The following is a 72,089-nucleotide window of genomic DNA, read 5'->3' on the forward strand; positions in this document are numbered from 1 at the left end:
ATTTTGTTGATAGGAAGAAAAATGTGTAACCAAAAAACAAACATGTTGAATTTCCCGAAAAGAATGCGTGCATGAACTGTGATAATACAGGACATTTTAAGAGTGATTACAAGAACCAAGACATGAAAAGAACTACGCAAATTCATAGATACATATATGTGATAAGCAATATATTTAATTTAAAACGATTACACCTGACTAACTTTTTTCAAATTCTTCCAAAATAATATAATTAAAAAAATAAATAAAAAATCCACAAATCATCATAAGAACGGCCAAGTCGTTCAAATCGACTTGTCTACTAATAAATACAATAAATTCTATTTTAGTGATAGACATAATAATATAACTCAGATGCCTTTTTTCTTATTTGTAGAGAGGATCTACCAACAAGAAGTCTGTTATCAGCCGAGTAATCCAATGCGTTAAATTTTTTTCCACTCTACCTGATTCCAGTATCTATAATGGTAAAACAGGAGAAGACTAAAAATTACAAAAGAGAATTCATACATCTGTCAATATTAATGAAGATACAATGACAACATAGGCCAGGAAAAAGAAAATGAGAATCTGTATGAAAAACTTTGGGTTTTCCCTCATGTTTGGTGATGTCACCGCCCTGAAAAGCAGAGAATGAATTATATTAGAAAATCACTTAAAAATCCTTAAGGAGGAAAAAATCAAAGCATGCACGCAGAAGTAGCGGGAAGAGAAAGTCCATGACAGTTATTCAACTGACATTGTGATTTCACTTTGTTACTCAATGTTACCTAGCAATTCGCTGAGAGAGTCGATGAAAAGGTAAACTTTGTATGAACACAATGCCTGGTCCAGTTAGAAGAGCTGTCACCGCATTGTCACCCTACAATTTCAAGATCACAATCATATAAACCAAATTCTTTGGGAAAAAACTAAGATGCACGTAAAAAGAAAGCTATGACATGAATATTACGATTTAAAGGTGGCATGGTGGTCCCCACACGTTAAATACTGACATAACGTGTATAAAAGGTGGTTGCATCTTCCTCTTATTACAACTTAATTACAAACCACTGAAGATCTTGTTGGCCATATAAAACAACTATTTCAACCCAAAAACTTACCCTATTAGATGGAGGTCACGTTAATAGTTTTATGTTATATTTCTCTAACTCTGGGTTACGTATTAGAGTCAGCAAAATTAATGAAAATGACAAGGAACTTGTATTGATGAGACTGAATCCAAACTCAGATTCAACCTTGGTGGGGAAAAATACAAGGGAATATTAAAAGAATTGGAGGGGAAAAATACAAGTAAACCAAAGGTACAAGAGATTGAATAACCCAAACAGAAACTACTACGCAGAACAAAGAGAGGTTCTGGTTTTCTCCCAAAAGAACCCAAGAGTCCCAACTTTCCAAGATAATTCCAAAATGATCTCCCCCTTGCTATTAGTAACCAACCTAGTGTTGTGCCATGATTTCCCTCTAACCAATTGATGTTGACTCAATAATTTTAAGTGCGAGTTGTAATCCTCTATTTCTCTTCCTCTCGTATATCCTTCCAGATTTATTTCTTCACACCATCGTATCACATTCCCCCTCACACAAGAGTCCATTGGATTTGAAGTGTGGATAATATACAGACCTACCTACCTATGCTAAGAAACTCCACAATATTTAATTGTTTATTAATATAATGGAGACAATGAGGATCAAACTCGTAACCACTTGCTTACAGAGGCTCTGATACCCTATAAAACAACCATTTCAACCCCCAAAACTTAAGTTATTAGGTGAAACCGTGAAAGCCACATTAATAATTTTATATTATATTTCTCTAACAATCCATATGAATCTTCTAAAGTGAAGGGTAAAGTTTGGAGATTAAAGTGTAAAATTAATAACTGTTGACGAAAACTTTACAAGGTAAGTCTGGTGTTACAATGCTCTTGCTAAGCGCGTTGTCCAGGGAAGAGTCAGACCCCCTACGTGGGTCTATAAGATAACAAACCATGGATATGTAAAAAATCTACTCTGATTTTCCCACCAAGGCTTGCAATTTTTTTGTTAGACAAGAAAGGCCGAGGTCCAAAAGGAAAACAAAATTAACGAGCTACATTAACACGAGGCAAAGAAACCCAAGCAAAATCATCACAAACTAAGCTTTACTCTTTAAAGTACACTCCTCACTTTAGAATATCTAAATCCCTGGTTGGCTTAGTACTATAAACCCAATTTTTGCCACGATATAATCTCAAATAGTAACAAAGTTTACTACTAAAGTTGTCCGCTTGTAAAGTCTTTTGCAACATGCGAAAAGACTTGGAATCCTCGGGGAGGAAGGGAGAGAATTACCTCACCTTTGAGTAACCCACACAATTTACAATATGCAAACTTTTACTCTGCTCACTAGCTACGATGACAACATATATGTAACACATGAAATACTATCAGACATTTACCTGAGAATTTATACTATACCAACAATGCATAGTTCATAAGCCCACACAAAAAAGAATACTTCACAATAACGGTAATTACTAGGGAACATAAAAAGTCTTCAGAAATAGAAGCTACTTACTCCAAACATTGTCCTTCTTGCAGGACCATTATATTTTATTTGGATATTGACAGTACTTGTCACAGCAACAATGCAAGAAACATCAACAGCTAGAACTTCACCAATCTCAAGATTTTTCTGTACAACTAACAATAAACAGAATCCAAAAGAGCACCCCAATGAGAAATAATAATGAGTATAGCAATAAAGAAAATTGAAAATACTCCAAAGGTAGACCTTAATCAGAATGGCATTTAAAATTTGGAAGATAAATTGGGGAGGAAAGAGTTGCAATGGAAACAAAAAAAAAGGCAAAAACTCTAAAATTGTGTATATATCTGTCAAGAAAAGTATACCAGATCCACCCGCTAGTATGAATGCAAGCCCTTGGCCAGATAGCTTCTGCCTCAAGAATGCCTATGATACGAAAACGATCTTAGCGAAATAAAATGGAGATATTCATTACAAGGAAACTTCAACTTCTTTCCAATAGAAAACCTCTTATTTTGAAGTAAAGCGGTTACAATAAATTTTAATAGTGACTTTGAGGAAAATTATAATAAATTTCTCAAACATAACTAAAAGCAAAGAGTTAAAATGATAACTTGATTTATTTATTGGTTTTCTTTTCCATACATCCAGGATATAAATTCTTCATATTCAAGCAAACACACCTCAAAAAATATTGTTTATGAACAGAAAATTGTGCAACAGTCACACCAAGGTCAACCATTAAACACGCAATGTATCCTAAGAACATATTTCATGTCCATAATATCTTTTGGAGTTTTGGTACAAACAAAAATTCAATGTAGACATTGCAGCCTACACAGATTGCAAAATCTTGGAGTGCAAGAACAATGTCCATTGTCCAATTCAAGTCATGTATCAAAAGAAAATAATATTAAAAAAAGCAAACTAAGATTGCTTGCCAGGCAAGTGATATCAAGTATAAGTTAGTAACAAAGACAACAAAAATAATAGGAAACATCCGATCATTCCAATTATCTCACCTCAGCACCAGGAACGACATTTCGTCCCCTCTGATCAACTATGTTGCTGACCTTCACATCATTGACAGAGCAAAGAAATGCATCTGGCTACAGAATATTCAAAATAAGGTTATGTTGTATTCTGGTCCTCTTATTAAAAAAAAAAAATCAACAAACAATAAGCCCATAGAAAATCAAATTTTAGTATTTAAAATCAAATCGAACAACAATTGCAAACAAATTAGTTTTACCTGACACAAAATCTCTCCATTAAACATTGCCAAATCAATCTGTATTTGAATAAATAACAGACACATAGTCACATATAAAAAGGAATTCGATCTGATGAATACAAATATATGTTTGAGATGATTAATTTTGAGACTTAAAACATGAAGAGTAAAAATCCATTGTTTAAATAATTTGGAGAGGCATGTAAGCACATACTGGGAGAATTCTAGCAAAATAAGGTGCAGCAATTCCAACAAATCCATCACTTTGTCCAGGATTGCGAAGAACAATGCTAGTTATAGTTTTGCCAAATAACCACTGCCAAATGCCTACTTCATTTTCTGGAAGGTAGGAATTTTCCATTTCAGTGGATCCAGACATAAAGCACATGGAACCTACAATTACAGTAGCATAGAGATTCCATTAAAATATTGATAGGTGTGATCCATAAATTCCAACCATAAGTTATTCATGCATAGAGACTCAAATGAGTGTGTTTTTATTGGTATCAATATGTATAAAAAGATATCAAACTACTAGGAAAACAACAAAAGAAATTATCTGCTCATCTCCATTCACACTACAATTTACTTCAGGTTCAGGTTAACTGAAACATGATAATTAACAAAGTCAACATTGTGCTCATTGCAAGCTTGTGAACCAACAAGTCACAATTAAATTTAACAATTAGGGACTCATTTTTCATTATTGTTTGTCAAGGAAATCACTTAAACCTAAATTTTAAGCAAATTAAAACAATATAATTAGACCAAAAAGACTGTCAAATATATGCAAACCATATAAAATAGTTATTTCATCCCCATTTGATGCTCATGAGTCATGACCAGTATTGGCCATGTTAAATAGACAAACATCAGGATTCATAACTGACCTGAGCTTCCATTGCAATATTCATTATTGTCTATGGAAATCATGTTTGCATCAATGTCAAATTCCAGCAAATAATCAGTATTTAAAGTTCAAAATGACAGAACACAAAATTGCCACTGCCATCTAAAGTTTGCAAAGAAAGATCATCAGGAAAAAAATTCAACACCCATGAATAAAAGTGCCCATTAACTTACCAGGCTTCGCAATAACTTTTTCTTGTGGCTTCAACATTATCTGTGTTGCAAGAACCAAATGAAGAATGATGTTACACAGTTGTGGATATTGTACAGAAAGGTGAAAAATTAACATTCTAAACTCAGGATGGTCACGTGTACCTGAACCACCTGAGCTTCACCCCCTAAAATCTGAAAAGGTATGATTGCATCTTGTGGGCTCTAAACAGCATAACATGAAAATATTCATCATGAGATTATGAAAGATATTTGATAATAGAAAATGAACATGATGTCAGGATTTTGTTTTGATAGAATCCTATACCATAATAAGTTAAGGGGCATTGGGACACCCTTTATAAACAATGCTCGGATTTTTATTTTTTCTTCATAAATTTGTATGTTAGGATTACTAGAGTCAATTTCCCCATTTTCTTGCATCTGTTTTGGTTATTTGGGAGGTTAACTTCTCCTTGCCTCCTTATCCTCCTCACCCCAAGAAAGGCAGCTCTTTTACTGAGAACAGTATGCGTGAAAATAAAAGCATAACCATATATCAATTCTAACATCCTTAAAACTACACCAACCAACCAGCATGGAAAACTTCTCTTTTAGACAAATTCATTTTGCACATTCCACAGGAAATATGTAAGTTCCACGGACCAAAGGAGCAAATTGTCATGATCGTGACCTGAACTCAAACTAAATTTAGTTGATCATACAGTGAAGCCACCTCATCAAACAAAGTAAACACCAACCTCGATTTCAAAAACTTAGCAATGTATAAAAGAAACACAAATCAATCTTCTGGACTCCAATTTCAAAAAATATAATCCTACCCAAGAAGTCATTAATGCATCAAACATATTAATTTAGTATTCAATCTCATCCTAAGCTGTTCTAGAATCTAGATTAGTAGAAAGCAAATGATTGTAGCCAGGGAAAGTTCAAAATATATTTCTGTTGTCAAGGGCAATAATTGATGCAAGTACCTGATAAACATAAGGCTGAAAAGGCGTTGAGAAAAATGGGGCAGCCATGGCCGAGAGACAGTGATTACTTTGTAGTTACCGGAGATGAAGGGCCTATCTGGAACTAAATCCACGAAAAATTCAATGAAGTTTTTATTAAATAATTTATTTGAAATACAATACAAAAACCACATGACAATACGAACATAACCAGCCTGCAAGTTTGCCGATTTTGAAAGATAATACAACTCTGTAGACAAGTAAAACCCCTATATCCTAAAAATACTTTCCTAAATGTGGATTTTAATAATATGGTCCAGTCCACTGACCCATCAACTTGAGCACTTTCATCTCATTTACTTCTCTGATTACTCAAGTATGAGGTACCCATTAACATATAGAACGTGGATGCACACTTATCCTTCGAGGTGAAAAATTTAAACCCAGATGCATAACCAAAATTAAATGGTGAGAACTAAAGATGCACCTGATTCAACTACTCAAATGAGAGAAACCCCAATGTTGGGCCTTTTGTATTTGCTGCAGGACCTCTAAATGGAAAACCTACTCTTAATTAAATCCTTGAGAGATAGGGAAAAAAAAACCATAGCAGTGTAAGATAAAACCCCATTGAAAATCATTGTTAACGAAGGGATATAGACGACTATAAAAACAAGAGTAATATATAAGTAATTGAATATTACAACGATAAAAGTCAAATTGCAACTTTTAATGGGTAACAACTTACTGAATAATAATTGGTACCGAATCGAACATAGTCTCAGATCTGGTTGATCAATCTAATCCCATGCGCGAGCAAGTCTGATTCAGAAGAACATCATACACTGGGTTATTCGCGGGTTTGGGTATGTTAACCCTTTTTTTGTTTATTTATTTATTATTTTCTCCATTTGCATGCGTTTGTTGTTGCAATTTTTGGAGTACAAGTGTGTATTCATTCTGATATGTCTTACGTCTATTGGCTAGATGCTCAATCTTGACATGGCTTATTCCTATTGGCTAACGTAATCAAAAGACTCCAAGCGGTGCATTTTTTTAAATAGGATTAAAAATAGTTTTTTTCTTTTTCTCTTTTTCTTTTTTCCTTTTTGGCATAAATAGGTCATGGTTATATTATTTAACTAAGGAGATTTGAATTTGAACTTTGGTCTTTTGCGTTTGAAGAGACCCACCGACCATATATATAATGTCTGTAGTGTGTATAAAATTAACAATAATTATAACATTTTTTAGGAAAAAAAACTTAAATTTGATTAAATAGGATGTCATAAATGATAAATAGAGTTAATTACCTCTCAAGTTAGTAATTTCTACACTCAACAATGTGCATTTTTATTTAGAAAATTAAACTTATAAATATTGTATTCTGTCTCAATTAATATATTTTTTCTAAAAAATAAAAAGAAAATCACTGTAATGAAATATGACAAGTAATATGTTCTGAATCGGTGATATGGCGTTGCCTAGCTAGATATGGCTGCTTGGCAAGCCCTCAAACACTTCATATAGGGGTGACAAAATGGGCCCCGACCCGTCGCCAACCCGTTAAAAGTGGGTTGGTCCGTCCCGCTCCGCCTCTTGAATTTGAGTTGAAAACCCCAATCCGCCCCATTTTATGGTGGGTTGGCGGGTCAACATGCTAAAAAAAAAATAATTAAAAATAAAAAATAAATTATATTTTATTAATATTAATTTTATTAATATTATAATATTACTTATTTTCATATCACATTTTCCTTAGTTTTTTTCAATCTTAAGTCTAAATGTATGTTAATATTTAGTCAGATATTCTTTACAAACTTGTTTTTATCTCCATACATAAATTACTTTTGTCATAAATAAAGTTTTTCTTCTATATTTTTTTTAGAGAGTACTAAGATAACAAAAAATTGGATATCACAAAAGCTTAAAAACAAATAAAACACTACCTAATAGTAAAAAAAATAAAAAATTTGATCTGACGGGTCAACCCGCCGCAACCCATTTTGACCCACAACCCAACGGGGCGGGTTGGTGGGTTGAAATATGTAACCCAACCCGCGCCGTTTTGGCGGGTTGGCGGATTGACCCGTCGGGTTCTACCTATATTGTCACCTCTAACTTCATACATGGAGCACGTGGCTTCCTAATATAGGTGTCTTCTCATATTTTTCTCGCATGCATGACTATTTTTACGTCAAGGGTCACGTATCCTCACATTATTGTAGGGCCTATGAGGATGAAATGATTATGACATCACACTTTTATGTTGGGAGCAAGGACGGAATCAAGGGAGGGACTAGGGTTAGCGGCCTCCTCTCACTAAATTTTATTTTTTATTCATATATAAAACGATATTTTTATAGTATTAGTATATTATTAGTCCTAAGAGTTAGCACAATCCTCAAATTAAAATAAAATAAAATAAAATAAAGAAAACCATATCCCCACCCAACCATGGTTGCCCCCAACTTTAAAAAAAAAACACCAAACATGTGAATAACTGACATAGGATTGTTCTAGTTAATTAATAGTCTCGAGTTTGAGACTTACGTATATTTAAAACTTGGTTGAGAGCTTTACCATCTTCATTACTAGAAAAGTCTATTTTTTCGACAGAAAAATTTCATCGAAAATGAAGTTTTCAATGGAATTATGGATGAAATTTAGGCAATCGAATTTCTCTTTGTCGATAACAATTTTTTCGACAGAATTAGAGATTTCGTCGAAAAATTTTTACTGAAATAAATTCCTTCAAAAATTTGATTATTTCGTCAAAAAATGACAGCCATAAAATACTATTTATTTAATGAATTTCGTCGAAAATCTTGAAGAAATATATTTTCGTCAAAAAGTTTCATCTCAAATTGCAATGGAATTTTACCAGAATTTTGTCAAAATTTTGTTGAAATTTTCGATGAAAAACATATTTACCCAAAAAAATTTGACGAAAAATCAATGAAATCCCATCGAAAATTGTTGTAATGGTTTTCAAAGGAAAACGAATTCTGTCAAAACTTTTTGACGAAAAATCAATAAAATTCCATCAAAAACTGCTGTAAACATTTTCGACGAGAAACAGATTCCGTCAATTTTTTTTGAAGAAAAATAAATGAATTTTCATCGAAAACTAGTATAAAGATTTTCGACTGAAAATTGATTCTGTCAAAAAAATTCGATTGAAAGTCAATGGATTTTTGTCAAAAAATTTTGTCTCGATTTTTTACGGAATAAAAAATTGTGGAATTTTTTTTTAAAAAAAATCTCTACAAAATTAATACCAATTTCTGTATTGAACCTGATAAACAAATATAATTAAAATAAATAACATATCAAAATCAAATCTCCTTAATTAATACAATTAAATGTATAAAAGTCCATATCATATACTAATCAAATACGGTTTTTTGACCCTTTTGCCCCTCATCAATTAATTAATAACCAATTTTCCCCTCTCCTAGAACTATCCACCATCCTGCCCCCCTTTAGTCGATTAAGGTGAAGATTTAGTCGATTAAATTGTAAAACACAGGAAATATGAAGCCTGAAATTTAATCGACTACAAAAGCATATTGATCGATTAAATTTCAGGGAGATTTAATCGACTAAAATTGTTATGTAGTCGATTAAATTGCGTTGGATCAGTTTTTTAAAAAAACCCCATTTCGCGAAGGGGGTTATTTTCAAACCCTAGTCGATTACAAACCCCCAAAAAACCACCTCATCAAGAACCGACCGAAACCCCTCCCCTTGGCCGTCCGATTGCACCATCAGAACTATCCACCTTGTTAAACTGAGTGGGTAGGTAACGTTTTGGCACTTGCATTGTGTTTTATGTTTTGGTTATTTTTTTTTCTCCTTTACATGATATTGTTTCTGTTTTTTTTTTTTTTTCTGTTTTATGGTAGAACGTTGTTTGATTTTTTTTTGTCTTTAGTTATTGATATTGTTTCATGAAGATAAACATTAGGGTTAGGGTGATATTGATTTTTTTCTATTTTAAAATTTTTGATATTGTTATTGTCCGATTTTGATATTGTTTGATTTTCTCCTTTACATTCGAAATTTTTTGCCCTTTTCATGATTTTGATTTCTGAGTTATTGATATTGTTTCCACTTGATTTGTAGGTACGCTTGTTAAAATGGTTGGCCGTAGAAGACAGGCAATGCCCAAGATGAGAGACGCACGAAGCAACGAGAAGACCGGTCGTCTTCGTCAAGGACACAAGACGAAGAGCCTGCTACTGTCGACCTCCCATTTGGATACTTGTTTGAGGATGACCCCTCAGTTCACGCTGCATTTGTACGTGACCATGTGAATCGACCCTTATGTCCTCCAAAAACATTGGATACAGCATTTTTTATGGCAGAGGGATTTGACATTATGGCGTTGTTGGAGGCAGCACATCTTAGGGTTTTGGCTGAGATGTTGTGTCCGTATTCAGAGCTGATGGTGCGGGCCTTATACCATAACCTCAGCTACGTACATGGTGAGTTGAGGTCGAGGGTCTGCGGGGTGGACATCATCATGACGGCTTCGGTATGGTTGGAGATACTGGGCTATGACTTTGATGCTGAGCAGACTGTGGAGTATGACGCAGATAGCAGCGTAACACTTCCTGGATATTCCTGAGGTGATGCCGTGTAGGAGGCCAGGAGGCCTGATATCGGACGTGGGCGAAACATTCACTACACGGTGGGGTTGCTTAGTGTAGAGTCCTGTATATTACACTGTGTCATCACCCACATACTGTTTCTGCGAGCTTTCAATCATTCCAGGGTGCTAGAACATGACATTCCTATCATGTGGGCTATCCGACATAGTGTTATGGTGAACTGGAGGCACTATATCTGTTGGATGATGTTTAAGGCCAAACATAAGGGTGCACTTCCATTTTCCTGTCTAGTACAGAGGATATTGGTTCACTTTGGTGTTCCCATGGACAATGAGCAGTTGAAGAAGACCACAAGCTATAATTACAAGTTCGGAAAGCGTCTACTGGAGCAGTGCAAGATCTCAAAGAACAGGGCGGGTGTGTGGCAGTTCACAGGTACGGTTGAGGTTGAGGTTCCTGATGTTGCCCCAGATGCACACATGGTTGTGGGGCCCACACTTTTTGAAGAAAAAAAACTGCGGCACACAAAACGAATCTCTATAACATTACACAATCACTTTTCCTACAACATAACTCTTATAAAACCCATATTTTAATGTGGTTTTAGGATGAATAACTATAGACATGGAAATGAAACATCAATTTTAAGATTTTTTTACTCTCGAGTCAAACACAGGAACCAAGAAATACGACGCATGGGAAGAAGACGCTGAATAATGGTGGTGAGAAAATTAGAGTTGTGTTTACCTACTGGGTCTAAAAAAAAGGGTCCAATATTTGTAGAAAGAGGGTATATCAAATGCTTCGAGTTAAAGAAGAAAAGGGATTTGAGAAATCTTTAAAAATTCACCTTATTAAACCAGATGCAGGGGATTACTTAACAGTGTTTGATATAGAGTTAACGGATATGTTTAATTGGTGGATTCACATAGTACTGATAGGTGATGCTCTCCGGCAAGTATACCGATCGCACAAGTAATACAGTGATAAGAAAAGTATCGTCTCCACAGGGATTGAGCTCGAATATCAAATAATCGTGCGCTTTTAGAATGGAAGGATTCAAAAAGGTTGTGACAAATATTGTCGGTTTGAGTAAAAATGAGAACTTTAAAAGAAAAGACTTGTTTTTGGTTTTTTGTTTATGAGAAAAAGAATAGAGATTGACTTTTGTAAATATGAGAAAACATTGTAGCTAGAGTACACTCAACGAATGATTCTCACTTCTTACTTTGGACTGACTTACAATACTTATTTATATAATTACTCAGATAAATTATTATCTAAAAATATTTAGTAGTTAACCTTCAATTCCTTGCAAGGTTAACCCTTTAACCCCAATTGGAACCCCAATTCCTTGCAATGTTCCTCATGGCATTAAGCAATGAACTCAATAATTTAAGCATCTGCAATTAAGTTTACATCTATTCCTAGCATGCATATAAATTGTTATCCTACCCCCTTTCAAGGTCAAAACTCCAATATTCCTATCTAGAGTTCTAACCCTTAAATTATCATCAACTATTAGATTGATCAGTTCTAATAAAGAAAATATAAAATACGCAAGGGTAGAAATAAAGATAATTTATATAAACGAGTAAATGTAAACCAATCCGTCGTAACAAGAGTTCGCATAAGGTTTGTGACCCTAACTACAATAAAAAGAACTAGCCAACCATTATCATGGCTAAATATTCAATATTCATAAACCTGGTAAATTAAAAGAAGAAGAAGAAGAAGAAATAGAACCCTCTCTGAGCACCGCCGTCGTCTCTCTTCAATAGAATAGGATTCGATCCCTAATTCTGTAAAAGGCATCCAATTTATAGATTTCTTTTCCTTCTTCCAAAAATGTCCTTGGACAGCACGGCGAAAAGGCAGACTTTGTTTCTCGTAAACCGGCGCCAGTTGGCGCCGGTGTGGCCCCATCCAGCGCGGTGCCACTGCCAAAATCGCGAATCCTCCCAAGAACCGGCGCCAGTTGGCGCCATTACAAAAACACTGTGTATAGTTCAGAAACTGGCGCCGTTGTGGCGCCACTAAGCACCGCTTCTCTGCCAAAAATTCAATTCTTCAAGAAACCGGCCTTACTTGGCGCCGTTGTGGCGCCAGTTAGCGCCACTTGCAAAGCTTCGGTGCACGATTCGTAAATTGGCGCGGGTTCGTGCCGTTTTGGCGCCAACTTGCGCCAAGTCTCTATCCATTGTATTGTGCAACATTTCCAATCTGACGCTGGTCTGTGCCAATTTGCTGGAATTTGTATTGAGGATCACCCTTGTGGAGTCGCGTCAACAGGCTTTTTATAATTTTGTAATTTTCACTTCTTTTACCTGTATAAACACAACCAATAGGTGAGAAATATCATTGACATAAAAAGAATCAATATAATAAGCAAATATGTATTTAAATTGCTCTTCTATGACTCATTTCTTATCAATTTTAACTTAGAAAACTACACCTGCCAGAGGCACATCAATACGTTAATTGTTTCAATCCAAATAAAAGGGTGGTTTTTTGAATCATCACCAAAGTACAAGGTGGTAATTTGCAATTTAGCCAAAAAATTAAAAAATTAATTAATTAAAAAAGTTATTAGGAAAGCTTTTGAAAAAGAATATTATTTTAAAATTAATAAAAGTTACACATGAAAAAACTAGAGCAAAATTAAGCAAAAGAAAAATCGAAGCAATCTCTCCAGTACCCCCTTTGGGAGGGGTTTAAAGCCTTAATCTTGGACCCTCCCCGAATCGGATTAGTTGCAAAGCAATAAACCGATTGGAATATTTCCAAAAAAAAAAAATCGAAGCAAGAAAAATAGCATTGGAATCATACACAAGCAAAGCCATGTTATCATCTTGTGGAGCTTGTCTTCCTAATAATAACCAAATGGGAAAGGAGTAGGTGGCAATAATTTAAGGTAACTTTAGCACGTGAAAAAAAAGAAAGAAATGGATCCTCTCATGAGCAAAAAAACATGATATGATCATGTGAGAAGATCACAACTATACAAAGGTAAATCAACGGTTATGATTTCGTAACTACCTATTTTAACATTTTTTCTCTCTTCTTCTTTATTACCATTGATCCACCTTTGTATGGTTATGATTCCCCACATAACATGGTCATGTGAATTTTCACATGAGAGGATCCAGATCCGAAAAAAAATGGAATCAAATATTTAGTCTTTAATTTCACTAAAAGTGTAAAACTAAAATATATCACTTTTTAATATCATGTCTTGTTTTATTTTTATTTGTTTTGGAAACATACTATTTTGTTATATTTTTAAAATGGGTTCGCTTTTTCTGCAGATAAGTTATCTGCAGTAAGCCGAATACGGTGTCGTTTTAGGACGAAAATCATGGTATTTTTGCACCCTCCCCTGTATGCATCCAAGGAAAGTGTCTGCTAAAACTGATTAGAGTCGCAACTTTATCGTATTAAATTCTTATATTCGTAAAAACTTTTTAATGTCATAATTATAATCTTGTCTTGAAAACAGACTTCATAATTGGTTGGATTGGGAGTAATTTTAATTTATTTCAGGGTTATTATAGTCTTTATAATTATATTTTTTAATATTTCAATCCTAAAATAACGTTATTTTGGGAGTAAATGCAGATAATTTATCTACAGTAACTGCAGAAATACTTTTCTGTTTTAAAATTCATTGAATGTAGAATAAAATTTATATGTTATGTATGATACTGTTTAAGTAAGTTTACCAGAGTAATTTAGGGGAAATAAAACATATAAGAGTAGAAATAAGCAAAGAATTAAAGAAGGAAGGAAGAATAGAAAATAAGGCATTTAGGGGGCGTTTGGTTGAAGAGAAATTTTATGAATAATAGGGAAATGTTATATATAGGAAAATGGTTGGAAAGTGAGATAGGTAGGAAAATATAAAAAAAAAGTTGTTTGGTTAGGAAAAATTTTACCGGGAAAATTAGGTAACTTTTTTAAAATTTATGTTTGGTTGTAGGTAAAATATAGATAGGGAAATTAGGTAACTTTACGAAAATAACCCTGTTTATAAAATATTTTTACGGTGGCATGTTACTTTACCCGTACACATCAAGTCAAATCCCAACGTTCATCTCTACCAAAAATTTATTGTTGCCAACGACTATTTCTAAAAAAGAATACAAATATGGAGTCTTTGGAATTGATCTGTGTCAACGTTTCGGCTCTGCAACCTTCACAAGGGGGACCTCGAGGCTATGTTCCACAGTGAGTGAACGCATACAAAGAAGGCATACGGTTGGACTGCCGACTTGGGAGCGTTTCGAAAGAAAGGGCATGATAGATGAGAACCATAGGTGTATAAAAATTGGTCCACCATCGCAAGAGGTATGCTCATCGCTCTTTGTTCTTTTTTGTTATGGGTATCATCGTTGTTGTGGTCCAAATAATGGTGTTCAATGAATGCCTCTAAGAACCCTAAAGTGATGTTCATTTACCTTCTCTCTCTGTTCAGGTTGTACGAAGGAAGCATTGACATTTTCCCCTTCTGATTGTCGAGAAATATATTTGTCAGCCGCACGACTAGGTGTTTATAGAGGTAAATGAACAGGGACAGTCACCTGCAATTATTCTATTGCACACATTCATAAAGGAAATTAACTATCTCATAACTTATAAACACACAGAAGCACGTTAAAATATAATCCTATTAATATTGGTTAGAACATAAGAAGTTAGGAATCAGTGATAGTTGGATTAAACTATTCTTATGCTGAAAAGAACTAAACAAATAATTAATAATGAAATTTAAATTTATTAGTGTATGTTGTTATAAACCTGTAGTTGTAATGTTATTGTTGGAAAATATTTCTTTAAACAATTTTGGATTATACTATATACACATGAGTTTGTTTGTTGCCTATAAGTTTAACTGAATTCATGATCTGTCTCCTTTTTCTTATGGCAGGCTGAATACACTACCACAGGTTGGTTTGCTGAGACAAGTGTTGGAAGCCATTGTTGAAGAACTGGGCAATTGTAGTAGCTGTCTCTCATTTCAATGACTAGTTAGTGCTAACTGCTCATGTTGGTGGTGACCTTTTAGGGATTAACATTGTTATATTTTCTTATCTAAGCACTAGCTTTTATGTTGGACAGTCGTTTGTAGCTTAGACAAGGGGGCATTTGTTTCCTCAAATCACCTGTAATTTTCTTGAATGTATTTTTATGTAAAAGGTGAATGCCTCTTTAATTTTCAATCAGGAACACACAACCCTTCCCCTTATCTTTTACCAAACCAAAATTCAAAGTACAAGTAATCTCTCCAGTAACTAAAATGCAAAATTCTGAATCTGAATTATTGATTTTGTCATCATTACTGCATTCCATACGAAATTCCTTAGTTAATAGAAACATCAACTTAATTAAAAGAAAGCAAGCATAAAATACTATCACTGTGTTCTGTTGATAACCATCTTACTAAATAAAATATCAAAGAGGATTTAAGTACAGACACTAAAGGACAAGTGACTTGAACCTGGTTTACATATCACAATTATATTAACTTACAGAATATAGACTACATAAGGAAAATGACAAAATTACATTCATTAAACCACACTACCTTGATTAAGGAAAGGTCCATATAGTCCCAGAAATTCTAAAACCATCGATGAAGGGAAAAAGCCAGTCTTTGTGTGGAAAGCACCCAAAAACACCTCAAGGCACAAAATTTTTTATTCCACCGAGTTACCTCCCACAGCAACCGCACTTCGTGCTCACTGATGATGCTTTCCTTTGGGTTTCAGACCAGAAAGAAGACGATGGTGAAGCCTATTTCGCAGACCCATTCGCTTGCATGCTTCCCTGTGCCTCAGTGCAAGTCTTGGTCTTTGGAAGTGACAACTCTAACAAGTCTGCAAATACATTTGATGCGACATTGTCCTTTCGCGCGCAGACAAGGGGTACGCTCGTCTTTGGGTTTGTACGCGGTGTGAGAAAATATCGAGCTTTTCAGCAATACCACCTACGCGAAGGACAACTTTGGCAGGCTTTTTGTCTTGAAATAGCTATGCAAATACGTTTGCTAGGAATCACATTTAGGTAGCTAAACTAGGAACCACCTTGAACCAAACGTAACTTTCTTATATTCCCACTTCTCATTTATCTATCATTCTGAATATTTTCCTTCAACCAAACAGCCCCTTAGGAGATTGGTTTCTCGCTTACCAACAGTTTTTTAAACTTTTGAAATAATGCTTGTTTTTGTCGTTCTTGCTTTCTAATGCCTCTTTAGAATTTTATGTTTAGTTTATTCATTTGCCCTTTCTTGTAAAAATATAATCAAGTGAGAAAATGTTATTTTTTTTACATATTTTTTTAATACTAAACTTTATTATGAGGTGAATAAATACGTATTACAAAATAAAAATAAATTCAAGTCTTTAATTAAACTCACATAAAATTTATTAAATAAAAAATAATACATTAAAAATATTTATCAATTAATAAACTATGGATTCATCTAATCTCATGTTACATGAGAGAGGATCTCTCATATTGTAGACACATATATGGTGGGGGCCACCATTTACAAGAAAAAAAGAAAAAAAAAATAATGTCATGATTTTCGATGGGTCTATTGAAGATAAAAAAACTACTCTTAAAAACAAAACTACTCTTATGTTGCATAAAAGTAGTTTTTCCCATAAACTATTACTAATAAGTTCACCAATCCACATAGTTATACGGAACACATCCAAATTAGAATTGTAATTCACCGCTACTTCCATTAACTCAATTCATAATTAACCAAATCAATCCTAACAATTTTTTTTTTAAACAAAGGTGTCTCTACTCAACCACTTTCAATAATCTTTTTATTTTTATTTTTGTAGTATGGCCAAAAAGATAGTTTTTCATTAAAACAAAAGGTGTATTCAATTTGAGTTAAAGTGACACTATTCTTGCAGAGAATTTAGAGTGTAAAAGTTTTGCCTCTAGTCCTAATAAGTCTTTTCAAGGATCAAACCTACAACTTGATCCTAATTAGTCCAAGAAATGTTGAGTATGACCACACGCAGTTGAGCTTGTTCCAATTGACATGTGAAGTGAGTTTGTTGTAGTGGGATATGATAATTGATGTCGTGGGATAACCCTTCGGGATGATTGTACTCATGCTGGAGATTTTTATTTGGTTGGGACAAATGAGGGAGATATTTGCAAAACACTCCGACACTCAAGTCAATATTTGATTAATGAACTTAAGTAATTATGGATAAGATGATTATACTTGAGTTTTGAGCCTTCTTTATATAGCAATGACATGACCTACTTGTGCCGTCTTAGTATAGCAGCATCCGATTCCATTGGTGGGTTTATGTGGCTTCTGTAGCCTATCCCTATGTCTAACTAGAACCTCTTATTTGTCCTTCAGTCGTTGACTATTGAGTAGGCTTATGAACTCAGTGTTACTGTCACTCCAACCGTGTATCTCCAAGATGACATATATACGAGATAAATGCATTTTCTTACTTTTAAGATTTTATTATTGGGTCTCTTGGGCTATTAATGGATTGGATCCTTTAGCCCATTTATTATGGGTCCAATTTAGATCTTGAGGCAAATTCCACTACCAAGTTTGTCATCCTTTGGGTTTCAAACCTAACAATTTCAACATAAAAAGAAAATAGAAAATAAAATAATAGAATTATTTTATAATTATTAATAAAAACATATCAAGTAAAAAAAAAAGCATTACCTTTTCAAACCAGTTTATTTCATGGAATTTATAACTTGGGTTTCAAACCTAACAATTTCAACATAAAAAGAAAAAAGAAAATAAAATAATAGAATTATTTTATAATTATTAATAAAAACATATCAAGTGAAAAAAAAAGCATTACCTTTCCAAACCAGTTTATTTCATGGAATTTATAAAAACGCGATCCAGCGCTTAATTTGATTTAACTGAACAACTAGAAAGCCACTATTTATTTATTTATTTATTGTTAGAAGGGATATTATTTTTGTTGTTGTGTATTATAGTATTATTACTACTAACAACTAGAAAGGATTACAAGGACTGCTCCCTAACATACCCAACATTTTCTGTTGTTTGGTGTGACAATCGTATAGTATAAGCTTATATAGCAGGATCCCTTAATACATCAAAACAATGTATAACTTAATCTGGCCTAAGGGAGAGGGATAGAGCCTAATAAGAGGTTGGTGTATTAACATTGTTGACGAGTGTAATTCTCAAAAATTAATATATTATTTTAATATTAATATATTAAAATAAAAATTAATTTTTCAATATATTAATTTTTAAAATACTGAATATTTTTATTTTTATAAAAATTAATTTATGTTTTGGACACATTGATCGATAAATTTTTATAAAAATTAATATCATACGACATTTTTTGAAGAATTATATAAATTTTTTATTAAAGGATATTTATTTTTATCCTATATAGTATTATACAGTGCATTATCAAATACTAGATGATATTATCTTATACAATATATTATTTTATACAATACCGTGCCAAACGCTGGATAGTATTAAAATTCAATCAGGTCTTATACAATCAGGCCTTATAGTATCAGGTCTTATACTATCAGGTCTTATCCTATACTATGCACCAAACATTAGGGGTGTTCATCAACCGATCCAAACTGATTCAAACCGCGGTGACCGAACCGAAAAACCGATAACCGAATAAATCGAAAACCGAAAAACCGAGAATCGAAAAAAAACTGCAAATTTTAATTGGATTTGATCGATTTTCGGATGGGTTGATAAAAAATGATCCAATCCAAACCGATCCATTATATTAATTCTCCTCTACCTACTTGGGTCTTTTTCCAATTATATCCCAAAAATTTCTAAACCAAAGACTCATTAACCCATCAATTAAACTCAAGAAAAAATCTAGTCACATCTTTTCAACAAAATTTTATATGTGTAAAGCTCCATATCTCATTGCCAAAAAAAAAAAATTATATTATCGTTTACCGATGCTTTTCTATTTCAAAAAAAAAAAATTTACAAAGCCTATTATACAAAAGATGTTATTTGCACAATAACCATGAAACAAATTTTAGGAATTTAAAAAAACCGAAAACCGATCCAATCCAAACAGAAAAAAATTGGATTGAATCGGATCGAATTTGGAAAAAAATTCAAACCGAATGGATGATTACATGATCAAACCGAAGAGATTAGATCAGATGATTTTTGCTTCTAAAACCGATCCAATTCAGACCACGAACACCCTACAAACATGCCATGAACCTAGGCCCTAGCCCATCGTTTATGCCAGTTTTATTTAGATTAGTTTCATTTTAATTTTTTTTTAATTTTTAAAAAGTTTATTAATTTTCTCAATCAACAAACTGCTGAACATTCATTAAAAATACAATTTGTTATAGTTTAACAAAAAAAATACAAATTGTTTTTGAAAAACACATTTAATTATATAATTGATTTTATATTTTGGAATGATCATGATACCATAACAACTTCAAAAGTAGAATAAAATAATTACGAGGCAAATTCAAAATAACGATAATACTAATCCAATAATGTGACCGGCCAAGTCCCGAAATGTTAAATTTAATATTAATAAAAAGAAAAGAAAAAGTAAAAGTTGACTGTGGAGTTAAGAAGCTGTTCTTTGTGCCGTGGTTTAGCAATTAGCTTCGTCATAATAACAGACTAACAGTTTGCACGCGGAGGCTGTGCTGTACCCTGTTTTTTCTTCACGGAGCTTTTACCGTCGGTCTCGCAATTTCTGTGACCGGCGGCGGAGCTTATCAATTCGGATCTATCATCTAAACCGGGTACGTTTCTGGTTCCTATTCATTCAAACCGCGAATTACTAATTATGCATAAATATTACTTTATTATTCCATGCATTCTTCTTGAGATTCAAAGCATGGCATAAAAAGAATTTGAAGTTCTTGATGTTAAACATATTTAGAACTATTAATAATTGATCTTGGTTGTTCCTTCCTTACATTGCAGTTTCAATTTCATAGGCTTCAGTTTTGAAATGATGAGATTTATAGAATAGCTGAATAGCATGCTTGGAGTTATGGTGACTAGGCTTGTTCAGATATTATGTTGAAAAAGTGGTTGCAGCATATTGCTTTTACCCTGATGAGGGAGCTATCATGGCGTTGCTTTGGGAACAAAATTGATTGGGGAAGATTGATTCTTCTTGCGGCTATTTTGACTGTGTCTGGTTTTGTGTTTCAGATGCTTATACATAGTTATCTAATTCTACCAAACAAATTGTTACTTTCTCTTCATGAAACTGATTCTTTGTATCGATACTACAATAGCACTGTGCAGCCTAGTGAACTTCTCAAAGGGGCAAGACTTCAACAGGTTCAACTCAGTCTTCCTAACTCCCTTATTATGCCTAATTCGTCTAATACGTTAGTACAATCAGTCTCAGTTAAGCAAGAGAATTTAGAAGAATTGGGTAAAGAGGAGAAAAAACTTGCTGATACAACAAAAATTGCTACATTATCTTCATCCCCTCATGGCCATGTTCCTTCTCACAAGCAGGTAGAAGTTGATGAGATTTTGAACTTACTTCTTTCCTTTTTTAAGTATGATGAGGAGATTTGTGACCAATAAATTGCTGGACATATATATCTCAGAGACAGATGCAGTTTTTGCCACCTAATGAGGCCCTTATGTATGCAAAGAAAGAGATTGATCATGCCCCTTCTGTTAGTGAAGATCCTAATCTCTATGCTCCTTTGTTTAGGAACGTTTCTGTTTTCAGAAGGTACTTACTTTTTTTATTTTTGTTTTTTATTGTGCATAGTTATTCATCTTTTGTTACTGAATTTGGCATGAATTGTAGGTGTTGGGTTATTTATTTCTCTGAAAATTTTTGAATGATAAAAATGAAGGAAAAAGCTCCTCTAAGTGAGTAAGTAAGGATGTATCAACCCTTAATTTAATTAAATTATTTAAGAAAGGATACGCCCTTGTTTACTTTAGAGACAAGCTCATTTTAGAGGAGACTTGTCCCTTTTTTGTTTTTGCACAATAAGCTTTTTATCATTCTGAAACAGGATATTAATGTTTTTTATGTTATATTTTGTTAAGAATAGTCCACACTCGCTAGCCGGGTTTAACGGGGAGTGATTTTTTTTTTGTTGTTGTTGAGAATAGAATCCACTTTTTGTGACATTTTTTTTGTTTATGTTGAGGAGGGGAGGGCAAGCTTTTCTTATACGCTTTAAAATCTTAACTTTTACTCAATGTTGGCTGATGGCTGTTTACCGTGTAACGCCATTCCTTAAATGATTCAATCAACACAAAAAAAGAAACAAATAGTTCTGTGTATAGCCCTCTTCCATGAATACCTATTCATCTGTGTTAGAGAACCACTTGACTTTGAACTTGGAAAAGTGTAAAAGGCATAAATTCATCATAGAATCTGAAGACTCTGGCAACAGGGCTTTAACTTTAGACCACTTTATCAACTACCTTCTCAAAGAACCACTCAGCCTAAATTTTATTACAATCATAACTCTGATAACAATAAATCCTTCAAATAGGTAGTTTGAGAGGTGGTTTTCAAACAGCCACATCAATGACCGGTCAACCTCCTTTTTTTAGTAAATATTTTGGTTTTGACCATGTCTATAATTTTAATATCTTTTAAAACAGTTGTAAACTGTGCACCAGTTACTTCATTGTCTTTCTATAACATCTCCCTCCACCAAGTCTTCTAGCTTTTAAGAAAGTGAAGCTTGAAATATGAAGAGTTGGGGAGCTAGTTGTGTAACTTGTGGACTGTAAACTGTGTTTCGTTGATTTGTACTCGTAGTAACTTGTAAATAAGTATTCCATCGTAACCTCTTCACAACTCTTCAGTTCATGATTACCAATTTTGAACATTTGCCGTTATGAATATGACCCCAAGCTTGTTAATTGCTGCTGCTGATGTCTTTAGATTGTACTGCACCTTTGGTATGACAATAGCATCATCTATTATGTTAAAAACCATCTTGAAGAAATATTGTGCCTCAATTTTAGGAGCTATGAATTGATGGAAACGATACTTAAAGTTTATATATATCGTGATGGAGCAAGGCCCATTTTTCACAAACCTTACCTTAAGGGAATCTATGCTTCTGAAGGATGGTTTATGAAGTTAATGGAGGAAAATAAGCAATTTGTCACCAAGGATCCCGAGAAGGCTCACTTATTTTATCTTCCATACAGTGCACGCCAAATGGAGCAAGCACTTTATGTGCCTGGGTCACATAATTTGAAACCATTATCAATCTTTCTTAGGGACTATGTGATCAAGATTGCTGCAAAGTATCCCTTCTGGAATCGCACACATGGGTCAGACCATTTCCTTGTTGCTTGCCATGACTGGGTATGGGGCATGTGTCTGTTTTCCATTGAAATGGTTGATTCTGATAATTTGATTTTGCTAAGATTGATAATTGCTATAATAGTATTAGGATTTTTAATTCTTAATTTTCCATGTCTGTATGCTTGACATTAATTAGATGGAAAATGAAAATGAAAATCTTTAGAACAAAGAACTTTGAATAGCTTTGATCTTTTAAAAGATGCACCCATATAATAGGTAATAATAAACAAAAACTAGTGACGATATGAGAGACTTTGGCTAGTATGGGCACACAAACACACATGACATGATATTTTAAAGATGTTTCTGTTTCTGTTTCTGTGTGTTACATGGCTTGCAAACATGCTTTCTCATTGCCTCCACCCATTTATTTTAATTTAAAATGCACTTCCTCCTTTTCTATTCCCCTAAGGAAAAATTCCTGCTTAATCTCTCTTACTCCTTCTGTAACCGGTCAGTTCCCTTTTGTAAATTCCAATTTCCCTAAAGCAGCATATCTTTTTTTATAGTCTTCTATTACCTTGAAATAGGCAATAATGCAGGTCTCTATCATGTTGAGTATGAAAGTCTGCATCTTGTACTTGTTTTTCTGTGGCACTCACTGTTACTTTTCTCGCTTGTGATTATTGAACAATTCTTTGGTGAACATTTATTTCCTTGAAGTTTTCAAAGATATCTCTTACTTATATGCATGTGCACACCCCCAAAGTTTATTCGTGACTGCCAAAAAATTATGTACTGATAAAGCAGCATGCAAAGTCTGCAGCTGATGTGTGGTTGAGATATATTGACCATATTGGTGGAGAGATTGAAGATCATAGATTTCCTTCTTGCAATGTAGTCTATTCAGTGTTATCCATATTGGAACCTGATCAATTGCATTTATGAGTATTACTTTATAGAAAGTCATTGTCATTTTCAATGCCTTCTGTTCAAACTCATCTTTGCAGGGTCCTTACACAGTGATAGAACATGAGGAACTAACCAGAAACACCATAAAAGCTCTATGTAATGCTGATCTGTCTGAAAGAATCTTTATTGCAGGAAGAGATGTTTCCCTACCAGAAACTACCATAAGGGTAGCAAGAAGACCTCTTAGATATCTTGGTGGGAATAGGGCATCACTACGTCCAATCCTTGCCTTCTTTGCTGGAAGCATGCATGGTAGAGTGCGTCCCACTCTTCTCAAGTATTGGGGTGGTGACAAAGATGAAGACATGAAAATCTACAAGCGTTTACCTATGAAAGTTTCCCAAAATATGACTTATATTCAACACATGAAATCAAGTAAATATTGTATATGTCCAATGGGCTTTGAAGTTAATAGCCCTAGGATCGTTGAAGCCATATATTACGAGTGTGTTCCTGTGATCATTGCGGATAATTTTGTCCTTCCTTTTAGTGAAGTTCTGGACTGGAGTGCTTTTTCTGTGGTGGTGGCCGAGAAGGATATTCCAAGGCTGAAGGAAATTTTATTGTCCATCCCTATGAGAAAATATCTTTCAATGCAAAATAACGTGAAGATGGTACAGAGGCATTTCCTTTGGAACCCAAGACCAATAAAATATGATCTGTTTCACATGATTTTGCATTCAATATGGTTCAACAAGCTGCACCAGATTCAAACTCCGCAAATATAGAAATCATTTTGGTATTTATTATGTACATGAAATTTGAAAGCACGATCTTGTTTGGAATGGATATTCGAAAGAGTCAAAAAGTATTCTTGATGGGTAAAATGCAGGACTCTGGCAACTTTTATTACTTAACGGTTGGCGTCATACATAAGGCATTTGATTGATTTAATTTATTAAATGGTTGAATACTTGATCTGAGGAACTATAAAGCTGCATACTTGATTCTAAGCCAGGTAATATGGTTAATAGTTATGGAATTTTTCTGGAATTCCCTGTAATTATTATCTATGTAAGGAGTAATGGCTTTTATTTCCAAACACTGTAACCTTCATGCCTTGAACTCTTAAGTTGCTTCTTATGTACAAACTATAGAGGGAGATATTTTGTTGTATCCACAGTTACTTTATCTATATTAAGATTTGAATTTATTGGGAAGAAATGAAAGGGAAATTAAAAAGAGAAAAAGCATTTTTGCTTTCTATAATTTCCCTCTTTCTATTTTCTTTACTCACGTAGCGACAGGCAAGACATGCAATAAAGCCCACAAAAAAAGTTAAAAAAAGGACGCAATTATATGCGGAATGTTGGAAAATTGACAGTGCATAACTAGACAAGACAATTTTCCTTTTTAATGTGTATGTCAGGTGGGGTAGAAGGAATAGTTTTTTTTTTTTTTTTCTTTTGGTGGAGTTGCGTAATACATTGCATGAGGTTCTCGTCCATCTTGATGGTTTCTGGAGGTGTATTTTCCTTTTTTAAGAGGGAGTGTAATTATTGTTCTATAGAGAGAAGTTTAATTTCTTTTAATTAATGAATTTTTTTTATATAAGGTAGGATTAACTTATATTGATATACCAAATGGTGGTAGCTGCATGAGACCTAAACAGGTGGGTGAGAACATATATTCAATCCTCTTCAGTAAGATTGCGATTGTCTTTCGTAGAAGATACTTGTAGTTTATAAAAAAAAAAAAACTTATATTGATGAAATGAGAAAATATCTTCTTAAATATTAATCATTGATTCCCTTGCATTAGTTTACATATCTAAAAATTTTGAGTTGTTAGATATAAACATATCAATTACTAAAATTTAGAGCGTAACTTACACACAGATGTAAAATGCTTACCTCTTCTTCTATTCTCAACTATAGTTTTTCCCTTATCAATTGAAGCACTAGTTTATAATTTCTCTGAACTCTATGTCTCTATTTTTGTGTGATATTGTTTCCATAACTCTAGTAACCAATCGAAGCTTATTGATTGTTAGTTGCTATTTAAGCTGTGGTATTGTTCATGCGTGTGTTTGTGTACTTTTGTAATATTGTTAGTGTATATAGGATTTGTTATAGTATATGCTATTATTTGTACGTTAAATATTGTTCATATATACTATACCATTCACGATGAAATAGTGTAATCAAATAAATTAACTTAATAAACATAATGTTAATACTATGATAACAAAATTTGAGATTGAAAAATTGAGTGAGTGATTTCTCCCTATGAAAACTAAAGATAAAGACAGTTTTGAAGAAGGATAATCGCTTATTAGCAATTGAAGACAGGCATGTATAAGTAACCTATGAAAGTGGAAACAACTGGATGAAAACACTATTGCCAATTTGCATCTAGTAATGACAGATTCAATATTGTCAAGCACTGCAGAAAACTGAACGTGCAGAACTTTTAGTTCAAAGTTTACGTTATTCATAATATTATCAACCACCATTAGTATATAATAAATAAGGGCTCATCGACAACACATCTTTCGGTGATATAATTGTTAACAAGATAGATTCAGAAATTCAAAGAAAGCAGAGGTTTTATCGATGAATATGTAAAGTTTCAACTTCAAAGTTTATCTAATTGGGAGAAAGATTTGTTTACAATTTTTTTTTTATAAATTACACTAAGTATGACGGGTCATACACTCTTAATTGAAGTATGACCAGTCATACTTAGTGTAGTTTGTAAATAAAAAAGGTAAATTTTATTTTCACCTATTGTGGTTTTGTGATTTATCATTTGACCCCGTGGTTTTAAACTTATCACTTAGACCTATTGTACTTAAATAATTTATCATTTAACCCTTCGTGATTTCATATTTTCACTTAGACTTCTTGTGGTTAAAAATTTGTAAATATAACCTTCCCCTTCGTATTATTATCAAAAGTTAGGCTTTATCGATAAAGGTTTCATCGACAACCCGTCTTTTGATGATATTATTGTTACAATTCTTAAAGAAGTATCTCGCAAAAGAACAAGGAGGAAAAATTGAAAAGTTCAAAGTAAGCATAGGCTTTATCGATGATGAGAGGGAGATCAATTGCGTGTTGCTTGAGTGTGAGTCATAATCCTAGTAGATTAAAGTTAGGAAGAAGCAGAATTTCAAATGTTACTAGTGTGACGTAAGACACTTAAAGAAATATTTTCGGAGATTGTAAAGCAATATATTAAAGAGTTTTATAAGAGTTATGTTGTAAAAAAAATGATTGTATAATATTATAGAGATTCGTTTTACGTGCCGTAATTTCCTTTTTTTTCTTTTTTTCTTCAAAAAATGTGGGTTCCACAAAATATTGTGTGTGTAGGAAAGTTTGTTGTATCATGTTAAATGACAAATACAAATCCCTATATTAAATTCAGATTTTGTAGATAACCCTGATAAAAGAACATCTACTACAAGCTAAGTGTTCACTATTGTACGAGGAGCAGTAAGTTGGTTATCGATATTATAAACTATTGTAGTAATAAGTAAAGCAATGCTAAGACTGCAAAGAATTTATTTAATTTATTCAAGTAATAAGTAAAGTAATGCTACATAAACAACAAAATTTCTAAATAGTGAAACTTGATGTATTTTTCTAAACACGAGTAAATGAGAGTAATTTAAAAAAAAAAAAAACAAATCATATTTAAGTCAAAGCAAATAAGACATGGTCGTGTTCGTGTATGATTGAAACAAACAAAAGGCGAGCCTGCTTGCTTTTAGACTCAGTTTCTACAATCATTGGGAGGGAAACAGAGGCTTGAATGACGATGCCAAGGCATCATTGATGTGAATATAAATAATTGATTCAATCATTTTCATCAGTCGTTTTCATCTACTTCCCAAATTCAAAATTGCATTTTGAGCACAATATGTTTACATAAATATCTGTACTGTAATCTCTTAATTACCTTACACGTGCGTAATTTGACACTTCAAGCTATTCCATCGTCATTTTTTTGTGTGCTTTGTACTTATCATTTAACATGACACAACAAACTTTTTTACACACACAATATTTTGTGGAGTCCAACTTTTTGAAGAAAAAAGAAAAAAAGAAAACTAAGGCACGCAAAACGAATATCTATAACATTACACAATCACTTTTTCTACGACATAACTTTTATAAAACTTTTTTTTTTTTTTAGAAACCAATTGGTATCCAAACTACTTGACAAACCCGACTTATCTTATTTCGAGTTTGAATATTTCCACCCTCCCGACGAGTTGCACTCTTAAAAATCAAATTCACTGTCCTTGGCAGATCAAATTGTGGAGTCTAGATCACTAAACCAACAATTCTTGGATAGCAATCAATTTTGTGATATATATATATAATTTATGAGATTAATATTTCTCTTTTTTTTTCTCTCTTCTTTCAAGCCTATATATTTTTATGATTATATAGGAGATAAAATAAGAGAAATATTAAACTCATAATTTATTTACAAACTAAAAAAAGCAGCAAATAGATGAAAGACCACGATTTCATTTCATGTTTACATCAACAACCACCATTATTTCCACATTACAGAGCAAATGGCAAGTTTCAATAGAAACAAAGAAAAGCTATCCCACTTAGAAATAGCGATCATGGAACAACAACTCTGCTACATAGTTAGAACTCAACAACTATTATTTTTTCACACAGATCTACCATAATGTTCATTCAGATCTTTTATGTGCTCTGAGGAATCTGATCAAGTTCTAAGTACATGTTCACCCAATCATATCCTTCAGCAGGGAAGTTGAAGAACTCGTTCACGTCAAAGTTAACATCTGAGTTACCACTCCCATTAATCGCTTCCTCATGCTCTAACACGGCACTGTCCCTAGTGTTCTGGTTCTGTTCTGTAGTTTCTAGAGTGGTAGAAATTTCTAATTTTTTCTCTTTGTGATTGACTTTTTTGCACAAATGAGAATTCCAATAATTCTTAATCTCATTGTCTGTTCGTCCTGGAAGCCTCCCTGCTATCAAAGACCACCTAGACACAACAAAATTCAATCACAATGTCCAAGAATTCATATAGCATTTTTCTTCAACTATAATTGCAGATAAACAGCCTCTTTGCAACTGTGCAAGAGTAAGACTGCGTATAAGGATTTCTTCTCTCCCACACTCGCTAGTCGGATTTAACTGCGAGTGGTTTATAATTGTAGATTAACAAACCTGTTTCCCAGAAGTTTGTGAAGCCTAAGGATCAAATCCTCTTCTTCATCTGATATGTTACCCCTCTTGATATTGGGTCTCAAATAATTTAACCATCTCAGTCTGCAACTCTTTCCACATCTATTTAGACCTGCCAAAGCATATAAAAAAGGTTAACAAAATTGAAGAACTTGTTTTGGTTTCAAGTTACACAATTTTTTATTTTTTTTTCCTTTTCTTTTTAATTACTTGTAATTAGTACTTGGTTAGAGTTATATAGGAGCTTGACTCTAACCTGATTTGACTGCAACAGTCTTCCACCTCTTTGCTCCATGAATTTCAATGCATTGGGCTAGTTTTTTATCTTCTTCTGGAGTCCATGCTCCTCTGTTCACTGCTTTCTTAGTTGGTCCATTGTTCTTGGGTGCCATGAGAGTGGGTGTTGAGTTGAGAATATGAGATGTAGTTTGGTTAATGCCCTTCCTTATATGTGGGGATGTTAATTCCTTGAAGGGTATTGAAGGGTCGTTGAGTTCATCTACCCTTCATAAGGAAGGTTAAAGAAAATGAGGAGCCACAACCACCAGTTATACATATTTGAAGTGAGTGGTTAGAGAATGAGAAGTAAAATTACAAATGCTTTACATGCACTGTGGTGTAACATTAAATTTACGTTACGTCAGCACCATTGCCTCATATTTTTTTTTATTTTATAATTAAGATAATATACATTTAAAACGAAAGAATAAGAATAACTCTCCAGTTCGAGTTTGGGAACAAAGAACATGGTCTTAAAGAGTCTCCCTTGTGGGTCCGACAGTAATTAAACTGAGTTAATCGGTCTCAATTCTAATGATAATGGATTCAATTTCTTCAAATGTTAGGAAAGGTGACAAGACTCAAATATGAAATTGGATTGGTCCGATTTATTAAGACCGCACCTCTTGTTATTTAAAAAAATAAATTAAGAATCAAATGGTGGTAATTCAGTTGGCGCATAGGAGCGAGCTGGGGAGAGAGCATGTGTTCGAATCCTCCCGGTACCTTCTTTGGGAGGAATTTAAAGCTTTAATTCTGAACCCGTCTCGAATCGGATTAATTGCGAAGCGATAAATCGATTGAAATATTTCCAAAAGAAAAAAAATTTAGAAAAACTTTTGTTCCAGGTTGTCCACAAAATTTCTTCTTTTGCCCTTCTTCCTGGCGGCCAATAATTTAGTTGTTTATTCATTTTGTGCATATTTAAAAAAATAAACTGGTTTGTTTAACAAATTTGGGAAATATGAAATGTACTCATGAGTGTTATTTTCTCATCAATTTTTGGGCTCTTTTGTTGTGACATGACTGTGTTTTGTCGGATATATTTGGTGTCACGCGACTGCAATTGATGATGAAGAAAAGTTTGTAAAATTATTGTTTTCGTTTCGTCCATATTTGAGTTAATGGGAAATCCTATTGGTATCTTCGTACAGATTTTTCCAACGCTTTAAGTAACTCTACTGTTTACTTTTTACTGTTTACCGCATGATTGATTAACACGAGAAAATTTTTGATCCTCCGATAGTAGGTGGGTCGAGTTTTGTCCCCAAAAACTCAACCTTATATCGAAAATATTTAATTTGATATGATCATATGGGGTGTTTGGAACCAGAATTTTTTTTATCGGGAAAAAAAGTTTTTTAAGAATATGATGAGAAATTTTTGTTATCGGGTAAATAACGAAAATGTGTTTGGTAGGTCAAAATTTTATCGAAGAACTTGGGTTAATTTTATTAAGCTATGTTTGATGGGATAGGATATTGTGACACCCAAGTTATGTTACACCCATGTGACACCCAGTCAATCTCACCGTTAGATCGTTTATGTTGATCCAACGGTTATATTTATTTCCATCTTTGTATGGTCATGATTTCCCAAATTTAAAGTGAAAGCATTAAATATGGGAAATCATAACCATACAAAGGTAGAAATAAATATAAAATAGTAAATTTGGGAAATCATGACCATACAAAGATGGAAATAAATATAACCGTTGGATCAACATAAGCGATCTAACGGTGAGATTGACTGGGTGTCACATGGGTGTAACATAACTTGAGTGTCACCATATCCTATCCCATGTTTGATTGATTGTAAAAAAATTCTTGATAAGAATCTAGGGATACACCACCCCAAAAGCTAGCTCAAAGAGTGAAAGTGTCCAAGGCCTTATAAACTTCACATTAGTTGCTCATACAATCAATGCGAAACTATATATCTCAACACGCCCCCTCACACAAGAGCACATTGGGCTTAAAGAGTGGATAATGCAACAGGACCAGCCTACCTGTGCTAAGAAACTCCACAAGAGAAAGTGGGGGGCGACGAGTTTTGAACCCGGGACACGAGGCTCTGATACCACTTGATAAGAACTTTGGGATATACCACCCCAAAAGCTAGCTCAAAGGGCGGGAGTGCCCAAGTCCTTATAAACTCCACATTAGTTGCTCATACAAACCAATGTGAGATTATGTGCCTGTTTGGATCCTCTCTTTTTTAAGCTACAAGCTACTTATAAGCATAAGCTAGGCCAAATAGGTTTTGGGAAAAGCTCTTATAACGAAAAGCTCTTTTTTTATAATGAAGAAAAAAGCTGAAAACTAAAAGCTCCTAGAAGGAGCTTTTTTTTAAGCTCTTATCTGTTTTTCTTGAATGTGCTTTTTTTTTTAAAATGAAGAGTGATAAAGATAGAAAGAGATAATTTTCTTGAAATATGTGATTTTAAGTAATTTTTAAGCTAAAACTTTTATGTAATTTCCAAACAACTTTTAGCTTATTTTTTTAAGCTCTTTTTTTTAACTTTAGCTTATAAGTAGCTTCTAGCTTAAAAATAAGAGGATCCAAACAGGCTCTATATATCTCAACAAAAATGATGAGAATATTAACCGAAACTACCAATGTATTCATGAATTTTTTGGTAAGCTATGTTCATTTTGACAAGACTGAGGGACTAGGGCTTAGAAGGGTTTTTTGGTATTCAAAAAGTGTTAAAACTTTCCCCCACCGATGGAAGTTTTTTTTACCATATTCTCAATGCTAAAATTGGATAATATGTGGATGTGGAAAATAATTTGACAGGAAGAAAATTTTCCAATCTCATTTTTAAGTCTTCACCTATCAAACATGGCCAAAATTTTTACCCAACTCCACTTTCGAGGGAATTTTTTTGTTTGCATCATACCAAACAACCCCTATATAACATTAGGGATGTGTATGGAGCGGTTCATAACCGGTTTTGACAAAAACCGAACCGAACCGATTTTAAACAGTTCGATTTTAAAATTGAACCAGTTTTTTTTTTCAAAACTGATATTTATTTATCCAAACCAGTTTGAAACCGGTTCCAAAACCGGTTTATGGTTGAAAATCGGTTTTGATTTAATCAAAACCGATTTTGATTGTAACGATTCAAAACGAAAAACTGTAAAATGTAATGGGAAGAAATAGGAGATGGGAATTTTTACTCCTTTTTAAATTCAAAACGAAAAACCAATTTTGATTGTAACGATTCAATACCAAAACCGACTTTAAAATCAATCACCACGTTGCTGCATTCAAGCAAAGCATGTAAATTTTTACTTTTCCAGCATCAGATTCAGATTTTTTTTTCCTGTTCCAAATAAAAAAAGTATAATCTCTACTCCTTTTTCCATTCAAGAGTTACTGCAAATCCATTAAAATTGGGAATTTGGGAGTTAGGGTTCATGGGCTCAAAAATAAGAGATTATGAATATTGAAGATAGGGTTAAAATGTAAAAACAAAAATATTATTAAAAAAATAGATATAGTTTGGTTATGTTGGATATCCAAACTTTATGAAAATGGATAACTGAACCTAAACCAAAATTAAAAAACTGGATTGGTTTTTTAAACCGTTTTATAAAAACCGGTTTTTGGAACTGTTTTGGTTCAGTTTATGGATTGGTTTGGATCATTTAATTTTTTTGAACACCCCTAATAGCATAATACGAATTTAACTATTAGTTTGATCTGACTCATTTATAAAAAATAAATGGCTTGACTTGTTCCGCTAGCCTATTAATTTTTAACTTTCAAACAAAACATGAATCAATTTCATAAAATATTCAAATTTTGTAATTAAAACAAAAATCATAATTTAAATGTTCAAGCAAAATCATAAATCAAAACAACAATTTATCACAATTTACATTTAAATCACTTTCATAAGCAAGATGCCCAAACTAAATAGCATATATTTCATCAGATTCAACAAATCAATCCATAATATGTAAATTAAAATAACTACATGAATCCAACAAATGCATCATAATGCTTGTAGTAGCCAAAAATTTCTCATCATCTTCTCTCCCTACAAATACAATTCCAAGGTTACATAAGTTGGCAAATAATTTATAAATATAGAAAACAAAAACAAAAGTAAAGAATAGAAAGAAAAAAATAAGATTAAAAATAAAAAAAAATATACTTTTTTTTTCTTCCTTCAAGCCATACTTATTACGAAGCCAATCTCCACCATATATTAAAATTTGGATAGATATCTTCAGCCAAGTTAAAATGTTGATTCTGATGCTGTTGTAGAGATTGATACAAATCTTATATCACTCCAAAAGGTAGTATTGGTGGAGAATCGAACCTAGGTCCTTCTATCATCTACTTAGCACATACACCAACTGAACTATCACCATTTGATACTACCATAAACAATATTTTTTTAATTTAAAATAAATAATATGATATAGATCGGCCTGTAAAAAAAAGCCTATGGCTTGCTTTATAAATATACTTTTTTAAAAGTTCATACCTGTTCTATTTGACTATACGTAATTAGGGGTGAAAGTGGACTGGGTTGAGCCAAGCTCTGCCTCAAAAAGCCCAAGCCTACGTCAACTTTTTTTTATTTGGCCTGGCCCAAGCCTAGTACGAGTCTAACTGTTAGCCTGGCTTGACCCGTTTACAAAAAAAACAAATAGCCTGACTTAGCTCGTTAGCCTGTTAATTTTTAACTTCCAAACAGAACCATGAATCAATTTTACAAAATACTTAAATTCTGTTGCTAAACCAAAAATCATAATTTCAACGTTCAAACAGAATCATGAATCACAGCAAAACTCATACAATCTGCATTTAAGTCAATTTTAAAAGCAAAATGCTCAAACTAAATAACATATATTTTATCAGATCCACAAACAAATCCATACTATATAAATTAAAATAATTACATGAATCAAACAAACACATTATGATGCTTGTAGTAAGTATAACATCTCCCAACAACCTTGTAATATATTCATATACGCAATCTAACATGCTGAGATGTTGGTTCCTCCTAAATAAAAAATAAAGTCAGATTTCTATTAAAATATAATCGAATATAATTAAGTTATAAATAATTGCAATTGATTAAATTTATATCTTTTGTTTTTCTTCAAGTCATATTTATTCTATTTTATTTTATTTAAAATAAATAGTACAATATAGGCCGGCTTGTAGGCTTATAGGCCAGGCCTTATGAAAGTGAGCCTACGACCTTTTTATTAAACAAGTTTTTTCAAGGCCCAAGTCCGGCCTATTTTATAGAATATACTAGGTCAGGCCTGGCTTGACGTAGGCCGAGCCGTAGGCCACTGTAGGCCGGCCCGACACAGTTTCACCCTATACGTAATAGATCAAATCTGGCCTGATATAGTTGAGGCCGTAGGTTCCTGTAGGCCAACTCAGTCCACTTTCACCTGTAACCAAGAGTATCGAACTTGATGCTTCCTTTTATCAAAAAGAGAACAAATTTAGGATTTAAAGGAAAATTAATTTGAGGAAAAAGAAAAAACAAATCTCTTTTCTATTAAAAAAAAATTGAGTTCGGTACTCCGATTGCATCGCGTTTCGTAACTCTACTATTTACTTGTTCGTGTGTGATGTTGTACGTGCGATGGTTTATAACAACTTACCATGAGCATTCTTGGCAAAAAAATTAATTTAATGCTTTTTAATAAAATAATTACACATTTATTACAGTTTTAAGAATAATTACAGATCTACTGCACAATGTGACGCCTCTTTTGGGCGTCACATTGTGCACCCTATATATTTCCCTTCCACTCTTACAACTCTTCACACCTCTTCTCTCACCTTATATCTCTTCTCTACCAAAATTCCTAACATCATACATACATAATCCTTCATCTTTAATTTAGTATTTGAATTTTATTTCTTATTCTATTTAAGAATGAGTTCAAATCTTAATTCTGTTCGTGTTGTGTTATATTACAATGGTAGGAAGGTAGAAGGTCGACGAGGTGTCATGTTTGAAGGTGAAAAAAGGCGGACACGTATCCAGCGCAACGCAACCATTGGCGAACTGCATCAAAGAATTCGGCAGAAGTTACGTCTTCAAGGCAACCAATGTATCACTCAGATCACGACAAGGTTATGGCAATGTGATCAATACATTAGTTTGCAAGTGGTTGACGATGAAGACATGGAGATGACAATGGAAGAATTTTTCAACCAGTCAAGGACAGATTTTCTAGAGTTGTATGTCGACATCGCCGCAACGGAGAATGTTGCATTACCAGTGAGGTCAGTTGATTTAAATTCTCCCCGTCTTCCATCAACGTCTGCCGCTCATGCGTCTCCAGTTGGTAACATTTCTGAGGGAGATGAAAATGATCCGACTTGGAAAATGCACGACGAAGACAACGACGACGATGATGAAAACATCACAATGGAAGAACGTCTTCTGGCGGAGGATGCTAGTGCTTCAGATGGAGATGAAGGTGGTGAGATGGGTGCGTCTCAAATCCCAATCTACCATGAACCAGTGGTCACGCAAATGCCGCCATTGCATGACGTTGTGTCTGCCCCATTAGGTAATCATCATCAAGGTAATTGATATAATTTGTATATACCTGAATTGATACATGATTTAATACCTGATTTAATACCTGATTTAGGAAGTTTGTATTAAAAAGTTTTAATTATCAGATGCAGGTGACGAAGCTGTTATTCCTTTTTGGCAAGGAATTTCGCATTATTCGTACATTGATTGGAGTTATCGGAGTGAACAAGAATCATGCACTGATGTACGGTTTCAGGATTGGGTTCAATACAAGGTCTGTGGCAACTGTGTGACAAGTTATTTGTGAACCAAGAATTTGCAACAAAAAAAGATGTCCAAATGTCACTTAAGCACAACCTGATTAGGGAGCATCAAGAAGCAATTGTAATTGAGAGTATGCCTGCAAAGTTATCCATGAAATGTTGTGCGTACGATAAAGGTTGCATGTGGCGTGTTAGGGCGATCAAACCAGTGTTTGGTGAAAATTGAAAGATTACGAGATGGGGTGGAGATCACAATTGTTTGAATGAGTACATTTCCCAGGGACATAGACAGCTCGATGCAGACGTTATTGCGGATCTCGTTCTAGGTACGTATTTATTTTCAATGACATTTCAACGTTTACATATTTCTGTGTAATTAAATTCGTTCTATGTTATCGAGCCTGTGACCTTTTCAATGCAGGGATGATAAGGGAAGAACCATTTGTCTCAATTTTTTTGGTACAAGAAAGGATAACCTCTAAATATGGCTTTAAAGTTTCCTACAGAAAGGCATGGTATGCGGAGCAAAAAGTGATGGCAATTATGTACGGTGATTGGGAGGAATCGTATGCTTTTTTGCCAAGGTGGTGCGAATACATGCTTCGCTTTTCTCCAGGTTCATTTTATCATATCCAAACAAATGATTTTTATTCGAAGCATGAGTTAGTTAATGGAAAAAATGTGTTTCTTCGCATGTTTTGGACGTTTAGACAGTGTTGTAAGGCGTTCAAATTTGTCAAACCAGTCATCCAGATTGATGGAACGCATTTATATGGGAAGTACAAAGGCAAATTCTTGGTGGCCACAGCCCAAGATGGAAATGATGAATGTTTACCAATCGCTTTTGCCATCGTTGAAGGTGAAACCTTGGAAGCATGAGACTATTTTCTTGTTAATATTCGTGCTCATGTTACTGACATGTCAAACATATGCCTGATCTCCAATCGTCATCGTAGCATAATATCTGTTGTGGAGAATAACCCGAATTAGCTGCCACCAAATGCATATAACGTCTTTTGTAATCGTCATATTGCAAGCCCCGGCAGGTGGCCCCCCTGTGGTTTCCCAGGCCTGGTCTTCAGTATTTTCACATGCTCCGTATTCCACACTCGTTGTGAAATATGGGCACGCTGCATCCTCTTACAAAGGACGTCTCATCTATAAGACTCAGGTATGATGTACATGTTAGGATCGGTAGGCTCTGCATCCAATGCAGAACCCGAAGATGATGATGAATCAGCCATGACCCTAAACTATATAATATATAAACAACAATGAAATTAATCACATGTAACAACACATTTTATATACAAATTAATTAAGCAATGCCCTAATTTATTATCAAATAAATTAAGCATAAACCCTACGTTTTTACTAGAATCGAAATTAATGAAATATTATTAATACGTAGTACAGTCATTTATTTGTAATTAAATAATAATAAAATATCGGACACAAATTAAATCATACTGACATAATACTTAACCCTAAGTCACTAATAACTTCATAAATATGTACTAATCATCACACCTAACTGACTACAAAATTATCAATACATTCCCGCATTAATAACATCATACAAAATTTACGAAGTCATTATCACTATTTTCTAAATCACTATCACAAAATAACATCATAAATATGTATTAATAATCATAACTACCTAACAAAAAAATTACTATATCATTACAACATTCATAGCATAGTACAAAATTTCTAAGTGACTATCCTAATGTTCTAAGTCTCTAGTATACGATAAATCCTAACATGTTCACAAGGTAGCACTGTAATTTAAACGTATACATAGCAGGTATTACGAACTTACCTAAGTTGGCAAAGCTTCGCTACGAAAATTTTCGTGTTCGGTCGGGAGCACAAACCGTGGTTAGAGAGAGGTGAAATAGTGAGAAATGAAATGGTAAAAAAGGGGGTATATATAGGGCACACATGAGACGCCCCTTTTGGGCGTCACATGTGACGCCCCATTGGGGCGTTTTCCCTTAGGGTGAGACGCCTCAATGGGGCGTCACATGTGGTGCCCAAAAGGAGCGTCACATTGTGAAATAAATATGTATTTATTTCTAAAATTATAATAAATACATAATTATTTAATTAAAAAATATTATTTTAATTTTTTTCCGAGCATTCTTAGTTCAAAAGAATTTGAGATGAGACTGCTTATTCAATGCTTATGTCTTAGTTGTGAATATTTTTTTTTTCATATACATTTTTATAATTTATAAAGAAAAATACACTTATAATTTTGCTTTTTTATATAAAATATTTTCTCTACCATTGTTTGCTTGGCAAACCAGGACACAATTTGCCTTTAAAACTGTGCGTAGCAAAGTCTTAATTTGACCGTTAGGTTATAGGTCCATTCTAAAAATACCTGATTTTAAAGTCTGCATGCTGACATTTTAATCCTTTTAATAAAATAAATAATTATGAAGACTGTCAAAATCAAAGAAAAAGCTCATAAAAATATATATTTCCATGTGTTGTTATGAATATTATTTAAGTATCTTTGTGACCTTGTTAAAAAAATTATTTGAGAATTTTTATAACAATATGCAATAACATGAATACAGGTAATATATAATTTCATTATTTAAAAATATTACTAGTGTTATTTTAGTTTTTAAAATTTTTGTCTATACAAATTAATCTATGAAATATTAACAAGTTCACTCGTCTAAAGTAACTGACTTAAAAAAAAAAATCACTCACCAAAACTGTGAATTTGCTAATAAGTATATTTAAAAAAAAATGAGTTTTTTTGAAAATAAATAAATAATAATACAAATAACATTCTTTTTCACCGACCAAATGATTTGCTTCCACATATTTGTGTTTTCATCTTTAGTAAATTCGGTAACAATTTCATATGGTTTTCAATTTTCAATTGTTGGTATAGGGCGTAGCCCAATGACATTTGCAGTCTTGCTTGCCCTCAATTACTTTGGGCCCCTCAATCACGCGTACAATGGGTTAAGTAAAAATTATTGTCGTGGCAGGAATAGGGGACCCCTATCTACATTATAAATTTAGGTTCAAATTAATGAAAAATTATAAAAATGATCAATGAAATTTTGAATTAAAAAATTTGACCATGACTATATTATCATTTTAATCAAGCTTCCTTCATTCCAAAATATTAATTATTCAAATTTTTTATCCAAATATTAAAAAATTTATTAAATATCTTTAATTTATAAAAAACTAAGTTTAACGAAATTGTCATTTTCCATTAGTACTAATTTTTTCATCTCACTTAATAAAAATGCCAAATATAAAAATAAAATATTAAATAATTAATATCTTTTCAATTTTTTTTTAAAAATAAGTAAAAAATATAAAACTGCTTCATGTTTAATATTTTAAAATAAAAAAATAGGGAAGGAATCTTTTGACTTTAGTGTAAGACTTAGAAATCTTACTCCTCATCTCGGCCGTTGATTTCTTTCAATTTAATGATTGTAAAATTAGTTTGAAAAATTACAATAGCCTTCCTAAAGATAGATTTAATGCATAGTATAATGATAATTAGTTTGAAAAATTAACGTATCCCCTTGTTTTATTATCTATGTTCTATATATATATATAAAAAATGAGTATATACATTTTTGATCCTCAACAAAAAAACACGAAACTTGTTTTAATACCTTTAGAATTTTTTTTTATCTATATTAGTACTTTTTAAGGGATTAATATGGATCTTCTTTGAATTTCTGAGAGACCACAATTTTAAAGAACTGAAATTTCAGATGAACCACAAGTCAATTTTTTTTTCTAAATAATTAAAATAGGTTTCCTATTTTTGTGTTGAAAATCCAAAAGGGGTATTTACTAAAAAATAAAATAAAATTCAGTGCCTTCGTCAAGCGGAAACATAATTGTTTTGTTCATGTTAGCCGCCGCCCTATGTTAGCAGCCCATTTCATGTGACAGCAAATTGATTCTATCATAGGCTTCATCCCACATTATGGCTACATATCATATTTCATTTCCATAATCACATGTCATCTTTAAATATTACCTTTTTTTCACTTCAATTGTTATATTAATAACTTATTTATTTATTCATTTATTTGAGTCTCGATTCTTTTTTATTATTATTTTTTATCTTTTCAAACTTACCATTTTCCCAATCCTTTTTTTTTATTTTAAAATTAATTTAAAAATTTAATGATGTAAACAATCTTTATGAATAAAAACTCAAGATAGGACCATTTTTTTTGAGTTAACTATAAAAAAATCAAGTCTGATTCATATAACTAGACCTATTTTATTATGTAGACATATTTTTAAATTTTTTTAGAAGAACAAATAAAATTTGTTAATTTATTAAAAATTTTAAAAATCAATTTTTATTTTGGTTACATGAACCAGTTTAAAGTCTTGTATATAGAAAACAATTTTAATTAATATCGAATTATTTTATTCGATGTAGTAATAACTTATCTGAGACAACTAAAATAATAGTATAGTTATGTAGCCAAAATAAAATAAAATAATAATAGTATTGTTCGATTACTAGAATTTAATTGAATCTATAATATATATATATATATATATATATATTTATATTGGGAAGGGAACTTCTCATCTTAATTGTTAATTTCCATCCATTTGATATGTTATAGTTCATTGAGTTACATCAATTAATTAACTATTATTTTCAAATAAATAATAACATTAGATGAACGAAAATCAATGGTTGAGATGGGAAGGAGTAAGACTTCTAAGCCTTACACCGGAGTCAAAAGATTTTGCCCCACATATATAAACGAAAAATGTTATACTTACAACCTTTTTTTTATAACATCTTATAACCATATATTAACACCGGTGATTTCCGTCAATCAACGGTTATTATTTTCGAAAATTAAACTCATTAATTAATTATTGATTCACAATAAATGATAACCGTTGATTGACGGAAATCAACGGTGTTAAGATATGGTTATAAGAAGTTGTAAAAAAAAGTTGTAAGTATAAATTTCCTCTCTCTCTCTCTCTCTCTATATATATATATATATATATATATATATATATATAAGGATTTATATTTCTGCAACTGCTATAAACGCAACAGTCAAATACTTGCCATATATATATGTGAAAGCATTAAAGGTGAAAAATCATAACCATACAAAAGATAAAAATATTAAATGTGAAAAATCATAATCATACACCTATCATTGCTATATGTAAAGCGGATCTAAGAGAGAGAGAGAGAGCGCTTGCTTTTCTTTTCTTTTTTTGTAAATTCAGCGCTTGCTTTAATTTTGTAAAACTTTAAACTCAAGAGAGGAATAATAATATCTAGACAATCTCTTTCTTAACCATTAATCATGTCTTTTTTGCTATATCAATTAACATGAATTAAAAATAATGTATTTCACACCTTGAATTATATTATAGCACTTACTTCAAAATTATAATTAGGTTGAACTTTGTATTTTTATTTTTAAAATAAGTACTCAACGTCAATTAAAAATATTAATTCAAAACAAAGAGCAACAATGATACAGTATATTAAAATTGATGTAATAATCAAAGAAATATTTTACATCACCACCTTAGTAAATGCGTTAAAAAATATTTAATATTAATTTTATTATTCTTTATAGATTAATAATAATATTAGATAATATAACTGATTTAAGATTATATTTTTAATATAATAAAAATGAAAACTCTTATGGGTAAACCATTATTTTTACAAGAACTTTGCGTAAAATTCGATTAGAAAGTACGCGACATGCGTATAACTTCATAAATAAAGGGTCTCGAGGCAGAATGTAATTTCTTAAACAAGAAATATCATACATGTCTAACAAATGTTCAGAGTCAGGATAACTAAACTAACCCAATATTATTGCAACCATAATAAAAAAAAAATGACGCTAAAAGTTAATGGATTGCTCAAACTTAGTGTCATATCCTACAACAAAACATTGTTTCAATTCAACGAAATGGTGGATCCTCACTAAAACTTTATTTGTCAAATTCTAAATAAAAATGAGGTAGAACTCCATTATTTTCATCCTTAATTTCATTCATTGCAGCTTTCATATGAAAAAAGATAAAAAAAATTACTTACATTAACCGAGCTGCATTTATATCCTGTTGGACGAGATCGCATGCGGTAAGCTATTATAATTACTGTACTCCGAACAAACAGAATGCCGGACAGACATATTTTGGCTACTACTACACTAAAATTTACACAGGCAGAAACACCTTACGCACAATAACTTGCAAGGAACAAAATTCTCTCCGTACTTTTTCACATTTCTCTATATATTTTGTATGTTCGATTTATTTTCTTCCCTACAAGCTAAGGAATGCTCGAATGAGTTTCTTCAATATGCTAAAAACAGCATAGAAAACAAAAACCATAACAACCTTCTTGGAGGCCAATATCCTTAGGTTCACCCTCAGACCGCATTTTCGCATTAAACCCAGAGAAGCAGCACCCAGAAAGAGAAACCAAGAACCAATGGTATAGAAAAAAACCTTCAGGGTCTCTGAAGGTCCACATATATGGGCAACATCAGTCGATACCTCAACATAGGAACATGTTGGGCTTACTTGACTGCTCTCTGCTTGATTTAGTCCAAGACTCTCATTCAACCAATCAGATAACCTAATGAGCACTTTTGCAAGACATGCAATCTCATCATTGGATATGGGACGTCTCATCCAGTCACCTTTGTATTTAACATCTGCAAATGCATGGTTGCCAGCTCTTCTAGGCTTGAATATCTCATCTCGGGAATGTTGATGTTGCATTGGTTCCGGACAGGTTGAAGATGACTTTACAGTGTGTCCATCAAATAAGCACCCCAATCTCGCCTTCAATGAATCTATGCATTGAAGGCCGGGTGTAAGATTATCACCACATATGGATTGCAACTCAGCTTCTGCACGCAATATAAACAACTGCAGTGACAAAAGATAGTATGAGAAGATAATAACCTATACCACATCTATAATGATTACTATAGTTAGAAACATCTGCCTATTTGTGCTCTCTGACCAATCTTTACATAGTTGGTCCCAAGCCCAAATAAAAGAGGAGAGTTAAAACTTTGTCATTATATGGACAAATGATTGATTGTGTTGTTATGCTATAGTCAGAAACACATTCATGATGATAATAACATAAAATATAAGAGTATAAGACCTGAAGGAGCTGTTGTCCGCCATCCTCCCCATCAGCAAACAATCGCAAATCTTTGTTCCAATTCTCATGCAAGAATGAGCCATCAGCATCAGTCTCACATAGACCATCCTCCCAGTCCTGAAACAGCCAGTATTGTTAATAAATATATAGATAGTAGATCATGCTGAGTACTTGCTACTCATAGATGCATTTAATACTGTGCCTAGAGTCCTAGACCAGCTATGAACCAAAATTACTCAACAAGTGCAAATATCCTAGACGCGAGACATCAAATTATACAACCAACACAAAAAAAGTGGGTAACTAATAGTAGGTATGGAATGAACTTTTAGGTGCAAGTTATACTAAAGTGCAAAAAACAACCACTAAATTCAAAGAATGGAATTGGGAAAACAGTAAAAGCAGAAGAGAAATATCAAACCACCTGCAACTGTTCCCGGATAATAGGAACATATCTGTACAAGTTATTCAACATTGATTTGCCTGTTCCAACCTGTCTGGAATGGAAAAGGGTATCCACATTCTTCAAAAGGTCAATGAGCTCTTTTGATGATGTCAAGGTGTCTAAAACCTGTAAAAACAGGTTAAGAATTTAAAATTTCATTCAGCTAAACCTCAAAAGGCTGTTATGCTGCCTCAGAAATTTACAATCACAGGAACATTGTATATACGTGATAGGAATAACTAGATGAGTCATTACAAAGAGTTTATTGAATAATGACTTTATTGAATTTTTTAACCAAAGAAGTATACAGACAGGTCTAACACGAACAGAAATGCAAACTTTCTCCTGGCAAGAAGGCAAATAATGTGCCCTATTTGAATGTACTGTCTAACATGAGGTTTCAATGACTATAAAACCTAAAAAACAGAAAAATAAAAATTAAAAACACAATTTAAAAAAAAAAATGAGAAACAGTTCTACAAAGATAAGATTGATAAGTCCATCATACTCTATAGACATATCTTTTTTGCCAATTCAGTGTAGGAACACAATGGGACTGTTAAGTGTCCTGTTCAACAATCAAGCAATTAATGGATATGACAACTAACTAAAATTGTTCATTTTCCTCTAAGAAAATTTAGCAAACTAAAGAAAGTAGTAATTACTAATTACACATCAAGTTCAAGGATAAGTCAATAATATTCTATATCTAAAACCAAAATGCTCAGTCAACCGATAATCTATGTAGCACCGACACGATATCCGTCATCCGATATGTGACACGACACGACACGACACAACACTCCGACATATCAATCCTAAAAAAATATGGATTTCGACACGTTGGGACACGTTTTAATATTAAATAATATTTTTAATTTATATAGTGTATATTTCATTTAATATTCAATAATTTAACAGAAAAATGAAACTAAATTAATAATATCCATCAACATATTATCTTTCAACTTCCCTTTCCAAACCAAAACCACATAAGAAAAATTGGTTCAAAGTCGGAATCCAAGTGTTACATAAAGGGAGAACAAAAAGGGGAAAAAAACAAAAATCTGATATAACCAATGGCAACAACAACAAAAAATTCATCGACACCCAATACCAAGAATCGTAGCAACGTTCTTCACAAAAGGCAAAAACATAAACTAAAAAAAAGGAACTAACTAAAATTATTTACTGAATACAATGTAAAATAAAAGAACATCAAGAACACAATCAAACGTTATAAAGGTGGAAGCTTTAATAAAAAAATAGAAACTGGGATGAAAGAGAGAGATCATATCAGAGAGAGAGAGAGATAAGATCAAATTAGAGAGACCAGAGAGAAGGAGATACAGCAAGAGCGTAACAGGAATGACAATGATGGTGCTGCGATGATCTATTATCTACTTAAAGGGAAAAAAAGGGGAAAAATTGATATGATCAGGTGGAAACTTTATTAATATATTTTAAATTTTAAAAAAATAATTTTTTTTTTAAATATAATATTTTTTAAAAAATGTCATTTGACCGTGTCGGACACCGTCAAATTCGCCTATCGAAATGGTCAACGTGTCAGGAATGTTAACCGCGTGTCAGACACCGTGTCGGCGTGTCAGACACGACACTTCCAGTTTTTTAGAGTGTCCATGCTTCCTAGCTGATAATCGAGTTCATCACTTGCTTCAGATGTTCGGATTACAGACTAGAAAGCTTGGTGTCTTACAGTGTATACATGTGAATGTGGTTTGAGGTGTACATGTGAGTGCATCAAAGTCAGATGATCAAATGATGATTAAGTACAATTTCCATGGATACAAATATGAATAGATCAAAGATTGACTGAAAGACAAGTGATACTCTGGAAACTAAAATTACAGGAAGGCATCTATACAATTATTCTCCTTATCTCTCAAGAATGAATTCCCGGGTCATATTATTCAATAGCCACATTTTAATTCTTGTGTCATTCCTATGTTTTTCACAATCTTCATGTACACAAACTCGAGAGAAGAAAACGATTGATGTACAGTTTCACTTCCAGTCTCAGTTTCCACCACATGTCCTAAGCAGAAACTTGAAGTCACAGGCAAATACCCACCATAAAGCAGTAAGCCAGTAAAATATAATGTCCCTTCCCCAACATAAAATTCACCAAGCAAAGCTTAAATTATTTAAAATTAAAAATTCTGTGAATGCAAAAGAAAAAGAAGGAACATGGATAATTAAGAAACGCACCTGGAGCACCATGTGGACTATAATTTCAACATCACTGTGAAGAAACCTGTGAGCAAACCCAATAAAATGCATAACCAAGGAACTGTAGTAGAGGTAATTAGAGAGAACATAATCCTGCCAACGTGGCGCAAATCCACCACTTCCAGCAGCAGACACAAGATTTTCCCTTTTATCATCGTTCATTGCATCCAGATCAGAAAACTCATCCCCTTTTATAGCCCAAGGCTCCATGTAACTAACCCAAACAGAAAACACCTGCGACATATTCTTAACCGAAGCAGCAACAGGGCAAAACAAGAACGTCCTCAAAAGGAACCTATAGAGAGGCCTCTGCACACAAAGGTTCCAACACCCTTGCGAACGCACAGAATGTGTCAGTGGCAATGCTCCCGCAGCCTCCACAGACCTCCACCTAGGACTCACGCAACCACTATAGTTATCACCACTACCACCATTATTCTCATGGAACGCAGTGACAGTGCTCAAATTCAAGTACCTCACAAAAAGCTTAACCACCTCACCCAAACCCGGCGTCGGAGGCGTCTCCCCCAACGGAAACGAAACGCCGAACGACCTGCACAAGTTCACCGGCAACGGCGAGAAATCGTTATCAACGAGCCAGAAATGAATCAGAGTGTTGACCACAAAATCAGCCCGAACCGCAACGGTAGCGTCGTAACCCGAACCGTGGTGAAGGATCGAGCTGCGGTAGGGTTGGTGTTTTTTCAGATCGTCGACGGGGACAAACGCGCGAAGATAAGCGTAGAGGAGGCGCGTGTAGAGGTTACACTCGGTGGTTTTTCGGTCGACCCCGGTTCGCTTGGAGGTGGAAAAACCGGGAATGGAAAAACCGGATGACCAATCCTCTAACCTAAATTTTTTGGCTCTTTTGACGGAAACGCAATCGGAGCTGTCGTTTTTGCCTCTGCAAACGGGGTAGTAAGCGAACCAAAAGAAGAAGTACTGGAAGACGTTGAGTTGGATTTGGGAAGTGGAAGGCGAGGTTTTGAATAAGGAAGGGCAGAGATCGGAGAGTGCGCCGGAGAGGCTATCGGAGAGGAGGAGCGAGCGAGCCCAGTCGGGGAGGCGTTCGGCGGGGAAGACGTATTTAACGAGTGAGAGGCGGTCGACGGCGGAGATAGCGGCGGCGAGGGTGCCGTTTGGGGAGAGGAGTGAGAAGAGGGTTTTGGCGAGATGGGGTGTGTCGATCCATGAATTGGAGTTTTGGTTAAGGGTGCGAGGGTCGTCGAAGCCGAAGAGCTTCGAGATTAGGGTTGGGAAGGCGAGGGAGAAGAAGTGGCGGGATTGATCGGGTGAGTGAGAGTGCAGGAAGGTCTCGATGGAGGCGCAGACGGAACTTATTTGGGAAGGTGTGTTAGCAGCTAGGATGGTTGATAATAGTTCCTGGGATTTGGAAACAGAGTCGAAGGTGTAAGAGTGAGGGAGCATCGTGCGCGAGCGCGTGTGAGTTTTTTAGGGTTTTTGTTTTGAGAAGAATGAGAAAGAGAATGAGGTTTTTGAATGTTGGTGGTGTGAATGATAAGTTTTTTAAAAATGATAGAGAAGAGGAGGCAAAGGCAAATCGCGCCCTTTCAAGAGATGAAGGAAGAGGAGAAAGAGAGAGGGTGTGTGCTGGCGAGTGGCGACGAAATATGGCTCTTTGGTATGGGATTGGTGGGGCCTTTAGCTATTTCAAAATAGGAAAAGAAAGCTACTACCGAGTGGACTGCTACTGTGACTTTCTCTTCTATATTCGTCAGTTTGTTGGTAATTCACCGCCCGCGAATAAAAAAAATATTTGATGGTATGTTTTGGGTTGAACTTGTAGGTCTATGTGGTTGCTTTTTCTTTTTGGGGAAAAGGGATTGGATGTTGATGTCGTAGTTTATTATTGTCTTTATTTTTTATTCATGCCACTACTGTTCGGATAAGGATGAGATTTTGGTTTGGAACTTTTCGTTTGTCTCTCAAGTTCTAGAATAGACGCTTTCTGTGGGATTCTCCTGGCCAGCTTACGAATCAATGATAGATTGCGGATCATGCTGTATAGGAGGCTTTAGTGAGCTCCTTTTTCAGCATCAGAAGCAATGATTGGGACCTCAGAACTCTACTAGGGGATTGAAATTTTCAGGAATTTTCTTGATGCGCTTGCTTTGATGAATGTGGAGGTTGGAGGGTGTTGGTATACTTGGTTCTGATAATATAACCCTTCCAGCCATGTCTTCTGGTCTCTGTCCTTTGGTTCTACGAGTTTTAATTTGATCATTTTGGGTAGATCATGATGAATGCAATGCTACCATTCTCGTTGGAAGGAGGAGGCTGAGGAGAAAGAGGGGTCGGAATGTTGTTCTTAAAACTCCGAATACAAACATAAACTTGAAGCATGGGACAAAGCCACATTCAAGAGAGCTCACTGATAAAGCTATGATTTAAGGCTTTTTTTTTTTTTTTTTTTTTGCCATAGTAACATAACAAATGAACATTTTTTTTGCCATGTGTATATCCTAATATTATTTTGAAAAAATATTTAGATTTTGAATCAATGTATTAAAAAGTTTCATTTTTCACCTTCAATGGATCAAAAGGCTCTGATCTAAATATTGAAAAGTTGCCCCTACCAAAAAAGGAACTTGATGACTTGTGTGGAGGCAAGAAGAAAAGTTCTAGGGTCAGTAATTCAGATTCAATTGGTTGAAATGGGGAGAATGCTAGTGCTAAGAGGGTAGAGTTTATGGAAGAGGTCATGAGGAGTAGGGTCACTAATTCATACTCAAATGATTGAAATGAAGAGAATGTTAGTGTTAAGTGGGTATAGGGTAGGAAAGAGGTCACGAGAATCATGGAAGAGTCACTTTCAACATGTTTATGCTTTTGAAGGCCACATAGACATGGCCTAAGAAACCAAATTTCAACCCTAGTTGGTTTCGAAGGAAATGAACATAAAGTTACATGAGTATTTATAATAACTCCAACGATTGAATTACACCAATTAGAGATTAATGTATAATTATACTACTAAACATATGAAGAGCCTAAATTAGAATTAAATCACTTTTTGGGGTAAAAATGTAAATAATAAAAGTGTTGGGTTAAAGTGCAAATTATGCAAGCAAGTAAAACCCAAAATAAATTAAGTGTGTGACACACTCCATAAAATCCATCCCATTAAGATTAAACCTATGGGTGTGTAATAAAAAAAGAGATGAGGCCAGGGGAATTTTGGTAATTATATGGATTAGATATTACAAAATATCTAAATAATATTCCCTCTCTCCTCCATCTTAGTTTTCCCTCTCTCCCTTACAGTCTCCCCCCTCCCCCCATTTCTCTATTTTATTTTCTTCAACCAGTTTCCCTCCATTGAAGACGTGGAAGAGCTTAACCTTCTTATGACTACTACTTCTTTGCCCTATCATGATCTCCTCACCAAGAAAACCAAGAAAGAGCCTAACTTTTTTTCCCTCCTCAAAAACCCATTTTCGTACACCACATAGGGATGGGGCTTAGAGGTGAATTTCTTGTCTTTGGAACTTAGAAATCACACCTCTTGCTTGTGGTAGAGCATTTGAGAAAAGAAATATGATTTTCCTTTTATAGTTCTTGAGTTTCCATGGTTTGATCTTAGGGTTTGGTTGATTTCTTGAATAAGGGTTTTTAGTGTTCATCAAGATTTGGGGATTTAGGTTATTACATAAATATGGAAGTTAATACTTGTGTGGGAGTATTGATGGTGGTGGTAATATTGAAGTGGAACCACCATTGTTCTAAAAGTTACTGTTCTTAGAACTTCAAGAATTGTGGTAAGTCTCTAAATTTGTGACTTTGATGATATTAAAGGATATAAGTTGATTTTAATGTATATACATATGTATTAATTGGAACCACACCCTTTGAATACATATTGTGGGTGATCTTGGTGATAGTGGATTGCTTGGGTCAAAAGGAAGTAAAAGGTTAAAGCTTAGAAAGGTAAACTCTTGGATCTTGAGGTTAATCCCCTTTGTTGTTCCATCATACTTCATGAGGAGTAATGGTTTCATGGATTGATATGCATTGTACATTGAAATGAGTAATATTGCTTCTTATGAGAAATATACTATTATATGATTATATGATTGAGGAGGTTCCCTGGCCAGGAGAATATGAAATATGGACTTTCCATGAAACTAGAGTTATGTGGAGAAAATTTTGTATGGTTGATGCCTGAGAGAAAAAGCCTGAAGGGACTTCTCTTGGAAGTGCCATATGAGTATTCCTGTGTTTGACAAGTTAGCCAATGGAATGGTTCTTGTGCTATGTGTATGTATATGACAGTGTATATGAAATATGCCTTGCTTGATTAATGTCTGTATATCATGAAAGTAAACATAAGGGTGGAGGAATCTCCAAGGATACTTAGTTTACTGAGATTGTATCTCACCCCGTGCGAGGAACTATATTTCAGGTATATTGAGTGGTGCAGATAAAAACTCTCGTGGCAAGAAGCCATCTTAGGGATTGATGGCATCATATTGTGATTTTGACCCTTTTTAACATAGGAGCATGCTAGGACTATATTTCAGCTACATGTGTTTAAATTGTATGTATTGATGCCTCATTTGAAAGGCATACATGTGAAGGAATTGAAGGGCTCATAAGCCTTATTTTGTGAACTTGAAGTATTACTTTGAGAGGATGCATTTTGATGTAAATAGCCTTAAATGGTAATTATTTGAAGAGCAAAGTAATGAGTTAATGATTGATGTCAAAATTGGATATCCTTTGATTGAATGTATGCATTGATGCCTAATTTGCCATGAGAGGCTGTCGAGATAGTTATTAGGTACCTTGGAGACTTGTTATTTCTTAAAAATGGAAGTCCAATGCCTCCTATGAACCTTAAAATTCCTTGGGAAGCACGCTAAAACGCGCTAAGGGGATTTTCCTTCGGGTGGAGCGTGCTAAAATGTGCTTTGAGAATTCAAGATCGTAAGCAACCCTCTAGCGCGTTAATAGGAGCGGAAATACCTCACATAAAGAGCATGTAACACCTCGTAGTACTCCGATTTGTTATCGTTACGTATGATATCAAGCGCAGTTACAATCACAATAGTTCAATTAAAATACGGCTAAACTTTTTCTTTTTAAACATCCTACATTCCATTAACAATAATTATCGCATTTAAAATAAACCGAAATAGTAATTGTAACTCAGTGACATTGCAGAATAATTAATTCTAGCTAATCTTGTTAAACATGAATGTGGGGTTCACATACACCCCACAATAATCTTTTTATTTTTCAGCAAACTAGGTAGCTCACCGAGCTCCTCGCTGAAGCGAGCTCCTCTGTGAGCATTTTCCTCAGCTCGTTGTTCTGCTCGCTGAAGCGAGCACTACAACAAGTAAATTAAATCCCCATGCAGTAGCTATTGCTCAGGTGCTCTTTTCCTCGCTGAAGCGAGCACATGAGCGAGGAGTCCCCTTGCTTTGAGTTAGCTTCTGTCTCCAATTCATTTAGCTCGCTGGCCCTGCTCGCTGAAGCGAGCGTTCCAGCAAATAGAGCCAGGAATTGAGCATGTCCTATTTGTTGCTTGGCTCAAACCACATATGGTTGGCAATCCTCTTGGATACCTAATAGACATGGAAGGGCAACCCATAGGCCCACAAATTAGGGCGCTGTTACTTCCACATCAATTCTCATTAATTCAGAACACTTTCTTATCCTTTCTTGGTTTATAAGTTATGTGTCCTAAACTTAGCATTTTTTACTCTATGTCATTCATGCATATTTCTTATACATTATCAATAAGGCACACAGATAATAAACCTCAAAACATGCAAAATAGGCATCCATGCCCTTCCATCATACATGTATATAATCCATAATTACACAATGTTCAATTACATTAAATGGCTTAATTACACATATTGAAACTTAGCTACACAAAAAAACTATGATCAAGGTCCTTGGCTCTATCCAACAACATGAGGATACCAAAGGATATTGATCATAGGCTAAATCCACCAAAGCAAATCACGATATATCAAATGAGCTACAAAACGTAAATCCTATACATGTTCATCTAACATATACATAAGATGCTCCCAAAATATATCAAAACATGGCATCATCATGTTATCTACTGTGGCCTCCTACCAATAGATGCTTCAAATTCATTTGTACCTGAAAAGGGGTTCCCAAAATGTGGGGTGAGATAAATGTAACGCCCCGTGCTTGCCCGATTTGTTAACATGTCTTCGTATTACGCCACGCTTAAATAAAAATGTGGAATATTCGTTTTCTTTTCAATTATGACGTCATTATCATTACCAAGTTGAATTACTTATTTCATTTCCAAAACATTGCCTGTATGTAAATTGCAAAGTAGACAGCTAAAAGAAATACCTCAATATATAATTAACTGTGAGTCTCTAAAATCACGGAACTACAAGACGTAGCCCGGACATAATCCTGATACAGTATTACATCTCAGATCTAAACTAAAAGATAGTCAATCAATGTGGCATGGACAATCCCCATGCTCACCAAATAAGGCAACAAAGTCAAACATAGTCTCAACAACATAATAATAACAAGCTAAAGGCATATCATCAGCAAATATAATCCAGAATCCTAACATATCATCATATAAAATGCAATATCAGCTAAGCTACGGCCTCTTGCCGCTAAAGGTCTCAACCCCCGCATTACTTGAACCTAAAATATGTGCCCCAAACGTGGGATGAGATCTCTAAACAGAAATCTCAGTAAGACAAGGGGTCCTCAAGGATCTTCCACCCCAAGCTCACTTACATGTGCAATATAAGTTCTAAAAGCAGTAATTCAGTATCAGTTCCAAAATCAGTGTAATGCAGTAGATAATCATGGCATGTGTGTTATAACTATTCTATTGATCAGAGAAGTGCAGGAATACGTCTATTACCCACACAGTACACGCCTATGTTGTACCCGCCTCTAGGACCACCCCATGGCTTCCTGGCTAGGCGAAACACCACATACATATCATAAGCATTTTGCACTTAACCACTCCATAGCATTTTAACAAAACGGTACATGAAAACACATCATGCATATAAACCATCCCCCCATGGGACATGGTGGAACATACAATGGCTAAACCAAGGACACGAAAGCTTACCTTGCAAGCTAGCTATCCAAGCCAGGAGTCCACACACAGCTCAAGGTCCACACACAGCACAATCACAATCTGTTAGAACCAATAACAACATCAATATTTATACTCTACAAGCATACGACATAAAGGCAACGCGTTTCCTATGCGTTCCAAGTCTTAAGGCTTCTCACAAAGCCACAAGCCCTTAATCCCTTGATTATGACTTAACTTAATCATTACAGAAGTTCAACTTCCACAATCTAGGGTCCACAAACCCATAACTCAGTTCTGTATGAACAGTACCGTCACTGTTCACGCAATCCTAGAATATCTGGATATATGTCGGGGCCATATCCGGATATATGCATAACTGGATATCATATTCGGATATCCATATTCAGATATCACAGAACCCCATATCCGGATATCGTATCTGGATATTGATATCCGGATACGATATCCGGATATTTCGCGACAGAAATGCAGTTTCTGCATTTCGCGAGATATCACTCCAAAGGTTGGGTTTTCAACCCATTACTACGTCCAAGCATGCATCTTTAATCATTTTTAGGCTCATGTTCTGGTGGGTTACTTGTTAAACTCATTAAACATGTCAAGACTCCATTTTTAGCTAGGAAAATCATGATCAAAGGTGGTGACACTTACCCAAGGTTCCAAACAGCAAACCAAAGGTGCTCTTGGAGCTCACGAGTCAGCTTCAAGGTGGTGACTCCAAAAGTACACGAAAATACCACTCAAGCAAGGTCCTTTCTTCACAAAGAATGCTTCTTGGTGCTTCAACAACCAATGAAAGACTCCCAAAGCACACAACTCAGAAACAACCCCTTACCAACATACATACAGCACCCTCAACTCAGAAGATGACACTTTTCACACTCACCCATGCTCACACCCAAGTGTTAACTTGTTTAGAGGTGAAGAAATCAAAGAAAAGAGGTATCTTGGAGAGTTTTTCATGCAAGGGAGGTCAAGGAATGGAGGGCAGTAGCTGACCATTCAGCAAAACTTACGTAGGAAGCCAATATGGCCTAGGGTTGTGTGTAAAATGAGTATATATAGTCACTTAAGTCTTAATCGCACTGTATTAGCGCTAATAGCTATGCTTAGCATTTTAATCCCAAACTTAGGATTCTGATCCTACTCATTTTTCTAAGATTTATCATATTTTTATTTTATTTTTCGCAGCACCTTTCCGGTACGCGCTTTTCCATAGCCAGTATCAGTTCTGGCACCAGTTCTCTTTATTTCGACTTGAAACTCGTTTTACAAGTCCTATATATTATTCTAGTGACATATACATGCTTTTCATAATTTTCCGGGATACTTCATCGTTACGCATTTATACCGAGTAGCAGAACCGGTATCTGCACTTTTCGTCAGAAAAGCGACTTTCAGCATTATTAATCACTCACCAATATTATTTAAGCCTTCTCATAAGTATTAGGGTCAATTATGGAATTATTTCCTAATTTCACATAATTAATTAATTAACTTCCTTAATTATTGGTGCGGGTTCTTACATTCACCCCACCTTTTTAGGATTTTGCCCTCAAAATCAGAATATACTTGCCTCGGAAGTCGGGATACCGCCGGAGAAGCTCGTCCTCTCACTCCCAAGTACACTCCTCAGGAGTTCTTCCTGTCCAATGCACTTTGACCATCGGAATGATCTTGCTCCTCAGTTGCTTCTCGCCACGATCGAGAATCTTAAGTGGTCCGACGAGAGTTTTCAAGTTCTCCCGAACTTCCACATCATCTGATTGCACCACGTGCGAAGGATCTGCTATGTACTTCTGAAGCTGAGACACGGGAAACACTTCGTGGATGTTGGCCAAGTCGAAGGCAAGGCGAGCTGGTAGGCAACAGGTCCTACTCTACCAAGTATCTGGTAAGGCCCAATGAATCGCGGGTTCAGCTTCCTCACTCCGAGTGCCCGACCAACATCGGCGACAAGTGAAAGTCTCACAAACACGTGCTCACCCTCACTGAACTCCAGTGGACGATGCTTAACATCATAGTAGCTCTTCTGGCGATTCTGCGCCTGCTTCAGTTTCTCTCGGATCATCTGGATCTGCTGGGTAGTATATTGGACAAAGTCCAAACCAAACAACTCTTTATCTCCAACCTCAGACCAGCAGGTAGGAGTCCGACACCTCCTACAATACAACGCCTCGTAGGGTGCCATACCCAGGCTAGCATAGAAACTGTTGTTGTACGAAAATTCAACCAATGGCAAGTACCTATCCCATGCTGAACCTTGCTCCAAAGTGCAAGCCCTCAACATGTCCTCCAATGTCTGGATGATCCGCTCAGTCTGTCCGCTCAGTCTGAGGATGATAGGCTGTACTCAGTCTCAACTGCGTACCAAAAGCCTCCTGCAGCACCTCCCAGAACCGAGATGTGAACTTCGGGTCCCTATCACTAATGATACTCTCGGGCACCCCGTGAAGTCTCACAATCTCGCGAACATATAGTCTGGCCAACTGCTCAGTAGTGAAGCTCACCTTCACCGGAAGAAAGTGGGCAGACTTGGTAAATCTGTCCACAATGACCCAGATAGAGTCACAACTAGCCTGAGTCTTCGGCAATCCCACCACAAAGTCCATGGAAATGCTATCTCATTTCCATTCCGGAATCTCAAGAGGTTGAAGTTTACCAGATAGCTTCTGGTGTTCTATCTTCACCTTCTGGCAAATCAAACATTTGGACACAAAAACAACATTGTCCCTCTACAAACCAAGACACACTGTCCTGGTCCTTCACCAAGTCCAGGCACTCTCTCTGCACTCGCGCATCTTGGATTTTCTTCATAAGTTCAATCTTGACTCTCACAGTCTCCGTATCGAGAAGTGCACCCCCAAACAAGGAAGTCACCGTCAAACTCGAAACTTCACAAGACATCAAAAGCGTCGCTCGACACACTGGGATCACCAGTCACTCTCTCAATAGAGGTGACCTAACCCCGCATACTCAAATCCACACCAAACTTGAGTGAGTTTGGTCCTATTCCATGACTCTGGCCTCAACAAGACTTACAATTTATAATCAACATCCTCAACATAAATTCATATTCATTTCACAGTACGAAATCATAATCATGTTCATTTCAACCAATACATGTTATTTAACATATTCATTCACATAATAACGTACCTTAGTTCACGTACACCTGCAAAATTTTCAATTTCAATAACATAATAAATCAAAACTCAAAGCAACGGTATACCTCAATCTCCCTGGTATCTGCAAAATCGAGAGTCAACTAAAGGTGAAATAACATTGATACATTACCACAATTTATCGTACTTATTTCATGCTTTACACTACTCCAGGTGTTAACATTCCAACTACTTATGAAGCATATTAATAATCAACATAAGAACCTAGAGTCATGGAGACCACTCAACCCACAAACTACTTGTACATGCACAAAACTCGCATATACAAGATCGCGCGTGGCCTTACCACAAAGTTCAAGTGCTACCCACTTAAATTCCCTGAAGAGAAACTCGCATTCTCAACAAGGCACCATCACGATAAAGTAATTGCGTAAGACATCTTACCTTAACAAAAGTGACCGGTGCTCCCCATGGAGACACGCTCGGTCGAAAGAAGTCTTTCTCCGAAAGATTTTCAATGAGCTTCTTCAGCTCCGCCAACTATGGTGGCGACATCCGATATGGAGCTAATGAAATAGACCCCACACCAGGCAACAATCAATGGAGAACCCTATCTCCCGCTGTGGCGGAAACTTGGAATCTCCTCAAGAAACACCTCGAGAAATTTCCCCACCACAGGAATGCCAATGATATCCTCCTGTGTCCCACTCACCAAACCTCCCAATATGACCTATCCAAGTGCCCCTGCACTCAAGGCTCTCCTAGCCTGCAGTAATGATATATAAGGCGAGGAACTGGCTGTGGAAACACACGGAGACACCACCGCTCGCTAGGCACAACAATCAATCATCACACAATTTCTGGACAATCAATCCATGCCCAAAATAATATTTAAATTAACCATCAGCAATCCAATCAGGTCTACCGAGTAAATCACGACCATCCCACTGAAACACGGCATCTCGATGAATAGTGGCAGTATCACATTTTTCTCCAGTGGCAGTAGTCACCCGCAACAGTGGAGAAAACACAGACATGGACAATTCACGCCCCACAACAATTGGGGTTGTAACAAAAGAGTGCGTAACCCCGGAATCAAAAAAAAATATCAACAGTAATCCACCAAAGGAAACAGTACCTCTGACAAGGTTCGGAGCTCAGTCCAACTACTGACGATCCAAAGTGTACACACGCCCAGTGGCTGGTGACACAACGGGTGCCGCTGCAGTAGTCAAAGAAACCATCTGTAATGGAACTGCCTGAATCGTTGCAGCTCTCGTCGTCGATGACAGACACTCTCTAACACAGTGGCCCTCCTTGCCACACTAGAAACATATAGTCTGACGGGTAGCACACGACCCCAGATGAACCTTCCCACATCTCGTGCATCTGGGAGTAGGAGGTCTCGTTGCACTCCTCTGAGTCGTAGTCCTCTTGAACTGATTTGGCGCTTGCCTAGCCGCCAACTGCTTTTCTTTGCCCTTTCCAGCAAACTTCCTGTCTTTCCAGGAAGTGCAACTACTCGTTCCCTTCGTATCAGCAATCTTGGCCCTCTTGTCCTTACCCGTAATACAGACATCCTCGATGTCCCGACACTGCTGCACCAATGTCCCAAAATCTCTCGAAGCCGCTCCAGCAATACGCTATGCAATCTCCTCACTAAGTTCCCTGCGGAACTTAACAGCCAAAAAGGTCGGAATAGGCATAGCCATCCGAAAGTGAGCAAACTTAACCAGCTCATTAAACTTTGACAAATACTCGTCCATAGACAACGAGCCCTGCACAAATCTGTCGAACTCCCCCTGCTTCCTCTCATGCGCATCATAAGGGAAGTACCGACCCAGAAAGAAATCCTCGAAGAATGGCCATGTTATAACATGACCTTGCATCTCAAAAGCGTGAGAGGTGTTCATCCACCACTCATGGGCATCGCCCTCTAGCATATACGTGGTGAACATCAGCTTTTGTGGATCAATACTCTGCATCACACGGAAAATCTTGTCCAGCGCCTGAAGCCATGTCGCCGCAGCAATTGGGTCATAAGACCCATAAAAGGAGGGTGGCTTATGCTTGCGGAAAGCATTAAGCCGGCGGTTGTTGTGCAATTTTGTAATCAATTAAATCACACAAAAACGTAAGTGCACGTATCAACAAGTAATAGAGTGGATGTGTGAGTCCAGATATCGTTCCCATAGAGATTATATAATGCTATAGCTTTTGTGAAGCAATCAAGGTAACAAATATGGTTTGTTGAGAAACTAAAGACTAATTTAACACTTAGAAATAAAGCAAAGTAAAATAAGGCTACTGATTACTCAGTAAAAATTCAGTATCAAAAGAAGTGTTTCAAATGTATCAAGACAGATTGGGATCAATTCCCCCACTATTGTAATGTCACCAGAATGCAGTAACCATGCTACAACAATTAACCAAACAGCAATCAGAACACCAATGCATGCAAGGGCTCTCACCACCAATACATGTATACTAAGCCCCACATCTCTATGGCCAACATAGTTATGAATCATTAAGTGCAAGTTCCATTTGATTTTGTGGTGCAAGTGATTCCTCCACCCACAATTAACTAATTACTTAGTTAAATTACAATGCTTAATAATGTTCAGGAATTACCTATATCTCAATAGCATAAATCCTAATTATCTTGCAACCCCCTCTCGATGAATAAGCAAGATTAAAGAAAATATAACACTTTATTAAGAAACCGAAAGGAAAATCATGTAGCAAAGTGTAGGCAATACTGTTTACATCACAATAAGGGTACTCTATCACCCAATCCTAATAAATTAGCCCATAATAGAGTGAACAGAAACAACAAGGGAATAATAGGACTCCATAGATCTAAAGTAAAGAAAATAGGGACGATGTTGTAGCACTGCTATCGCAACAACCATGAGCTCCACCACCATCAACCTTGCCTCAGCCGCCGGAATAGTGCAGCAAGTTGCTGGGTTCAATGATCTCTCAATTGAACTTCAGCTTCCTCCTTTGATCCGTGAGATTTCTCCCAACGAACCCTCAAATTCCTCCTAAGTGTTTCATCCACTTTCTCTCTCTAAATCTGCCTCCAATTGGGTGTCTCAAAACATATCAGCTGTGCGTTCTTTGTGTAGAGTTCGTTCCTTTATAGCTCTGACATTCTGGGCTTCAATAATCTCTTCCAGTCCATGCAAATCATCACTCAAAGCTGCCTTGTGATTGATTGAGATTGGCACTCTGTTTTGCTGTCAAGCTGACAGCATGTGCTATGGCATATCTCACAGGATTCTTTCCATATTTACAATTCAGATCTGAATCCGATCTGTAATCATTGATTTGATGAAGATAATCTTGTGATTTCTTGATGATGTTGAGCGCGTCTTCCAATCAGATCTTTTCGTACACGTTCAGAAGCTTCATCAACCAAATTGGGCTTGGATCCATGGTTTGCTGGTGCTGATGTCAACAGTATGTACTGCTGACCTCATCTCCATTGCTACAACACTGCTTCCTGATGCTAAAGCATCGACCTGCAGTAAAATAACAAGTGCATTTAAATGTTTCTAAAACCCCAATTTATGCCCAAATTCTCATAATTAACATAATTCTCCATTAAACATGAAATCACAGAATTCATGCATTAATCATATAAAATCAAGAGAATAACATGCAATCATAGTACCCAAAACATCACATTTAAGCCTAGAATAACTCTCTTTTGGAGAGTTATCAGCGGTCAATCACATCACGATCCTTAAAAGGCTCTAAGTAGGGTTCCATCACCCCAGTAAGAGGAGTAGCACCCTCAACTTGACTCAGGCTCTCGTCCTGAAGGCTAGGTGGAGGTGGAGGTGGTGGCGGAGGAAACTGGTCAATAGCAGGACCAACCCTCATCTCCTCCAACATGACTCTCATCATCGTCATGTTCGCCAGGCGGTTCACCTCCAATACATCCTCAGTGGCTTTCCTGTTCGCCTCTCTGACGGCGTCCATCATAGCCTGGTTTGCCATTCTCATGGCCTCCTGGTTGGCTTGTCAAGCCGCCTGCATCTCAGCCAATGCAGCCAGGACAGGATCAGGTTGATCCCCGCTAGTGTCTCGGTTCCTCTGAGGTAATACCATGGCTCTCCACCAGTTACACAAAGAATGAGTTGTTTGACCCATGCAATGTGGTCACATATGCATCATCATAGCAAAACCCAATAGAGAGAACACACAGACACGACTCACAACAAAGCATCCTAGTTATTGCAATACATACAGGCTTTTCCCTAGAAAGTGCTCTGATACCATAAAATGTAACGCCCCGTGTATGCCCGGTTTGTTAACATGTCATCGTATTAAGCCACACTTAATTAAAAATGCGGAATATTCTTTTTGTTTTCAATTATGACGTCATTATCATTACCAAGTTGAATTACTTAATTCCTTTCCAAAATATTGCCTGTATGTAAATTACAAAGTAGACAGCTAAAAGAAATACCTCAATATATAATTAACTGTGAGTCTCTAAAGTCACAGAACTACCACACATAGCCCAAACATAATCTTGATACATTATTACATCTCAGATCTAAACTAAAAGATAGTCAATCAATGTGGCATGGACAATCCCCATGCTTACCAAATAAGGCAACAAAGCCAAACATAGTCTCAACAACAACAACATAATAATAACAAGCTAAAGGCATATCATCAGCAGATATAATCCAGCATCCAAACATATCATCATATAAACAGCAATACCAACTAAGCTCCGGCCTCCTGCCGTTAGAGGTCTCAACCCCCGCATTACCTGAACCTGAAATATGTGCCCCAAACGTGGGGTGAGATCTTTAAACAAAAATCTCAGTAAGACAAGGGGTCCTCAATGATCTTCCACCCCAAGCTCACTTACATGTGCAATTCAAGTTCTAAAAGCAGTAATTCAATATCAGTTCCAGAATTAGTGCAATGCAGCAGATAATCATGTCATGTGTGTTATAACTATTCTACTGATCAGAGAAGTGCAGGAATACGTCTATTATCCACACAGTACACGCCCATACTGTACCCGCCCCCAGGACCACCCATGGCTTCCTGGCTAGGCGAAACACCACATACATATCATAAGCATTTTGCACTTAACAGCTCCATAGCATTTCAACAAAACGGCACATGAAAACACATCATGCATATAAACCATCCCCCCATAGGACATGGTGGAACATACAATGGCTAAACTGAGGACACGAAAGCTTACCTTGCAAGCTAGCTATCCAAGCCAGGAGTCCACACACAGCTCAAGGTCCACACACAGCACAATCACAATCTGTTAGGACCAATAACAACATTAATATTTATACTCTACAAGCATACGACATAAAGGCAACGCCTTTCCTATGCGTTCCAAGTCTTAAGGCTTCTCACAAAGCCACAAGCCTTTAATCCCTTGATTCTGACTTAACTTAATCATTACAGAAGTTCAACTTCCACAATCTAGGGTCCACAAACCCATAACTCAGTTCTGTATGAACAGTACCGTCACTGTTCACGCAATCCCAGAATATCCGGATATATATCGGGGCCATATCCGGATATATGCATATCTGGATATCATATCCGGATATCCATATTCGGATATCACAGAACCCCATATCCGGATATCAATATCCGAATATCGTATTCGGATATCAATATCCGGATATCCTATCCGGATATTTCGCGACAGAGAGCAGTTTCTGCATTTCGCGAGTTATCACTCCAAAGGTTGGGTTTTTAACCCATTACTACATCCAAGCATGCATCTTTGATCATTTTTAGGCTCATGTTCTGGTGGGTTACTTGTTAAACTCATTAAACATGTCAAGACTCCATTTTTAGCTAGGAAAATCATGATCAAAGGTGGTAACACTCACCCAAGGTTCCAAACAGCAAACCAAAGGTGCTCTTGGAGCTCACAAGTCAGCGCCAAGGTGCTGACTCCAAAGGTACACGAAAATACCACTCACGCAAGGTCCTTTCTTCACAAAGAATGCTTTTTGGTGCTTCAACAACCAAAGGAAGACTCCCAAAGCACACAACTCAGAAACAACCCCTTCCCAACACACACACAACACCCTCAACTCAGAAGATGACACTTTTCACACTCATCCATGCTCACACCCAAGTGTTTACTTGTTTAGAGGAGAAGAAATCAAAGAAAAGAGGTATTATGGAGAGTTTTGCATGCAAGGAAGGCCAAGGAATGGAGGGAAGCAGCTGACCTTCAGCAAAACTCACGTAGGAAGCCAATATGGCCCAGGGTTGTGTGTAAAATGAGTATATATAGTCACTTAAGTCTTAATCGCTCTGTATTAGCGCTAATAGCTATGCTTAGCATTTTAATCCCAAACTTAGGATTCTGATCCTAATCATTTTTTTAAGATTTATCATATTTTTATTTTATTTTTCGCAGCATCTTTCCGGTACGTGCTTTTCCATTGCCAGTATCAGTTCTGGCACCAGTTCTCATTATTTTGACTTGAAACTCATTTTACAAGTCCTATATATTATTCTAGTGACATATACACACTTTTCATAATTTTCCGGGATACTTCATCGGTACGCATTTATACCGAGTAGCAGAACCGATATCTGCACTTTTCGTCAGAAAAATGACTTTCAGCATTATTAATTACTCACCAATATTATTTAAGCTTTCTCATAAGTATTAGGATCAATTATGAAATTATTTTCTAATTTCACATAATTAATTAATTAACTTCCTTAATTAACGGTGTGGGTTCTTACAATAAACATCTCAATAAACTAGGGATCTTTGGAGGACTTCTCCACCCCAAAGTTCACTTCAGGCAACAAGCAATAAACAACATAATCATATATGTATATATCCATGCAAAGTGTGCAAATTAACTGTTTAATATTCCTGCTAGTGCCTCGCACCGTCCTTAGAATACAAATGACATTGTCCTAGCCATCCCTCGTGGTAAACATACCTTAAATAGGACCCTTAAGACAAATAATCCTAAGGCTAGAGAACCATGTATGAATTATGCAACTGTGCAACATACCGTATGAATTACGCAACACATATCCCTGTAAGAATCCCTCTTACACCACACAACATGCATTACATTCAATCTATTCCACAACCATATAAACCAAAACCCACATGGGCTTGGTGGAACAGTCAAAGGATTAATCCCAAGGTCTGAAAGCTTACCTTGGAAGACTCCTAGCCAAATCCTTGCTCCAAGCACATGAATTCCACAAAGAAAGAATTCAAACCAATCCTTTTCTCAATATCCAAAGTACCATAAGACAATTTGTTATGAACAATACTTATTCATAAAGAAAGTTTGCAATCAATCAAATACAAACATATTAATATATTTATATTCACCACAACATAGACCATTTCATCACACACGCTCGATGATGTTAGGAACTCACCTACACTTGATTTAATCAAGTATCCATGTCAAGGTCCATTGATTCATCAATTCCTTGATTTAGCAACAATTATCCACTTGTCTCAATCGTAGAAACACTATAAGCACAATCAATACACACTTTACTTGGTTTACAAGCAACCTATACATGCTCACATATATGCATATAGGCCAAAATCAAAGTGTGCCCAAATCATGCTTTAAATACATTTCTACCGTTTAAATCATATCCTAAGCAATCTTTCCAACTACAACCAAGCTCAACACATGCTCTAAAATAACCATTCAACTTAGATTTCCATAAAAACCTTAAATGTATATATATCCATAAAACACAAGGAGGTTAGAAATGCTTACCAATAATTTCACCATAATGACTCAAGGAATGTCTTCCAACCCCGAATGAGACAATGCACCACCCCAAGCTCTTTGGACAACTCAAAAACTCCACTTCCTCCAAGGATTTCTCACTACACAAGGCCTTAGAGTGGATTATTGGTCTAGGGTTATGTTAACACAAGAATTCTAAGCAACTTTGCTTCCCACCACTTTTGATTTCATCAAGCAATAGGGGACTTAGGTTTTGGGAGCGCAAATCTGCCCATTAATGGTGGTGATTTGTTTTGTGGAAGAAGATGGATGTTTGGTGAAGAGAGAGAGAGTGACTTAAGTGGAATGTTTTAAATTCTCGCATTGCTCGCTGGGCTTCTCGCTTCAGCGAGTTACACCAGCGAGGAGTGACTGATAGGGCCTTTTTGCCTAAAAGCCCAATTCCTCACTTATTCTCATTTAACCTATTTAAAAGTGGACTTTCCTCATAAACCACACTCCACATTGATTTAAGTATTTCACTTATTTTATCTACAATGTGCATGATTAACATTTAATCTAATTTTATTGAGCATCTCACTTAATTAATCTTCATTATGCTTGATTAAATAATTAATCCAATGCAATTAGACATCTTACAAATTAGGGTTATTATAGAGCGCACTATAACTCGTTGTTTAGACAAAATTCGACATGCAGGTGTGCGCTAAAGCGTGGTGACCCTGCACTTTGATATTGAGTTTTGCCCCTCGTGGCCTATGTGAGCTATATGTTAAGGGGTTGTAGGCTAATGTAGGAAACTTCTAATTAGTGTGAAATTAATAAATAAGGAAGTAAACATTAATGAGTTCAAAATTAATTTATTGGCAAAGAGAAAGGAAAATTTTATTTGAATTTCCATTGTAGTTATTTAATATTATAACTGCACTTAATTTCATAATTAATCTTAATACACCGGTGTTACAGTGTTAGTAGCAGAGAGACCGAAAAAGTTGTGGATTGTGGACAAATTAGGAGCTATGACTCTGAGCCTTTGGGACTTGATAGGTAGGATGGCCTTTTTATCAAGGACGATATTAGTAGTTGAACGTTATTGTTCTTAGTTTTTTCAATGATGGTTATCTGTTAGGTGTAGTTAATGAAACATATATAGTTTTGATTTTTAAAACAATTAACTATTTTGAGGAGGAGCAAGATCTTTTATATATTTTTTTTTGATTGTTCCACTGGTTTTCGGGGCTTCGCCCCGACTATGTTCAGTCCGACCCGAGTAAGTTACCTAACATTGGCAGGTGAGTCTCCCAGTGAGAATTTTCTGCATACACAAAGTCTCGAACTCGAGTCTTTGCTTAAGCGAACCCAAGTACCTTACCACTTGAGCCAACTCCCTTTGGTAGATTTTTTTTGTAGATTTTTCACCAATATTTTATTATATAATATTTTTAGTTAATATTGGTCACTCAATCCTTTAAATAGAATTCAAGTCTGTCTTTTGAGGCACAATAACTTCATTGAACATGGTGATGCTGGAGGTGAGAGGAAAGAAAAGCACATGTAAAGAACAGAGAGGGGAGGAGTTGCGGGAGGGACCCCTAATTCGAAACTGAGAGGGGAGGAGTTGAGTGAGGGAATCCTAAATCCCGAATTAAGAAAGGCTTTTGCATTTTTTTATTTTACTTTTAGAATGGAGATTACATGAATAATCTTAAATAAATAAATAAATCAAAATATTAGCAAACTGTTTAACTTAAACAAATCAATTCTAAATTGGCGAATTGACATGAAATATAACATATTTTTTGCGTATTATTTTTGAATCGACACAAACACAATAAATACAAAATCTCATTTGATATTCAAATTGTGTCAACACATCTTGATAAAAATTACAACTCTCATGCAAACATAGTGTTGATTGTCTCTATATGATCATGCATGATTTGCGTTGCCCTTTTTTAGCTTAGCTGCTTTGCTTGGTTTAGGTGCGGTTAGGTTTGTCGGTCAGTCTTGTATTTTGTAGCCTTTGTGGCTCGTTGCATTAGACTAAAAAAAAGGAAAAGAAATATATTAATTTTTGGCATTGTCAAGATTCTATGTCTCCAGGAGACATTTTTATTTCACGTAAGTTATACTAATCGGGTCAAAGAGTTCGAACAAGAGTTGTGCAGGCATACAATATAAAGAGAAGTGAAATAACATTTTTTGAATAATTTAAGCGTAGCTCAGCTACTTGTTAGTTTACAAGTACTTGGTCCTTTATTAATCTTGAATGTAATTTCATGACTACACCTTGAAGCCAAAAGTCGCGTCTGCCTCTTCTGCATCAGAAGTGATAAAAGAAAACAAGCTCAGAATTGATTTTTTAATAGAAAATAAAAAATACATTTAGATTCCTTTTTTATAGTTACAATCCCTTTTTGATTAAAATAATAATATGTACATTTTAATGTTTATTTTTTAGTAAAGAAACTCAATTACTCAAAAGGCTACATTTATCTATGGGCTTTATTATTTTTATGTTACATGATAAAAAAAATTCTTTCATGCACACACATATCAGAGGAGAAAGAATAAAGAAAAAATATAAAGTGAATTTTATCTCTAATTTGTGTGTAGGAGATAATTTTTCTCTCATGTAACATGAGAGTCTATTTCTCCTTTATCTATTTATGGAAAAAATTCTAAAATCTCCCTATGATTTTTCTTATAATATTTATTTCCTCGCGACTTTTTTTAATCACTTACTTTTTCTATGATTATTTCGGTCCAAATCTACCCGTAATAGTTAATATTGCTAAAAATTACACCTATTAATAAAATCACACATGCGTTGAGTGTTTTAACAGCCGCCACGTAAACAGCTACGCAGTCCAGCGATTTTGGCACGTAAGACGCCACGTAATCCAGCGCTTTAGGCCACATAACAGGATTTGGTTGTCACGTAATCTAGCTGCACTGCGCAGCTAGTTACGTTTGTCACGTAATTTAGCTACACTGCGCAGCTAGTTACGTGGTCAACCAGGTGCTGCCACGTGGTCAATCCTAACTCGCCACGTGGCATAACGAGACTGATGACGCGACACTTTGGTAAAAAATTTCTGAGACGTAACATTCTGGTAATATTTTAGATGAACAGTGGTAATTTGGTCGTTATTCCCAATCTTCACCCTGGACTCTTTCCCTTTGCTCAAAAGTTTGATATTTTGGCATTGTAAACATCTTAAATCTATTTTCATAATAAATGATAGCTTGTAGAGTCTCTGGATTTGCCTATCAATTTACGGGAACTGGAATCATAAGGTGCAAAAGCTCTATTCTGAGAATCATTATTTTGCTGAGGCTTATAACTGGCCAATTAAATTAGTATATGACATCTATGGAGGAAGCCTTTTATAAAGTGATATCATTGATTATTTAGTATTTACTTAAGAAATTGAGTCAAGAGGGTGTTAATAAATACTGAATTTTTATTATTTAAAAATCTTGACATGATTTATTAAAAATTCTCACTCTGTTAAAAATAATTAAAAAATGTCAATTATGTACTCCTTCACCCGAAGTTGAATATGTAATTAAATTCTAATATTCAGCTTGTATAAATACAAAGGTTTTCAAACCCTATGTATCATTCTTTGGAATTTTTGGATTGTGTTTGCTATGCCCATATTACCTAAATTAAACAAAAAAGAAATGAGGCAAAACATGAGCTTCCAGGCATAAACAAATTAGTTCTCCAAATTACACTTGTCTAGTGATATTGCACTCAAAAACAATGCCGGTCAGGATGAACATAACCAATGATCATCTCCTTAATATTTTTCTCACTGAGTGTTGCCCAAAGAAGAAGGCCCCAATAGTGGATATAGCTACAAAATAAAGAGCTGCAACACAGATTCCATGGAAGTTGGGATCAAATTCAACGCGTAGGTGTTACACTCTTGATCGTGTTTTCTAGATATCATTGAGTAACAATTATTAGATATTTTCAAATTCTATGATATGTGATTATGCAAACATTCATAAGGAAGGAATTCCATATTTTTATAATATTTCCCAATCTGATTTTTTTAATAGGGGCAAAATGGATAACTTAATCTAGTTTTTAATAATGTTAGGGGTAGACTTGGATGGAAATATCACAGAGGAAGTAAATGATAAAAAGTATATATAAGGGGATGAATAATTATAAGCGAAACCATACGGGGAGTTTTTGAACTTTTTCCTAAATTTATTTTAAGAATTATTTTCTTAAAAATAAAATAAAAATAAAAATAGAAGAAGAGAGAGTCCGTACTCTGTATCTCACTCTACTTTTGAAACATGGGTTCTGGTCTGGAGATGACAACACTACATTCCAGGTGAGAACAGCCCAAAAGCCCATTGGGATAATCCGAGCCTGCCAGTTTTACATGAAACAAAGAATAACAACCTCTTTTGATTGTTTTTGGTACAACAAATGGCTCTCTCTTCTGCTCTCCCTTCAAGTGAAGACCAAAGCCCACGGTCCAACTATTGTGGACAATGTTGGGCTATCAAAGCTACAATGTTTTTTGGGTTCGAACTCTCACAGAACACATATGAATCTTGGGTTGTGCTATGAATTTTCATTGATACGAAGGATCATAAACTTATATGCTCGAGTGTTTAGTGGCGTGACTAGGGGTGAAAGTGGGCTGGGCTGAGCCAAACTTTGTCCCGAAAAGTCCAAGTCTACGTTAAAAAATTTTAATTTGACCTGCCCAAGCCTAGTACGAGTCTAATTGTTAGCATGGCTTGGCCCATTTATAAAAAAACAAATGGTCTGGCCTAGCCCGTTAGCCTCTTATTTTTTAACTTCCAAGCAGAATCATGAATCAACCTTACAAAATACTCAAATTCTGTTGCTAAACCAAAAATCATAATTTCAACGTCCAAACAGAATCATGAATCACAACAAAACTCATACAATCTGCATTTAAGTCACTTTCAAAAGCAAAATGCTCAAACTAAATAACATATATTGGATATAATTAACAGAAGATTAAATTCTTGGAAGCAATCAAATTTATCTCTTACTGGTACGGTGACTTTGGCAAAATCAGTGCTTTCTAAAATCCCTTTATATCTGATGCAAACTTCCATAATCCCTAAAACTACTTGTGATGACATGGAGCGTAAAACTAGGAGTCTCATATGGGGAGATACAATAGATTGTAAGAAGACTCATTTAGTCTCCTGGGATACCTTATGTAGGAAGAAGCAGGACGGTGGTCTAGGAATTAGACAATTGAAAGGGATGAACAAGCTATGATTATGAAAGTGGCTCATGGGTTGATGACTGATACTGAAGCTTTGTGGTGTAAAGTTCTCAAAAATAAATACAAAGTGGGCACCCAGTTGTTCCCAAATGTAAGAGTCTCTAGAACTGGATCGAATCTGTTGAAAGGAGTAGCTCGAGTTTGGCAGCCTGTGGTGGATAATTCTCGAGTTCTTCTTGGTAATGGACAGAACACGTCTTTTTGGAATGATCGTTGGGTTCCTAATTGTACTCCTCTTTCCCAGCTTACGGTGCATCCGATTCCTGAAGATTGTCTTTCATGGACGGTAGCTGGATGTGTAACTAGTCAAGGGAGTTGGAACTGGAATTTATTTCAGCACCTGCTGCCTAGCTCAGTTTTGCAAAAAGTTCAAAAACTTGTGCCTCCTTTCTTACAAGGTGGTCCAGATAGAGTGATTTGGACAGGGACTAGCGACGGTAAGTTTTCAGTGAAGACAGCTTACTCTCTCATTTCACAAACAGAAGTGGTAGATAATGTATTTCCTTGGGACAAAATTTGGAAATGGCCTGGTCCTGAGAAGATCCGTTGCTTTCTTTGGCTTTTTGTTGGGGATAAGCTCTTGACTAATGTGAAGCGTGTTCAGAGGCATATGGCTGATTCAAACATGTGTTCTAGATGCTTAGTTTCAGAGGAGAATTCCATACATGCTATTCGTGATTGTCATATTTCTAGAGATGTTTGGAAACTTCTTGTTTTGCAGGTAAAGCAAAGGAATTTTTTCTCCCAGCGTTTCAATGATTGGTTGCAGTCAAACCTCGTGGTTGGTGATATGGGAGATAATCGGGAGTGGCCTTTGATTTTTGGTATTGCTTGTTGGTTCATTTGGAATACCAGAAACAAAATAATTTTTGAAGGATCTCAGGCTAATGCTTATAGCATTGTTCGACAGATTTGGTGTTACCATGATTATGTGTTGCAGTCTAGAGTTCTTTTTGTATCTTCTGGTCTTCATCGAAGGAATAAAGAGGAGCGATATATTCGCTGGACCTTTCCTCCATATGGTTGGATAAAGATCAATGTAGATGGGTCTTGTACAATGAGAGGAATGCGTACTGGGTGTGGAGGTGTTCTTAGGGATGATACTGGGAGTTGGATTGTTGGCTTCTCAAAATACCTTGGTTGGGGTAATTCTCTTACAGCAGAACTTTGGGGTTGCCTTCTAGGACTTCAGATAGCTTGGAGAAGAAATTATCGTAGAGTGTGGTTGGAATGAGACTCGATGGTCGCTATTGATTTTATCAACAAAGACTGTAATCAGGAACACCCTTTGGCTACTTTGGTTCATCAGATTCGTCATTACATGCAAAAGGACTGGCTTGTTCATGTTTCCCATGCTTACAGGGAAGGAAATCGTCCTGCGGATGCTCTAGCTGGTCATGCTCATTCCTTTGGTTGGGATTTGCAAGAATTTACAGCTCCTCCAAATTATTGCGAATCCGTTTTGAGGGATGATGTTGTTGGCATGGCTATGCCCAGATTGTGTCTTTAGTTGTTTTGTTTAATTTTCCTTGTATTTCCAAAAAAAAAAAATAACATATATTTCATCAGATTCAACAAACAAATCCATACTATGTAAATTAGAATAACTACACGAATCCAGCAAACACATCATGATGCTTGTAGTAAGTATAAGCTCTCACAAAAATCTTTTAATATATTCATATACACAATCTAACATGTTGAGATGTTGGTTCCTCCTACGTAAAAAATAAAGTCAGATTTCTATTAAAATATAATCGAATATAATTAAGTTATAAATAATTGCAATTGATTAAATTTATATATTTTATTTTTCTTTAAGGCATACTTATTCTATTTTATTTTATTTAAAATAAATAGTACAATATAGGCCGACCTGTAGGCTTATAGGTCAGACCTTGTGAAAGTAGGCCTACGGCCTTTTTATTAAACAAGTTTTTTCAAGACCCAAACCCGACCTATTTTACGAAATATACTAGATCAGGTTTGACCTGATGTAGGCCGAGCCGTAGGCCCCTGTAGGCCGGCCCAGCCCAATTTCACCCCTAGACGTGACCCCTTATAATTTTTCACTTCTAGTGTATTTGAATTAAGTGATAGAGGTGCTTGGGCAGCGATAGTGAAATACATCAAGAAGGAACACAATGTGTTACAAACTGAATATGATATACTTTTATATTTTATATTTTATATTTATTTAATAAAATTATATATATTAAACATCATCACATGATTATTATATAAAATCAAATAATTATGTTGGAGATGAGTAAATAGAATAAGTATGAAAAAAATGTAAGCATAATATTTTATCCCTAATTATTATCATGTAATATTATTTTGATCATGCATTCCAAACTTTAGATAAATTAGACATTCATAAGTATATAATTTTGTAGTCGATAGTTATTTATATTATAAATGAAGTTATTCGGTGAAGTATCAACTAATTTTCAAATTGCATAAAATTTTGTAAAGTTGATCTTGAAAAACTTTAGTTTAATAGTTGAATTTATGAAATTCAACATTTATAAAAGGTTATTGAACAAAGTACATTTGAAATGACTTATTGTTAGAGTAAGTGAATCTCCACCATTCTGGAATAACATCTGATATGTTTCTGGAGGCATAACACGTTCGTGCCATTTGATTTAATACCTATAAATCAAAGAAAGTTGCAGATATTCCTAATTACAGAACCAACTATTAGAGGAATGAACCCCTGATCCTGAACTAGTAAGTAAGAGATAGAGAAAACAAAGATAAACTGAAAAACTTGATTACTGATTTACATGAATAAATGAACCTATACACATGGGGCTTATTTATAAGCATGCCTTATTGCTAAAGATAACTCAATAATAGCCGAACTGAATACTAACAAAGAGTTTGACAGAACAACTAATTTTTAACCATCTAACTAACCAAGTCA

At 35.2% G+C, this 72,089-nt stretch overlaps 5 protein-coding genes across 12 annotated transcripts; 1 reads left to right on the top strand and 4 right to left on the bottom strand.

Moving 5' to 3' along the window:
* Nucleotides 1-261: 261 nt before the first annotated feature.
* On the bottom strand, nucleotides 262-6,700 carry LOC133284079 (uncharacterized). Of its 7 annotated transcripts, none has more exons than XM_061481053.1 (12): nucleotides 6,549-6,700; nucleotides 6,288-6,351; nucleotides 5,822-5,918; nucleotides 4,992-5,051; nucleotides 4,851-4,890; nucleotides 3,982-4,160; nucleotides 3,786-3,824; nucleotides 3,556-3,642; nucleotides 2,899-2,959; nucleotides 2,564-2,688; nucleotides 771-862; nucleotides 263-619 (listed from the first exon to the last, which is right to left on the bottom strand). In XM_061481053.1, exons 3-12 carry the CDS (start codon nucleotides 5,867-5,869, stop codon nucleotides 505-507), a joined length of 846 nt encoding a protein of 281 aa, XP_061337037.1. In that variant the 5' UTR covers nucleotides 5,870-5,918; nucleotides 6,288-6,351; nucleotides 6,549-6,700; the 3' UTR covers nucleotides 263-504. The 7 variants fall into 7 exon arrangements, with proteins under 7 accessions (XP_061337039.1, XP_061337037.1, XP_061337035.1 ...); XM_061481051.1 differs by having other exon boundaries at nucleotides 5,822-5,924; XM_061481052.1 differs by having other exon boundaries at nucleotides 6,288-6,381.
* Nucleotides 6,701-20,082: 13,382 nt separating this feature from the next.
* On the top strand, nucleotides 20,083-24,024 carry LOC133284070 (probable glycosyltransferase At5g03795). Of its 2 annotated transcripts, none has more exons than XM_061481034.1 (5): nucleotides 20,083-20,226; nucleotides 20,411-20,959; nucleotides 21,055-21,185; nucleotides 22,448-22,796; nucleotides 23,841-24,024. In XM_061481034.1, exons 2-5 carry the CDS (start codon nucleotides 20,507-20,509, stop codon nucleotides 23,871-23,873), a joined length of 966 nt encoding a protein of 321 aa, XP_061337018.1. In that variant the 5' UTR covers nucleotides 20,083-20,226; nucleotides 20,411-20,506; the 3' UTR covers nucleotides 23,874-24,024. The 2 variants fall into 2 exon arrangements, with proteins under 2 accessions (XP_061337018.1, XP_061337019.1); XM_061481035.1 differs by lacking the exon at nucleotides 23,841-24,024 and adding an exon at nucleotides 23,747-23,806 and having other exon boundaries at nucleotides 22,448-22,762.
* On the bottom strand, nucleotides 24,021-24,823 carry LOC133284071 (uncharacterized). Its single transcript, XM_061481036.1, has 2 exons — nucleotides 24,302-24,823; nucleotides 24,021-24,267 (listed from the first exon to the last, which is right to left on the bottom strand). Exons 1-2 carry the CDS (start codon nucleotides 24,386-24,388, stop codon nucleotides 24,148-24,150), a joined length of 207 nt encoding a protein of 68 aa, XP_061337020.1. The 5' UTR covers nucleotides 24,389-24,823; the 3' UTR covers nucleotides 24,021-24,147.
* A 3,365-nt stretch (nucleotides 24,824-28,188) lies between these two features.
* On the bottom strand, nucleotides 28,189-29,288 carry LOC133284097 (transcription factor MYB3-like). The gene is made up of 3 exons (XM_061481077.1): nucleotides 29,148-29,288; nucleotides 28,874-29,003; nucleotides 28,189-28,688 (listed from the first exon to the last, which is right to left on the bottom strand). The coding sequence occupies exons 1-3, from the start codon at nucleotides 29,281-29,283 to the stop codon at nucleotides 28,382-28,384; spliced, it is 573 nt and encodes a 190-aa protein (XP_061337061.1). The 5' UTR covers nucleotides 29,284-29,288; the 3' UTR covers nucleotides 28,189-28,381.
* Nucleotides 29,289-42,189: 12,901 nt separating this feature from the next.
* LOC133284100 (uncharacterized) lies at nucleotides 42,190-47,404 on the bottom strand. The gene is made up of 4 exons (XM_061481080.1): nucleotides 45,844-47,404; nucleotides 43,591-43,737; nucleotides 43,167-43,283; nucleotides 42,190-42,922 (listed from the first exon to the last, which is right to left on the bottom strand). The coding sequence occupies exons 1-4, from the start codon at nucleotides 47,290-47,292 to the stop codon at nucleotides 42,311-42,313; spliced, it is 2,325 nt and encodes a 774-aa protein (XP_061337064.1). The 5' UTR covers nucleotides 47,293-47,404; the 3' UTR covers nucleotides 42,190-42,310.
* Between the last annotated feature and the right edge of the window lie 24,685 nt (nucleotides 47,405-72,089).

Source organism: Gastrolobium bilobum, unplaced genomic scaffold (assembly GCF_033153095.1).
Source record: "Gastrolobium bilobum isolate Gb01-03AN ecotype WA unplaced genomic scaffold, APGP_CSIRO_Gbil_v1 utg6668, whole genome shotgun sequence".
In the NCBI taxonomy this organism is placed as follows: domain Eukaryota; kingdom Viridiplantae; phylum Streptophyta; class Magnoliopsida; order Fabales; family Fabaceae; genus Gastrolobium; species Gastrolobium bilobum.

Coding starts and splice junctions, on each gene's coding strand:
- LOC133284079 (XM_061481054.1), bottom strand. CDS start 5,869: ATGGCTGCCCCATTTTTCTCAACGCCTTTTCAGCCTTATGTTTATCAG. Junction 5,052..5,821: donor TTCAGCCTTATGTTTATCAG/GTACTTGCATCA, acceptor TATGCTGTTTAG/AGCCCACAAGATGCAATCAT. Junction 3,643..3,785: donor ATGGAGAGATTTTGTGTCAG/GTAAAACTAATT, acceptor AATATTCTGTAG/CCAGATGCATTTCTTTGCTC.
- LOC133284070 (XM_061481034.1), top strand. CDS start 20,507: ATGTTGAAAAAGTGGTTGCAGCATATTGCTTTTACCCTGATGAGGGAG. Junction 20,960..21,054: donor ATGTTCCTTCTCACAAGCAG/GTAGAAGTTGAT, acceptor TATATATCTCAG/AGACAGATGCAGTTTTTGCC. Junction 21,186..22,447: donor AACGTTTCTGTTTTCAGAAG/GTACTTACTTTT, acceptor CCTCAATTTTAG/GAGCTATGAATTGATGGAAA.
- LOC133284071 (XM_061481036.1), bottom strand. CDS start 24,388: ATGCAAAATCATGTGAAACAGATCATATTTTATTGGTCTTGGGTTCCA. Junction 24,268..24,301: donor ATCTTCACGTTATTTTGCAT/TGAAAGATATTT, acceptor ATGGACAATAAA/ATTTCCTTCAGCCTTGGAAT.
- LOC133284097 (XM_061481077.1), bottom strand. CDS start 29,283: ATGGCACCCAAGAACAATGGACCAACTAAGAAAGCAGTGAACAGAGGA. Junction 29,004..29,147: donor GACTGTTGCAGTCAAATCAG/GTTAGAGTCAAG, acceptor ATGCTTTGGCAG/GTCTAAATAGATGTGGAAAG. Junction 28,689..28,873: donor CACAAACTTCTGGGAAACAG/GTTTGTTAATCT, acceptor TGTTGTGTCTAG/GTGGTCTTTGATAGCAGGGA.
- LOC133284100 (XM_061481080.1), bottom strand. CDS start 47,292: ATGCTCCCTCACTCTTACACCTTCGACTCTGTTTCCAAATCCCAGGAA. Junction 43,738..45,843: donor TAGTCCACATGGTGCTCCAG/GTGCGTTTCTTA, acceptor CTGTTTTTACAG/GTTTTAGACACCTTGACATC. Junction 42,923..43,166: donor GCGGACAACAGCTCCTTCAG/GTCTTATACTCT, acceptor TTGTCACTGCAG/TTGTTTATATTGCGTGCAGA.